General features: G+C 47.9%; 1 protein-coding gene and 1 pseudogene across 3 annotated transcripts; both read left to right on the forward strand.

Annotated features, from left to right (window-relative positions):
• Window positions 1–6,481: 6,481 nt before the first annotated feature.
• On the forward strand, window positions 6,482–48,337 carry SEC14L1 (SEC14 like lipid binding 1). 2 transcript variants are annotated; one of them, XM_027654457.1, is made up of 16 exons: window positions 6,482–6,577; window positions 8,700–8,790; window positions 30,698–30,847; window positions 30,940–31,071; window positions 32,666–32,794; window positions 33,052–33,286; window positions 34,012–34,121; window positions 34,864–35,053; window positions 38,342–38,430; window positions 39,223–39,293; window positions 40,845–41,016; window positions 41,333–41,467; window positions 43,172–43,306; window positions 43,794–44,045; window positions 45,063–45,241; window positions 45,755–48,337. In XM_027654457.1, exons 2-16 carry the CDS (start codon window positions 8,728–8,730, stop codon window positions 45,858–45,860), a joined length of 2,148 nt encoding a protein of 715 aa, XP_027510258.1. In that variant the 5' UTR covers window positions 6,482–6,577; window positions 8,700–8,727; the 3' UTR covers window positions 45,861–48,337. The 2 variants fall into 2 exon arrangements, with proteins under 2 accessions (XP_027510258.1, XP_027510259.1); XM_027654458.1 differs by lacking the exon at window positions 6,482–6,577 and adding an exon at window positions 7,605–7,623.
• A 17,484-nt stretch (window positions 48,338–65,821) lies between these two features.
• Window positions 65,822–66,700, forward strand: LOC113952404 (annotated as a pseudogene). Its single transcript, XR_003529540.1, has one exon. The product of XR_003529540.1 is annotated as a GTP-binding protein Rhes pseudogene (transcript).
• The last annotated feature ends 3,650 nt before the right edge of the window (window positions 66,701–70,350 follow it).

Below are 70,350 nucleotides of genomic sequence, written 5' to 3' on the forward strand. Positions count from 1 at the left end.
TTCCTGAGCTGGATGTGATCTCTGGGTGAACCTGCTGGGTTCTGGAGCCTCTGATGGGCCGGTGCTGCCTTGACCCTCCCCACTGCCATATTCACCTACCTCTTGCCTCCTCCTGGGTGCTCAAGACTCCTTCCTTTTCTTGCTCCCCACAGAAGTGGTGTGGCAAAGGCCCAGGAGGGCTCAGGTGCACAGGGGGTCTTGGGGAGGGGGCACAAACAAAGCATTGGGCTTGTCTCCAGTCTCTATCCAGGGAGTTGTTCTGGGGCATATCGGCCCTTTCCATCACTGGGCTCTTGTTTAATTCAGACTCAGCCTGGTTGTGACCAAAAGCAAATCAAACAGCTGTTCATTAGCTAATGTCAAATACTTAGTGGTCACACATTAGTCTGTAGCCACCAGCTGGAAACCACAACTGCAAAGAGGCTTCCTGTGCCAGAGACCATCCCCCTCTCAAACCAAGTTATTTTGAGACTGATATTGGAACCTGCCCTCAGAAAAAACTCTGACACCTCCCACTTGCACTGGGGTTGCAGAACCAGTGCTTGACTCAAAAGGCAACTCCATCTCTTCCCTGTCTGCTCAGGCTCCCCCGACAGCTACCAGAACCAGGAGGTGTTAAACACCTCATCTCTCATCCCTAGGGAGATGGAGCCAAATTCTCAGGTTGTGTCCCTTCAGTGGAGCTCTGCTACCAGTTCACTTACCCAGGGACAGAGGATGCTATCAATCTGTTCAGCCTTGCCTAGCAAAGGGATTGCAAACGTGGCTTTCCGTCACGCGGTACATTAGCCAAATTAATTCCAGGACAGACAGCCAGTGGTGCTCGAGGCCGAGACAGATTAATGCTGCAGCAGTGTCAAAATCAGCAGAGCTGCTGCCTGCAACGTGCCAGCTCCCTGGACACAGCCAGCCTTCTGCTCAGCCATGCCCTCTGCCTCACACCTCTCCGGAGCGCTGAACCCGCTGGAATCAGTGACACAGACAATTCAATTGGAAGGAACATCTGTCTCTGAGCTGCGCTCCCATTCAGGCCACCGCCGCTGTGAGTGGGTGACATTTTTTATGCGTCTCGCTTGCTTTCTTTAATCTCCCAAACACAGGCTCGCCTGTGGAGGCACAAGGAATGTTCCTCCCCCGTGAGAAGGGAAAAGAAATTAGCCAGCAGATTGAGCGTGTATAGCAAATAATGAGATTGCCTTGGATACAGGACCGGAATTCATGCAAAGAATGATGCTGATCGGAGAAGATAAGCAGCATTTTTAGGGTCTGCAAACGGCATCATGAAACTCGTGTTTCTCGAGTTCTAAAACATGCTTGGATGAAAGCTGCCAGCACAGGCCTGATCCACAGACAGTGTGGTTTAAAAAATAAACCCTGAAATAGCTATACTGGTAGTAATTTTGGTGTGCAAGTGCCTCATAATGCCTCATTTTCCTCCAGGCACAGGAATAAGCTGAACAGATACAGGCACTGTGATGCTGGCGGAGCAGCAGCCACAAAGGAGGCTTGTCCTGGTGGAGCCCCACTGAAAGGTGCTGTGTTTGCCCACAGGGTGCAGAGCCAGCACTGGTGGAGTCAGTGTGTCCTTCAAAAAGAGCTGGATTTGTGCAATACTTTTAATAATAAGTAGTTATTTCTTACTATTCCTCTTGTATTAAAAAAAAATAATAATTATCAACATGTTAGAGGCAAATAGGGACAAAGTCTCTACCTGGAGAGTGACCCAACAGCTTGACTCAGTGCTTGTTGAAGTAGCTGAGAGTATTTGTACTGTCAGACTCATTAAAAGGAGGGATGGTAAACAGCCTTTGTTTTTATTTTTATAGGAAATTTACTCATCGTTGCATTTGCTGAGCCTCTTGGCTGAGACGGCTGTTTTTCTAAGGATTGACTGATCAGATCCTGGCAGTCCTTTAAGTCACTTAAAGGGACGACTGGAAACAGGCTCTTCCCTGTGAGGTAGGTACCAGGAAGCTCCCAGGCAGTGGCACACAGACACAGGGCTGTGTCCGAAGGCAATTAGAAAAGCTGGGTGTTCCCAACAGGCCAATGAACCCTTCCTTGCTCACAACTCCAGCTCCCTGTATTATGAGCTTGACATCTTCAACAACAATAAAAATTCCCCAGCAAGTAAGTTATCATCCAAGTGTTTTTCCCTTTAGACTGGAAAAAAGGTCATTTGGGGGGGGAGGGGAATTCCATTTGGTATTTTGCCCCTCCGGTGTCTGAGGGATAAAATAATCATGTGGAAGCCCCAAGGGGTGTCTCCCCCTCCTCGTGCTCCCCTGAGAAGACGGTGCCATCAGCCTTTTAGGTGTTACAAATATCCAGCACGGGATTGGAATGTGTGTTGGAATATCTGCTCCAGCTCCTCATGCTTTAATTATTTCTGTACGAGCAGCCCCCCCCTGCACCACCTGCTCACTTTTGTTTTAGCAGCGCACGGCTCATGAGCAGAGACGCTGAACTCCACGCAGGGAGCCTTGGATGGTTACAGGCTTTGCAGGGAGAGCGTGTGGATAAGGGCTGGGATGTTTGCCACACGCTCATCCTGATTCATCTCTTTCATGAATCAGGACTTGGGTCCTATTTGCTAACGTCTGTCTGCGTAACCTTTGCTATGTCAACGGTGCCTGTGCTCTGATGTCAGCTGCTGGACTCCGAGTGCTGGCAGCTGGTGTCCCTGGCCAGCTCCCAGCCTACAATTCAATTTTCCTACCAGTCACTTGAGAAGAGAGGAAAAAACATGTTTCTGGCTGTTTGTGGCATCAAAACATAAAGGGCTTCAGTTTACAAGGTCATTTAAGGCTTTTCTACAGCGTGACACATGGGAAAGTACAGATAAATCAAGCAGTGGTATTAAGTTAATACATCTTCACTTATGGGGCACTGAACTACAGTAAACTAAGGCTGGTTTAATTCTGAATAAAAATCTCAGCACAAAAATCTCTCACACCTTCTAGGTATTGTACATTAACATCCCCTCTCTGAACAGAGGCCAATCTGGAGATATTTTTACCCTTTTCCCAATCTTGTGAATAGTGGAAAATTGCCACAGAGCTAAAAGGCAGGAGTGTTTGGGAAGAAGGGAACTACCCATGAAGAGAAGAGCTCTGGTCTCCTTTCTTATACCGACTTGCTGCATGACTTTTTCTACAGCATTTTGTGAGCCTCAATTTTTATACCTGCATATTGGGATTATTAGTGTCTTCCCTGCCATTACAAAGGCCTTTAAGATCTTCAGAGGAATTTCTCCTCCTGTGTATCGTTTTCCCAGTATGGGCTGTCCAGAGAGCGTTCAAAAATATGTAAAGCTGTCACAGATGAGCACAGTCAGGTCTGTGTCTAGAGGGCTGAACTTGGGTGTCACAGTCAGTTTTAAGAGTAAAGGAGTGAAGGAATTCACACCTCCTCACATCCTGCACCACCAGGTTCTGTCTCCCTAGACTGACAAGGGAAAGAAAAAATGGTGACACCTAGTGAAGTACCCGTGATGCATTAAATAATAACTCTGTGTAAACCAGAATCAATGTCCCCAGGGCACAACTCTGTCCCATTAGCTGTTTGTCAGTCATCATGCTTATTTTAGCTGGGAATGGTATAATTTGGGACCTTTTTCATGGTTTTAAAGGTTCAGGAAGGAGGTATTTATTTCAATGTAGCCAATGGTACATTAAAAATTCCGCCGACTCAGAAGGGATTGATTTGTTAGGGAATGGCTCTTGAAGCCTTCAGTTTACCTGAGCTCAAACTCTCATCCCTTTTCCACGTATTTTAATAAACATACGGCATAGCAGCAAGATCTTGAATGAACACGTTCTCTCTTGTCAAGAAGTGCTGACAACCTCCTTTCTTTACTACAACAGCTCTGAAGATCAGACCTGCTGGACAATAAGAAGTCGGATTTGCTTCGCTTTTCTTCACTCCCTGGGACGCAAACAAAAGAAACCAGAGCAAGTTCCTGCCTGCTGAAATTCCAGGGGCTTGAACTACATTCCAGCACAACTGAGAGGCATTTTGAATCTTTTCTTGGTATTTGTCAGCCCTGCACTGCTCCCAGGCAACTGCACTTTAAGTTAGATGTTATTAATTTTAAAGGTTTGACTACCAATAGTTCTCATTAATTTCCATGGCAATATTGCCTGAAACAAGATAACAATTGCTTTGGGTTGTATAACCAAAGTTCCTAACGTGAAGGAATGCAAACCAGGGAAAGTGCTCAGATGGAGGGAACTGACTGACCTTGCACAACCTCCCTAGGGCCAAACTTCCCTTCCTATCTAGCAATCTGCATTCCTAGTTTGCTGAAAATATTGAACAGTTTGCACTTTCAGTCTGTGTCCTCTGGGCTTCAGTCTCCCGCATGCCTCACAGCTTTCCTGAAACATTTCACCCACACGTTTATTCCTTTATATTCCTGCTAACGACGCATGGCTCGAGCTTTCATATGAGATGTAACAGGGATATAAACGATAATAGAAAATTTTAAAACCATATTACTTTCTTCTTCTTTGTCTATCTTGCTAAGATTATTGTTTCTGCAGAAAACAGCTGAGACACTTACCATGATTGATTTAGACATTAAATTATGGACTTATGTGCTTTCACTCTATCAATAAACACCAAATATCTTTAAAAGTTTAAAGCTTTTCTGGTTACATGGCCATTTGGTTAAGTAGAATAGTGGCAGTCAGTAAGAACTAAAACGTTTCCCAGAATCTAAAGAGAGAAGTGTTATGAACAAAGAGGAATCTGAGTGGGCGTAAATTCCTTGCCCTGCTATGCCGGTAGGATTATATCTCAGGCTTTCAGAGCAGGAAAAGGATGTTATAGGCATAATGGCAGGGAATATCAATCAGATAACTACATCTAATTACAGCGTTGCTAGATTAACTAGTTAAGTTCAGCTACATGAAGGCAACTGGCCAAGTGCCACAACAGAAACAGGATTCAGAGGAACAATTTCTCAACACATTAAACAAGTTTTTGTAAGGACTGGTTTCAGATCAGGCAACAGACTGTGCTTGGCTAACTTTAAAAGACACAAGGTTCGTGTAAGAAAGAACAGTAGCTGAAAACCTTGTTAATAGTAACTAAATATTCAGCTTTTCAGAAAGAATTGCACCTAAAGGCCAGGATAATGACTCTGAATTTTAGCAGATTTATTTTCAGAGGGAGTGAGCCATTAATAAAAGATGTTTTGGGTAAACAAAACACATTGATAGTGTTGTTGAAGGGAGCAGAGACACGGGCCCCTAATTTTGAAGTCCTTATTTTAACCCAGTTTATGATATTCTGGTACTGTACAAAACATTACTGTGTGTACCACGTCCTGCTCCCTGTGTCCTCCTGCACTCGGGGGGTGTGTGCATGGCTGTGTGTGTGAGGAGGTGTGAGAGGTCATCTGTTGAGACCCCACCTGCAGAGCTGCTCCAGCTCTGGGGTCCCAGCATGGGAAGGACATGGAGCTGTTGGAGCGAGTCCTGAGGAGGCACCAAGATGATCAGAGGGATGGAGCAGCTCTGCTGTGACGAAAAGCTGGGAGAGTTGGGATTGTTCAGCCTAGAGAAGAGAAGGCTTCGGAGTGACCTAATTGCAGCCTTCTAGTATAGAATCACAGAATCACAGAATACGCTGAGTTGGAAGGGACCCATCAGGATCATAAGAGTCCATCTGCTGGCCCTGCACAGGACACCTCAACAACCCCACCATGTGCCTGAGAGCATTGTCCAAAAGCTTCTTGAACTGAGACAGGCTTGGTGCTGTGACCAGCACCCTGGGGACCCTGTTCCAGTGCTCAGCGACTGTCTAGGTCAGAAACCTTTTCCTGATATCTAACCTAAACCTCCCCTGACAGCTTCACGCTGTACCTGAAGGGAGCCCACAAGAAACATGGAAGGAGACTATTTGCCAGGGCACGTGGTGACAGGACAAGGGGGAATGGCTTCACACTGACAGAGAGCAGGGTTAGACTGGATATTGGGAAGCTTTTCCCTGTGAGGGTGCTGAGCCAGGCTGGGAGAGCTGGGGGGGCTCAGCCTGGGGAAGGGAAGGCTCCGGGGAGACCTCAAGAGCCTCTCCCAGCGCCTAAAGGCGTCTCGTAAAAAGATGGAGAGTGACTTTTTACAAGGGCAGACAGCGACAGGACAAAAAGGAACTCTGTTAAGCCAAAAGAGGAGAGATTTAGGTTATATGCGAGGAAGAAATTTTTAACAATGAGCGTGGTGAGGCAGTGGCTGGGCGATCCCCGGAAGCGCTCAAGGCCAGGCTGGAGGGGGCATGGAGCAACCTGGTTTAGCGGAAGGCGACCCTGCTGGAACAGGGTGAGTTTTAAACCCCTTTCACCGCCGAACCACTCCACGACTCCACAGCCGGCTATCCCCTCACGCTCTCGGGGCAGCGCCGCGCATGCGCGCCGCCACTCCCGCCCCAGCCCCCCCCCCGCCTCCCGGCAGCGCGCAGGCGCGCGGGCCGCCCCCGCCCGGCACCGCGAACGACGGGCGGCGGATCCCGCGCCCCCCCCCGGCGCTCCCGCCCCGGCGGCATGAGGGGACAGCGCGGCCGGACCGAGCGAGCGGTAAGCGCGGCGCGGAGCCTGCCCAGCGCCCACCCTGCCCTGCCCTGCCCTCCCCTCAGCCCCGCCGCGCCCCCGCGGCAAGTTTCCCATTGTCCGCCCCGCTGCCTGCCGGCTCCTCTCAGCGCTGCCCGCGGCGAGCCCCCGGGAGCGGCCGGCGCTGCCCGTGGCGGGCGGCGGGTGGTGGTGGTGGTGGTCGCGGTGGGGATGGTGATGGTGGTGATGGTGATGATGGTGGTGGTGGTGGGGCGGGGGGTCGCGGTCCTCGGGCGGGTCACGGCGGCGCCGCCGCGGCCGCTGCGCTCCCGGGCCCTGGGACGGATCCCCCCGGGACAGCGCGGGGATGTCACAGGTGTCCCCCCATCCCGTCCTGTCCCCTCCCGGAGTGTCCTGGATCCCGCAGGGGCTGTCACAGGTGCTTCCCCCCACCCCAATCCCTCTCCTGTCCCCTCTCGGGGTGTCCCGCATCCCGCGGGGCATGTCACTGGTGTCCCCCCTCATCCTTTCCTGTCCCCTCCTGCCGTGTCCCGCATCCGCCGCATCCCTCGGGGACGACGCGGGGCTGTCACAGGTGTCCCTCTCATCCCTTCCTGTCCCTTCCCAGGGTGTTCCTCATTCTCTGGGACACCGCGGGGCTGTCACAGGTGTCCCCCCCCCTCCCTTCCCATCCCCTCGCGGCGTGTCCCGCATCCCTCCTGTCCCCCTGGAGCAGCGCGGGGCTGTCACAGATGTCCCCTCCCTCCCTTCCTGGGGTGTCCCGTATCCCCCCGGGACACCACGGGGCTGTCACAGGTGTCCCCCCATCGCTTCCCGGCGTGTCCCGCATCCCTCCGGAGCAGCGCGGGGCTGTCACAGATGTCCCCTCCATCCCGTCCCGGCGTGTCCCGTATCCCCCCGGGACACCGCGGCTCTCTCAGAGGTGTCCCCCCATCCCTTCGCGGGGTGTCCCGGCTGCGCCGCGGCGGGAGGAAACACGGACGGACTTTGTTGTGTAACTCTTTTTTGGTACGAGGATTACGGAGGGCTTGCGGCTGTTTGTGCTGATTCAGGTGGTTTTTTTTGTTTTTTTTTTTTGTGAAATGCAGGGTAGTCATGGGTAAATTCCGCTCTGGAATGGGATGTCGGAGAACTTCCCCGCGGCTCTGGGGGTTGTTTGTTGGCTCCTGCCGTGTCCGAGGAGCCGCCGAGCCCCGCTCCGGGGCCGGTGTCGCTCCCGCGGCGCTGCAGGAACGTGAGAGCGCCTTAAGGACGGAAAAGTAAAGCGAACTTACTCTAACAAACCCGTTTCTCTCCAAAATGACGCTGGCTCGCAGCCCGCGGCTCATCTGCCAGTGCTGCTGCCAGGATTTTTCAATAAACGTAATTGCAGTCGAGAGAGTTCGGGTCAAGCCGGGGAAAGCACACACGAAGCCTTTGGAATAACTCCTCGCTGTGTTGCCAGTGACATTTTTTATGGCCGTATAGTGGAATTTTTGCAGTTTCGTCCAATTTGGTTTTTTTCCCCAGCTCTCTCTCTTAAGTTTCTCTCTCAGAAGTTTTAATTAATTGTTTTTGGCGATTATAGCAACAATCACCAATATAGCTTTGTATCGCTGTGCTGTAGTGATCCGGTTTTTTTCTCTCTTTCTGAAAACAAGAATTTTTAACATTTATTTCTTAACCTCTTTTTGTGTTTTCTGTGCTTATTTATTTATTTATTTATTTAAAAAAACCCAGTCCCAGTTGGGCATGAGCTCTGAGCAGGGCAGCCCACATGCAGTGCTGGGGGACTGGGAAATGCTCCTGTGCCTGTCGCTGGGATGTGGCAGTGTTTGGTTCTCAGCAGCACAGGAAGTCTCACCCATCTGCCAAAGAGTCATAAACCACGTTAAAGATTTGTTACTAAAAGTGGCCTGAAAATGTGCTAATTTTATGTCGTGTTTGGAAGAAATGATAAGTCATTTCTGACAAATATATATATTTATAGCTTTTCAAGGCCCCCTTGGGTCTTAAAAGAAGCTGTCAAGGAATTGTGAAGGGTTTCCTGTGGAATTGCTTGTGGGGTACCACGCACGGAATAATTGTATGAGGAAATTGAAAATGGCTTCCTACGTTTGACAGATGGTTTTAAAAATTTCTTTTTCAGGTTTGAGTTACTCTCACCAACTGCAGCAATGGTGCAGAAGTACCAGTCCCCCGTACGGGTGTATAAACACCCTTTTGAGTTAATTATGGCTGTAAGTATTAATTTTTGCTGTAATTTTCTTCTTGGCAGTCCCTTCTGTTGCTTAGTACTTACTGGGCTGTGTTTTGTAGATGCTGTAGAACATACAAAGCTGGAACAATATGGAAAATATGAGGTGTATGTGTTTCAATGGCTGCTTCTCTGCCCAGAGTGGTTTTTTTTTTAGATAATGTTCTCTGATTTTCCTGAATTTTAGATGTAACTTTCAGATGAAATTTGCAGATGATAATTTACAGATGTATTTGAAAGTTAGAGCAAAAGTAGGCTCGAAGTATGCTGCCCAGTTGAGTACTGGGAGCAAACTCTTCTAGAATGGGAAAAAATGTCATGTACATTGATTAAAAGATTGTTGTGGTTGTGTCTTCATCAGGGTAGAGTTTACAGGGCTCAAAGGCACAAAGAAAGCCATGAAAGCAAGGATAAGCCTGAGTGAAAAAAGAGAAAGGACACTGGTGATACTTTCAGGGATGGAAAGAAAAAAGCTTCTAGGGAGGTCAGAGAGATGAACAAAAAGCCTTTTGGGTGCATAGTTGCTAATTTGTGTGATAATGTTACAATAGTGATTTAAAAAAAAAAAAGAAATCCTAATTAAGTTCCCTCTTCTTTCTCCCTCTCCCCTTCTCCCTCCCTCTTTTTTAAAATAAAAAAAAAAACAAAACTCAGAAAGGAAGTAGGTATTTGACATTTTAAAGTCTGTTCAGCTCTGGGGCTCTCATTAGTTACAAAGAGCAGTTAAGGAGCTTTTCCCTGATAAAAACAGTTAAAACTAAATCATAACCTAAATAATAATTGTTCTGTTTCACTTGCTGAAAATACTACGTCTAATGGTCTCAGAGGAGAGTTTTAAAAGTGCTCATAGTGTAAATATTTGGATAGATCACATGGTTTGGAGTGCAGAGTTCCTTGCAGAAGTGATCCTTTGCAGTCTCGGGGCAAAAAAAAGGATTAGGTCACTCTACAGGGAATACTTCCATTTCTTTTTATCTTATTCCTAAAGCTGCCTCCAGTATTACACATGTAGGTCTTGCTCTTGCAAACACTTCAAGGCAGAGAGTGGTTATTTTCCTGAGCACAGAAGAATCAGACTGTGATATGTTTAAGGTCTTTTAGGACCTTATTACGCTGACAACTGGGCTTCAGGTGGTTTCTAATTTAAATTTGATGGTGTATGTAACTTCAGCCTTCAGTGGAGTTCTGCTGGCTCTTAGATCAATCAGCCAAAATGAGTTTCTTGGACAAAATTCTCTGGCTGTTTGCTGGACTGATAAATCTTCACCTCACTGTCGAACTGAAGGCAAAAAATTCTTCCCTTGAGTTATTTCTTCAAAGATATTTTAAGTCAAAGTGCTGATATCAGGATTTTTCCCAACTCTTTATTGGGTGTAATTAGAAACACTTCTGACTATTAATATGAACTGTGAGTTCTCAAACTGTTCTGTGTCTTGGGGGTAATATTTGAAAAATAATCTTTAACACATATTAGGTCTTTTCTTTAGAGAGAAAGAGGCTGTGCTACGTATGCAATTAGGATAAGACAGCAGTTGAAAAATTAAAAGTGAACTAAGAGGAGAAGAATGTTTATAAAAAGAAACAGCTGAACAAGATCCTTTCTGGGACTGGATGAGCGATAATACACATGATTTATTTAGTCTGTGTCAGGGCAGTGAGTTATCACTTGAACTTGTCCAGAATGTGAGCACTGGATGAACATCCTCCTCCTGCCATGTCGCTTCTGATCTTTAAAACTCGTAAAATTCCTGGAGGTGATCCATCAAAACTGTCCATGCATTTTGTGGAGGGAGTAGAGGAGTGCCTCCATGAGCCAAATTCTGTAAGGAGTATGAACAGTATATCATAGCTTGATTCTTTGGTACTGTTTTGTTACTGTCTTCCCTTGGTGGAATAGTGGTTGCATAAGTTGATGAAGTATTTCTGGAAGGAATATTCGTGTTGAATTTTGTTCTCACTAAAGTGGAAGCACTACATTGCATATTCTCAACAAAAAAGTGCTATAATGTTGTTTTAACAGTGCCACCAGCTCTTCTGAAAGGAGGCACGTGGCCTGGCATATACCAAGCTTGAATTTAAAGCACCCAGCAATGACTTAACAACATGTTTTATTTGATTCTTCTCTTCCCCTCTCTTTTATTTGCACCCAGCCTTTGAGAGAAGAACGTGTCCTCAAACAGAGGTTTAAACCCACACACCAGAGATACTCACCTGTCACCAGTAAAAAGCCTGTTGGAGAAACCTTTGTTTGGTGAATGTGGCAGCAGGGTTTTGTGTGCTGAGTTATCACTGTTTCTAGCCTGGGTCTTGTTGTGTGGGATCTCATCTTCGTCTCAAGGTGCTGAGTACTTTTAAAAATGTTATTTGGCAAATTGTCCTCCTTTTTCTGGGTTTTCTGTGGAACCAAAGAGGTCATTCACTCTGTAGAGTGTCAGTGAAGTGATGTGATCTTCACTGTAAAGATTTCCTGGAGGATACGTGTTCCAGTTACAAAGTGGAACTCATTAAGTCAAACTAATATTTAACCTTCAGATAGAGAAATCAGCATTAAATTCTTCTTTTCTGCCAGCAACCAAGTGAATGCCACTTGCAGAGTGGGTCATTTAGACTACAAAATTCCTATTTGCCCACTTTTCCTTTCCTGGGTTTTCAAGAGGTACTTGAGGGAGAATGGAGCACAATCAGCATTCCATTCAGGCAGCTCTAGTGTGTTTTGAGAGAACTTTGTTCTCTCTGTGAAGTGTGAGTGCAGCTCTATATTAAGACAAAAAACTGAATTTAATTCCACTTTGATCTAAGCCAAGATTGACAAGACAAGTGCTTTGCAGACAATTATGACATAAAGACTTTTAAAATAGACACAGTCAAAATTCTTTTCCTAAGTGCAATTGATGTTGAAAATAAGTCCCTCTGTTAACGCTCCTCCACTGAAATCCAAAGCTCATCTGTTGAACCCTAATATATCTCTATGGCAATGTCCTTCAAGGCACAACTCCTTCTCTCCCAGGTCTGGGAGGGTGTTGGGGAGGTGCTGTGGTTGGTAGGGGTCAGGAGATCCACTCCTGAAAGCTCCTTGCCTGCCTTCATCATTAAGGGCCAGCTGTGTAAAATCTAGTAGGAGCTACTCCCCGTGGAGATTTCCTTATACTGGCAAATTGTGTGGTTCCAGATAACATCTAAGATGCCAATCTTGTAAGGAAACTGTGTTCTGAACTTGAAAAGACTGTAGAATCACAGGCCAGAAATTACCATGTTTTAGTCTGACACACCTAACACAGGCACGATGATTTCACCAAATATTTTCCAAAGCTGACATGATGATTTTTGGCTGTTCTGTGGCGTATCTGTCATAACTAACTGTGTGTTAGTGTATATATATATATATATATATATATATATATATTTTTAAAAAGCACCCAGACCAACAGCTTGCACAGCTGTTCATCAGACTGAATAGAATCTCGCCTGGCTTTTCCTCCTGTTCCTGCTGGAGTTTACGTAATGCTGGAAGCAGCTGAAATGTGGAAAAATGGCTGTTTACTTAGACTCACTTGTCAAGTTACCAAGGTTAAATATGCTGGAGAAAAACTGAGAAGCTGCTTTTATAAAACTTCTAAAGATGACAGATTCAATTTTTTTTTTATATTAGCTTAAAGAGATTTACATTGAAAGTAATACAGGGACTTTGCTGAATAAGTAGTTCTTAATATTAAAAGGCAGTTAAGAACTTGAATCTTCCTTACCACACGAGGCTAAAATTAACTTTGGAGATTCGCAGCTCATTTTCAGTCTGACATACTTTAGATAATTCCCCTTGAGTTTAATTTCCAAAGTAAATTTAAATAATGAATAATCAGCTGCAATGGCATTCCAAGGGTGGAATGCAAATGGAAAATAAATAAGATTTTGGAAAAAACACACATTGAATCGAACCATTGACCAGAGGGATTTTTTTTTTTTTTTTTTCAATTTCTGGAAGCTCTGTGAAAAATTTATTGCTCTTCAGCCCATTTAGAAAAAGACCTATATACAGCCACAAATTACTTAGTTTCAGAAATAAATGTGAATAAAAAAATCCATCTCAACATTTTTCCTTTGTTCTGATGGAACATCTAAAGTATCTCAAGCATGAATCTTTCCTACTAAGTATAATGTGTAGTGCCTTTCATATTTTAATGGTTCAAATTTGCTGCTTTTGGACAACAGGCTGCCTAGCTTTCTTTGTTTTTATAGATCTGAAAAAGCAGTTTTTAAGGTCTAGCTCATGAATTAAAGTATCCCTAAATTACAGGTGAGTAATAAGACTGTAGATGGGATAAGTACACTTCAGCAATAGAGTAGATTAGAAAAAAAATTATCTATTTTTTCAGATTGACAAATCAAAGTATAATCCCTTGATCTAGATTGTAATGAGCTTCCTGATCAGGCAGTACATTATATTGTCATTATAAAAGTTATTACTTTAAAAAGTAATTTAACCCCCTGTGATGGTTTCACTCTAGGCCTTCCTGGAGGGGGGAAAACAAGGTTCAAACCACTACCCCCCCCCCAAACTGCTTCAAGTGCCCCACCTGCACATAGATCCTTGCAATTTTTATTCCCTCCGTTTTCTTTTTCCTGGAAAAAATGCATTCCACACATCATGTGAAGAAAGGCTGGTGAGAAAACAGAAGCTCTTCTCCAAAGTAGGCTTTAAATGTATGGAGAAGGATATATAGGATTTGTCTTGGGTGCTTAAACCCCAGGGAAGGGAACAGCCAGGGTCCACTCCCAGAACTGCTCGGCTGTTTTCCCTTCTGTTGTGGAACTCCCAGACTCTCGTCCACTTTGCTTCCTGCCTTTGTTGAAAACTCAGGCTTCTTTGCTATTGGAAATGTGTTGGTAAAACTGCAGTGGAGCAGAGCCTTGTGTGGAATTTCTGATTTTTATATGAAGTACCTGCAGTTTCGCTGCTGGTTTGTGTGGTTGGTGCTCTCCCGTGTGGGCACACATTGTGAAGAACAAATGACTCTTTGGCCACTTGTTTGGGTTGAGCTGTGGATAACAAACAAATGTAAGAGTTCACTTGAGCACTGGGGAAAAATATTGACTTAGCAGCCTGCTAACTGTGCCCTTCACGTGTTATTTCATGGCTTGCTTAGATATTTCCATGGCTGGCTGTTTCCTGTTTTGGTTTTTTTTGTTTGTTTTTTCTTTCTGGGCAAACACATGACCTGACCGTGGCTGACAGCTGCAGTTCTCTTGTTCCCCAAACCCTTTTAGTCAGTTTTTTACAAGTCTTTTACACTTTAAAAGCTAAACCATCACTACTGTCACGCTCTGAAAGGTGTCAGTAGAAGAGAAATGTGTATCAAAACACTTCTTGTTGCTGAAAGCACTCCAAGCTTTTCACCCTTTGCAGGTGTTTTAGCTCTGGTGTGAAGTGCTGCTGCTGATCAGCCAGGTGATGTTTCCTTTGAGTTAAAACTCTTAAACAGGTGGGAGTGTGGCAGGAAAGAAGTGGTTTCACATTCTGGAGGGTCCTGGGCACTCATGGTACTACAGTTATGATCTGGAAAAGGTGTAACTTCGTGCCCATGGTCTAACAGGTGGTTGGCCTTTAAGAAGCTCGTGTAAAAGCCTTCAAAACCCTGTGGGAAAGAGAGATGGTTATTTTTTCAGTGTTAATTAAGAAAACCATATTCAGTGAGAAGCCAGGGGTGGCCTAGAGCTCAGAATGAGGTGTTTTCATGTGGCACGGCCAGCTCTGGGCACCTCCAGCGGGGACAGGCTGTGCTGCCTGCTCTGTGGAGCTCTTACACAGGGAATGTCTCAACTGCTGGGCTTTTGGGAAACAAGCACTTCACGAAAAAGGGAGTGGAAGGAGATCCTGAGGGACTGGAGGCCACCCCTGAGCACTTCCCATAAACCACCTTCAGTCAGAATCCAGAGTTTGGAATGCAGAATTGAGGGAGTGTTCATTGTAACCAGGATTACTCTTGCTTTGCACACAGTTTGGATTCAGTGTGTTTCTGGGGGGAAGGCTGGCAGGGTAATCTTTAAACTGCTGCATTCTGAATGTAGAATGAATCTTCTGAGAATATGCAAGGAAATCTGTTAATTAGCTCAAGTTGAAATTAATTACAGGTTAGTCTTAAATGGTCTATTTTCTTTTCTCCCAAGTGAATTTGTCTTCCAATTTTTCATGTAGTTTAAAATTAGCCTGTATGTATTCTAAATTGAGAACTAGGCTGTTAAGCTGAGTTATTAACTTTTTATCTCACTTTTGTGATATAGTTAAGACAGGTCAGGTTAGCAGCTCATGTAAAATGTTAAGTTAGGCCTGTTACAGGTAATTTAATAATTTGGCCTTCTCACAGTCAATCTGTAGCTGGTTTCAGTGGTGGTTGAGGTCAGAGCCATGCCAAGGACCTGCACTGGTGGAAGATCTGGTGGCAACGTGGTTGGGAATCTTGTGTTGGAAGAACCATCTGGCATTATCTGGGTTCCACTGCAGCGTGGGGCAGCGCTGCCAAAAGACAAGGGAGCAGTGAGCCATCAGAATTTCTCTGGAGTTCTTGGCTTTCCTCTGCATTGCTTTGCCCAAGCAGTGCTGATTTCAGCCCGGTCCACAGAGGTTTTCAGCCTGTGGTTCACGGGCTCTCTGTCCTAAGGGTCAGAGAAACATCACTAACTATGTGGTTTGCCATTATAGCTCAGCTGGTGTTCCAGGTTGCTGCTCTTTGCTTTCTTGCAAAGACAGGTTCATCAGTTAGGGGGACAGGCTGGTCAAAAGCTGTCCTGGAGGAAAGGAAGATAAATAAACCTTGTGGGCCCCATTGCTGAGCAGCCCTGTGGGAGCAGGTGCTCATTCCCCCCGTGCTGTGGGTGAGCCCATGGCAGCTGGCCCCGAGAAAGAGCGAGTCAGCAGGGCATTTGTCAGGACACGTTGCACTGTGGGAGCCCTTGATTCCATGGGGAAATAATTAGGGATCTGCAGTCTGAAAAATGCAGAAGTGGGCTGCTCTAACAGTAAGTGAAGGGGCCATTAGAAACCTGATTCAGCAGTCTTCAGGTATTATTTAGCAGTGCAAAGTACTTGCAAATTGTGCTTAATGGCTCGGAGTTGTGGGTTCTGAGAGTTCCTTTGGCATGGAGGGGCATCTGTCCTCACCTTAGAAAAATGAAAATTAAAAATTTACATTTTGTAGGTTCCAGCAGGGCCACGTGGGAGCAGACAGGCTCTTTTGCTTTGTGTTCACATATAAAACTTCATATTTGAGCATTCTCTATCTTGGATTCCTCTTGGGTTTTAGTTTATGATAATAAGGTTTGGGTTCTATATATCAGCAAATTTGAAAATGAAAATATCACAGGGCTGTTGGAACCTACCAGTTTTAACTCTGGTGACCACAGAGGGATCGTGGGAGGGAAGCTACCCTTTTGTATTAAAAATGAATTTTTATTTACACTGTTTTAATTCTTAATTATATATGCCTGTGCTCTCTTAAAGTAGCGTTTCAAGGCTTTGTCATGGTCAGATTTGTGAACCTAATATAAAAATCCATAAGGTTATGGATTGCATGTGGGATAATAACAACAGTTTTTCATTCTGACATTATTTATATTCTCAAAACTTGCCTTTGGAAAGATACACAGCTCAGTTTGTGTAGCAGTTGAAAGCTGCATTGCAAACCTCAACATTTCAGCCTCTCTGATAACTTTCTGCCTCGCCTGCTGCCGCTGTAATATTGGATCATATTGCTTTGGTAATCACAGATCTCATTCTGTGAAAATGAATATTTCCCTGGTGATGGTCAGGACGTGCCATTTCTAGTTGTTCATGGCACGGCAGAAGGGAAGGGTTTCCTGATGAGAGCACTTCCTTTCTGGAGTGCTTTGTGTCTCTTCATTCAGTGTAAAATGGGAATGCCAGGGACACTCAGTCCAGCTCAGGAACATCAGTCAGCAGAACCTCTTCCAGAGGATGTATTTTTTCCTGACTGTTTCATTCAGTGTGTAAATTGTACTACGTGATTTGCAAAACTGTCTTTGCTGTGCAGTTCATTGGCTTGTAGATAAATTCTTCATTACTGAATTTATGGCTCTCAGAAATTACTTATTTCTATTGAAGTGTTTCATGGTCTGTGTGGTGCAGCCACTGATGTTGTAATGAACAGGATTTAAAGCAATTTCTCTTGAACTTGTTTGTTCCGTGTTGGCTGAACTGATTCATGCTTTTGTTTGCCTTTCTTTGCTGTAAAGGAGGGTAAAGAACAAAGAATTGATTGTCTCTAATCTATGATTTTAATAGCTTTTTAGAAAAGAATTAAATAACTCTAGACTGTTCTTTTTCAACTGGCTTATGTTTGAAGGGAGGTGATATCTTTGTCTGTATTTTGTTGGGGAGCAGATCCAGGGGTGCAGAAGCTGTGCAACCTTCCCCTGCCCGTGGTACTACCTGGTTATTGAGACCTGAAAGATGTATTTGGTCATGGGGAAGGGGATTGTGTTTGTCTCTTAGCAGGGACCACGGAACTGAATTGCCCCATAAGGCCTCTCTCACTGGAGTGCTGCCTTTCTGGCAGAGGCCAAGGGCTGTATCTGCCTCTAGGGGAGAGGATAAGAGTGAGATAAACATATGGTAACACTCTCTTAGGATACTCTCTCATCCTCCAGCAATGTGTCTTGACAGCCCTTCTGGTCCAGAGTGTGCCTTTGTCTGTAATAACATTGCATGTGCTGGATTTCTTGTGCCTCCCAATTCCTTTCTGGAGCCAAGTGAGCTCTGTCACGTCACCCTGACACCCAGTGCTCCATGACATGCTCTGTCAAGTGATAGATCCCTTCTCTAGAGCCTGGCTCTGGCTCAACCTCCCTCCTTCTTCTTGTGTTGGAAGAGGCAGTAAAACCAAACTCAGTTCTCTGTGCTGCCTGCCCTGGTGGATATGTCAGGTATCTCCCTCAGTTTTTAAATACTCATTTTCATGGTGTTGAGTCTGTTCAGTAGTTTATGACTTCATGTAAGGTACCCCTGCTTTGTACTGTTGATCTTCTACCATCAGTTTTTAACCTTTCTGAGGGTCTCTGATATATCAGACATGGATATAAAGTAAAGAAATTTTTTTTGTTCCACTTAACTTCCCAGCTTAAGAGCTAAATAGCCTGTGGGCTCCAAACCCTGTCATGCTGGATTTTGATGGCATTCCATTGACATTACTGAATGGTCAAGATTTAATTGGTGTACTTAAAAAAAATTTAATTGGTTTGCTTAATAGAGCTTTCTGTCTGGAAGGTAATATCTTGCTGGTCCAAAAGCCAAACTGAGACCTTTACATTAATTGAGCCGTGCTGTTTATCTTGAATTACGTCCTTTTGGCAAAGCTCAATGTACTGATTATGGTCTTGGAAGAGTGAAATCACCAGTGCAGGGCTTAGAGGCCAACTGCCTCTGGGCCAAATGAAGTCTGAGGCAATGAAGTCAAACCTGTTTCACTGAACCTTCATGGGGAGGGGGGGGATCTGACTGGAGATCAGGAGACTTTGTTTTTTGTGGTAGTACAAGTCTTTACAGACACTGGTTTAATGAGGAATTCTGAGCCCATGCTCTAGCAGTGCTGTAGTCATCCTTTCCTCCTCCACTCCTAAATTAAATTTTGTCTGCACAGTAATAATTTTATTTAAAATAGCCTAACATATTCCAGATGTTAAACATGTTTTAACAGACCTTCTTATTGAAAGTGTCTCTGATTCTAAGACCAAACAAGTGACGAATACTAATTATAGGGCTCATAAAAGTGAGACTTAAGCGTGGTACAATAGAGCAGTAAGGACTATTTGACTGTTCTAAAAATAGATCCTCAGTGGACACAGTGGGATTGCAGCTGAATTTTAAAGTAAAACTTTGGTTCCTCTTCAGAGGAACCAGACATGCAGTTCTGTTAACTGGAAAAGGGAAGGGGAAGCCAAGTACCAAATTCTGCTTTCACTGTGACAGCACCCTGTGCCTTTGAGATGCCTGTTGGCAGCACAGAACACAGCTGTGATTGTTCAGCTGCTGTAAGACGAGTAATGGTTATTTACAATAAGTGGTGAGACAAGCTTTATGGTTTACAGTCGTTTTTATGTGTGCCTCTTAAAGAATTTAAAGAAAGATATGTTCCTGTGTTATGTACAGGTTTGTGTATTGCCAGTGTTGCAGGGAAATAGGAAGTGCTTGGGAATAGCTCACATTCCCCAGCAATCACATGTCAGTCTCCAGGCGTTTAAGCTGTCACTGGCCTGTCGCCAGCCTGTGCTGTGATGCTCTTTTGGAGGTCAGCCTCTTCTCCACAGTACTTTAACCTTGAGCCAAAACAGTCGTGTCCTGTGCAGTTGGGGTCAGAAGCCAAGTTTCCTATCACAGGAACTCCTGAAGTTGACTCTAATTGCAGGGCACGTTCTGTCAAACACAGTGTTGTGCTCAGAGCTCTGTGGCTTCTGGGCCAGGCTGATTTCCATCTGTCCTGCTTGAAACATGGGCAAGGCAGACTTTTTTTTTTTTTCTTTTCTGAACTTAGAGTGGTTTTGCAAATGCATTTAATATAAACAAGTTACAGTGAAGTTGCAGGTCCATCTGATACTGCTGTTGCCCCCCCTGGGTCAGGTAAGGTCTGTGTATACTGAAGGGCAGCTTGGAGCAGCAGGGCTGCAAAGTCTGTCCTTGATATTCCACCTTCAGCCTAGACCAGAGCAGTGTAAGTTGCTTTCTTTCTAACCAGCAATTTGATCTTGGTCTCAGTCATAAGCCAGCCTAACCTGAGTGATCAGGCTTTCCCAGCTTACTCCAAAGGAAAGGAAGGTTAAATTAATTTTATTTGCATTTATTATTTATTTGCATTGGTTGGGTTTTCTGTCCTTAATCTTTTGGTTTTTTTGAGGAAGGAGTAGTACTTGCCCAACTTCTCTATTCCAGCTTCTCATTTTAGAGATTTGTGTCTCAAGACTGTGCAAAGCCTGCAATTGAAGTTAGGCTTGCTCACTCTTTAGTGGAGTGACACTGTGCTTTGGGCTCTTTCGGGCTCTCTGGGCTTCCCAAAGGGAGGAAGAGAATTAATGATTCTCTGTGAGTGCCTGGGAGGCAAAGCAGCTTTAACTCCAGAACTCCTACACAAGCTGTCCACTTTCTCCTCATACCCCGCCCTGGCCATTAATGTGTTGTCTGAAGATGGACATTCAGGCTCCCAGACAAGAATTGTGTCAAGTGTGACACAGTTCCACCTGTGCAGGTTTCTTTAGGCAAACCACAGATGACTCAGATCTGTTTTAAAGAAACCACTCTTCAAATTAAAGTCCCGTTGAGGCATGCCTGTGGTTATTGAAGGTCCTCCTTTTACAGATAAAACATGTCTTCAGGTCAGCTCCTTTATCCCCAAACTGCTCTGCCTGCTGAATCAGTGCATCTTTTACCACCAGAAATCTGAAAGAAGCTGCATTAAATCATTGAAGATGTAATTTTTATGTGGAAGAACTGGTTGAGAGCCAGTTCCCTTCCTGTTTCATTGCATGCAACATAAGCCCCTGTAATTTTGATGGTGAAGCTTCTCTGTGACCACTTTTCTGACATAAAAAACTCCCAGATGTTGAATAGGAAGGGTACACTGAGAGGGATAAAGTACTGATCTGTGTAGAAAGAGCCTGTGTGGGTGGCTTGACTGGTCCCATCCCTCCTGAGAATTGAGGTTTCTGCCTGGCTGTTTTTTCCTGGTGCAGGAAGGAGGCCCTTGGCTTGCTCAGGTGGGTTGGTGACCACAGTTACATAACTCAACAGTGAATTACCAGTAAAATTCCACTTACCTAGAAGATTGCTTCATAGCCTGTTTTGGATCTCCTGCTTTATTTATAAGGCCTAAATTATTTTAATGAAATATTAAAGTATTAGAGTAACTTTATTCATGCTTGAAAACACTGGATGCCAAGGCTGAGATTCACCAGCTCTGCAGCCAATACATTTATTCTCCAATACAGATGCAGTTTGCTGCAGACCTTGCAGTCCTCCAGTAACACTTTCCTCCTGCTTTTTACCTTTTCTTCTATCCCCCACTTTGCTTTTGGTTTCAGGCAGTCTTAAGCAAATCTGTGCTTTGTTTAGTATAACTCAAACTTGTCAAGAATGCTTACTGAATATATATATATATATATATATATATTATCAAGTGCTTCCTAGGGTCAGCTGAGAGTTTTACTGATATTTAACTGTAGGTGCTGTCTAAATGGAGCATCCTTTCAATAAGCTGCCTGTGAAATCCTTCTGATTTCTGGCTGTATTCTGGTTGAAAAATGAGCACTTATTTACTTCACATTTGCTTCACAGAGAAGGTAAACTAAAACTCTGAAATGTGTGTGAACTTTTTTAATTGCTACAGGGAAAGGCTTTTTTCCCCCCCTGAAATTGCTACTGTCTTCTTGAGTCTGGGTTTGATGTCTTCTATAACTTTTAATAACTTTTTTCTATGACTTTTTAAATTTTAATAGAAAAGAATGAATTCTAACTCCTGCTAATGGAAGTGATACTAATATTCAGTCTTGTCTAGTTGATTCTTAGCCTGAGTTTCTCCAAAATGTTCTCTGGAACAGCTACCAGAGGTGCTTTTTGCAAAGAAAAAAAACCCTGTGATTGACAGCTAAGATAATACCCCAAAATCCACGTGGTTTGGGGAAATGTTTTGTGCAATAAGAATACTTTGATTTCAGTACTGCTCCTGATGTGATCCCTGCATGGTGGCCTCGAAGGACAGAAGTTTGAGCACAAGCAAGACAGACTAAGATGGGTACCAAAGTTTGGGACTATGGTGCTGATGCTGTGATGGGATTGCTCAGAGATCTGTCCCGTTTCAGTGACTGCTTTTGGAGTGGCCTGGAGGGTGTAATGAGCAGGGTGCTGACTTTTCAGGGGTGGACTGGGCAGTGCTGGGTTAATGGTTGGACTCAGTGGTCTTAGTAGTATTTTCCAGCCTGAGTGAGTCAGTGATTCTGTGCCTGAGTTCATTACACCTCAGAGGGACTCAGGGCCCAGGTTTAGGGCTGTTTAAAACTCCAAGTTATGCATTTGGTCTGGGTTTGGAACGTGCTTAGAGCCAGTAGTGATCAACACTGTAACCATGGAAATGCTGCCTGAGCTCCAGAGATGGACAGAAATGCCAGTATTTGTGTCTTAGTGTGGTTACATTCACTTGGAAGTGCTTTGCAGCAGTTCAACACATGAGAGGTCCTGTTGTCAGAAATCCAGGCTGGTGTGTGATGTGCTGTGTAAAGCAGCACTTTAACTGGGAGCTATCAAACACACAGTTTCCTTTATAATACCACTTCATGATTTTTTGTGATTGTCTATATGTATAAACTATTGTTATGCCCGAAATTTAACAGGAAGTTATTCCTTTTGCACTGCAGAAGACTTGGAAGAGATTAAATAGGTGTGAAGTAGCCTGGACTGTGTCTGCAGAGCTGCAGAGATAAAGCTCTGTTATGTGTAACAGGGCTTTGCTCCTTGTCAGAAGCCACAGGGAGTCTGTTCTGAAGGGTTGTTTTGCTTCCCCATGTACATCCCTCACATGCTTTGGATGAGTAGTGGTAAGTGCTGTGTGGAGCCAGAGGCCAACAAAAAATTCTCTAAATTTTAATGGTCTCAGCTGGAGTAACTCACTGGAGCTAAAGCACAAGAGTAACTTCTCTGCTGTTTCCTGGCTCCACAGAGATTTTTAATTCACTGAATCAAAGCCCTTCATGCAAGATTACAAAGTAGTTATTCAGTTTGAGTTTAGTCTTTATGCTGGGTTATTTTGTAGTGGTTGTGGGCAACGTCCTCATTGTTTTCAGGCACTTTGTTTCAGGAATTTGCAGAATGGATGTGGAGATGGGAGGTTTCTTGCTGTGTTTCTAGGATTTGAGCAGCAAATTGCTGTGCCTGCTTGGTATGACAGGCCTGTTAACCTATTTGGTAGAACAAATAGGTATTGTTTATTCAGTGGTGAGTCCATAAGACAACTTTAACAGGTAGAGTCTATTTGAAATGTGCAAGAAACTTAACTGGATATTTACTTAACTTGAAAGTACTGTGGGCTTCTAATACAGCTAAAGGTAAAAATGAGCAGAACAGTCTTGCCCTCTGCTTCATATGAAGTGTTAAGATCTGAGGCTTTATATAGTTAAGCCAGGGGGGAATTTGAATGTATTGGAATAAATCTCTCTTCCTCTTTCTGTGTGGACATTTGCAAGGGTCTGGTGGGTCATTTGTAGCAGTGTAGGGTCTGAAATCCTTTCCAGTGAAACCTGATTAAATCAAGAGAACCCCTTTAAACAAGTGTAAGCATCAAAAGGAGACAAGGAGGGGTAGGGATTATGCTCTTCTGTGCACCTGATAAAACCTTTTCTTGCATGCAGGACTCCTGAGTGACAGAGGAGCCATCAGGGGGAAGAATTTAATGGCTTTGGTTAATGCCAGGGGAAAAGTGGTTTCTCGTCCACCTCTGCTTATAGATCTGGTTTAGTTTTCTTGAGCTCCTGGTTTCCTGGAGAATTTCTCAGGAATTTTCATTTCCTTTCCACAGGAGAGGCAAGTTGAAGAAACTCAATTTACTGGCTGTTAAGCCCCTTAAGGCTTTCAGATGCTTTTCTCGAGACAAGGATACTGTGAAGAGCAAGTCATTGCAGCACTTCATGCTCCAGCAAGGCCCAGTGAAGCCCTGGTGGTGTTAATGGAATGGTTTCTCTGGTGACCTTCAGTGTTTGGAGGTGTCTGGGCTGCTCAGAGCACAGGTTATTTAACAGCTGTGAGTGTTCCAAGCACAGGGAATGCTTGGAGACTGTGCAGGATCCATCAATGTCTGTAAGGCCAGGACTGATTCAGTGATAGCCTCTCCTGACTCAGTTGAGGTTATATCTCTAAGAGACATAGACCTGGGCTGTAAATTTGAGCACTACTTCAGTGCAGTACCATAAATATGGCATTTTAGGAATCTGAATGTCATGCTGCAGTAGGTTTTTGAAGCACTGACAACTTTTCTTCCCAGATACTCTACCTGAAAGCTCTGATCACTGCATTGGAGAACAGCTGAGGTCATTTCTCCAGCTTGCTTCGCTTGCTGTTGGAGAAATTAATTAGCCTTCAATTAGAATTCGTGAACAGCAACTGTGCAGAGTAGATTCTTGTTAGCACTTGTCTTGTAATTTGTATAATAAAGTGGTTTTGTGTGGTCTCTTGGGAAAAAAAAAAACAAACAAAAAATAGAACTTCAAGGACTAAAAAACTGATTGTAATTACAGTTCAAGGATTTGATGCATAATTATATAAAACTTTCATAGCCCCCTTTATGAAAATTTTAGACCAACTCCATTGTTTATGAACTTTAAGGAATTAATGTATTCCTGCAAAGCAGAAGCATTTGTGCCATTTTGGGCAATTACTTGGGAATGCTTTGCTTTGTAAGACTGTAAGTGAACAGTGCTGTAAACTGACACTCTAAATGCACTAATGATCATTTAATTAGAAAGTCCAAGGTCAGTAGCACTTTCTACACTTGTGTAGTAAACAGGAAATTTTAGCTTCTAAAATGAAGCAGAACGTTTGTCTTACTGATGCTGGCTTGTCCTATTGATTTATTTTTTTTTTTCAGTGTGACTTACAGAAGGGTTATTTATTTTATCTTGGATACACTTAATAGTCACCATTAATACTTAAATGGCCAAATATCATCTCATACCATGGAACAACAGAGGGTGAAGACAATATATCCTGTTCCTGAGTGACTTGTACCACTGTGGGGCAAAATGCCTTTGCCTTAATTCTTAAAATCCTTGAAGTAGCTCTCTTTCAGGTGAAGGATTATAATTTTTAATTATAATTTTTAATTTGAAGGGCTTCCACACAAGGCATTTCCTGATGTGCTTTCTCGCTACTTAATCCAGTTCAGTGATAAGTTGTTATGCAAACATTTTGTTTGTTGATCTTGCTGTGATAACCAGCAGGTTCATCATTGGTGAGCCTTGCTGGAAAATCTTTGGAAGAGTATATTGTGTTCTAGTTCTAATTTGAACACTTTTAAACACTTTTTAAAAGTAGAAATTGCAATGGAAGGCTTAAACTTCCCCCCCCCCCTTTTAAAATAAGGCATTGTATTCTCTATATGGTCAAAAAAGTAGCAGGGAAGGTCTCTTGCAGGTAAGGTCCACTTCTACACAGACCAGTTGTGCAGTGGGTTATCATCCCTGAAAGTCTGACTAGTGATACCTTGATGGCATAAACTGGGCCAAGGTTTACAGAGAAATCAAAAGTAAGGATGGTTAAACTACCTCTCATTTATCTAGGACCAGAAATGGTGCATATAGGAAATTTTTTTGTTTCAGGTGACACACAGCCATTCACTGACGGGTCTGACCCTGCATCTCTCGTGCTGGTGGGTTGTCTGTAGTCCCCACAAACCTCATCTGTAACTAAAGCAGTCTTGGCCTTTTCCAGAGAGAGAGTTCTAGAACTGAGTGGCTGCTGAGCAGCCTTTGTTTCCCAGGGATAGGAGAATAACTCCTCTCTTTGTAAATGAGAACATTTAATGAAGTGAAAACGCAGTGGAGAGAAAAACCATTTAAGCCTCCTTTGAGCAAGGGCTGCTGTGGAGCTGCAGTGCTGGGAAAAGGTCACTGCAGAAAGCAGAGTGTAACTGTGCTGCTGGGACTGGCTGGGTACCACGAACGTGTCCTTGGAAGGCTGTTCCTCCTCCCAGAACTGGCTTCAGAGGAGGGTTTCTTTCCAGAGAGCTGACTCCCTCTGTATTCAACATGTTTGTTCTTTCCCAAGCTGCAGTCTGGTTCACGTTCCTGTTGCTGGTGCCTGGGAGTGTTACCTTACCAAAAAAAACCCCTATTTCTAGAGCTTTTTGAGGTATATCCGCTCTAACCATCTGTTTTGTTCCACACACACCCCCGGGCTGATCACTGCCCTGTGAGCTCACATCCCTCAGACACTGGCAGCGAGATCACACTGCTTTGTACAAGCATAATGATTTTTAAATGTATGGATGGATTATAAGGAGAGAGGTAGAGAGCTCTGAACAGCAGTGTTTGGGGCACGAGGAGGTGTCTGCTGGTCCCTGAGAGTTAATCCAGAATTGTTCCTTTCCAAATGCAGCTGCCAAGGATTTGAAACCTCTTGCTTGCCCTCCCATGAGCCAGTGCTTTTCCTATTGATCTGCAGTGCTCTAATGCAGGGGGAGGAAGGGATGTAGTGCAGGAATGCAGGAATGATCAAGCTGTTGGAATGCAGCCTGTCGGGCCAGGGCAGCATCCTGCTGGAGCGACCCTTCTTGTTTCTTCTTTATGAATAATTCAGGAGTGCCACGTACTGGAAGTGTGTAGGATTAGTGCCCACACGTAGGCAGGTGCTGCAGGCAGGAATTAAAGTTGGGATGTGGCACACATCGAGTGCTGCAGACTAGACTGGATTGCCAGGATGAATCTGCTCATGGGTTCTCTTGAGGTGCCCTTGGAGAATGTTGTGCTGCTCTTGGAAGGTCACTGTTCCAGCCAGTTTGATCAGAAAACATCAAAAAAAGAAATGAAGCATCTTAAGAGCTTGATTCGTGCAATTAAGGTGTATAAAGCACTCAGTATGCTTCATTTTTCAAATGGTGACTGAAATTCCTGCTTATTCACTGCTTATTTTCAGTTACAATTTCTCTTTGGAGGATTCGGCTACTAGAACAGCAGAGCATCAGATTGCTTGCAAGATTTTTTTTTTTTTCTTCTTTTCAGTACAGAAGGTAGTTTTGAGTCATCTAATGGAAATACTGAACAGTCCCTATCCCTGAAGGCAGGAGACTGGGAATATATTAATCTGGCCAGAGCAGCTGAGTAACTTATTTGCATAAATGACTGACTTTTCCCACTGAAGGGCTGAACACGTACCTATTATCAAGGTATTTTATTAGCCCTGGGCATGGTTTGAGAAGCAAAAAGCCAGAAGTCTTTGGTCCTCAGGAAGAGTGGTTTGGGGTCATACCTAGATGCTGTTTTAAAGGTGTTATGTTGAAAGGAGCTCGTTATTCCTGATAGTAGAATTCCAAAATCTAAGGGCAGCAGCAGCAAGTACAATTCCCTTGGCTACGAAAAACAACTGCAATGGGTTTAAAATAGTCTGACTTCTGAAATGCTTTCATGTCTTTAAACACAGCTGAAATACTAGCAAGGATAAAAGTGGAATAAATCCTGTTATTTTGACTCTCCTCCGAGCATGAGTTGCTAAGGGAAGCAGTTGGAAAGAAGCTTTATTACAGTGCTGTTTTGGTTGAAATTATGCCTGTCAGTGCTCTTGCTGTTAACGTGCATTAAGAAAGTTAAATTTGCAGTTCAAGCTGCTTCACCAGACTGTGTTTTTCTTGGTGCACAAATGCAGCTTCGAATATATCAGAGTATACAAATGTTCCAGAGGCTGGTGGGACGCTGTAAAAAGAACGTTATTGGGGAACTGCAGAATTGCAGGCTTAAAACCATCTTTTAACAGATCTGCACCCAGGTGTCTCTGTCTCAGCCAAAGAGGTGTTGCAGCTTCTCATGTCGAGCCCAGCAGCAGCTGTAGAGGTTTTGAGGGTGAGCACATCTGGGCTTTTTACTTGTGCTCCACATCAGAATCTGCACACACCATATGTGTCACATGTGACAGGAGAAAATGGTCCTTGCAAACACCATTCTTAGGTGCATTGAGTCCTTTGAGTCCTACATTTTCATTCTTGCATGGAGTTCTTCGGGGTCTGCTGCAGCTTCTTTGCTTCTGAGGAACTAATTGCATTTTGTGATTGTATTTATAGAGCGAAATTGGGGTCCTGAGACAAAGGTGTGAACTATCTAATGATTTTATTTGTAAAGAGAGACCTGGTTTAACCACCACTCTATCATACAGGGAGTGTGCAGCATTTTATAAGATACTGTGCTTTATCAGGCTGCTGGAGGAACACTGGATAACACAGTTCAGTTATTTCCTGTCTGCAAAGCTGCATTTGAGGCAAAACTTCTGGTTCCAAACACTTCAGCAACGCAGCGAAATCCCTTCAGTTCTGTTAGAAAATAAAAGCAGCGTTTGAACTTCCTTTAATCTTCTCGTGCTCTTTTAATAGCTGCAGTCTTGGCCATGCATGTGCTGCCCTGACTCACGTGGCTCTTGCTGTGTTGTACCCCAAATTACAGCTTTTTTTCCTGGGCTGTGCTGGTCCGTGGTGAAGGAGGATCTATCAGTGTCCTGTAGTCTTTAGCAGCGTTTCCCTGCCCGCTCAGCACTGTCTGACACACGTGGAAGACACAACTATGCTTGAATCAGATGGAATATTTTGATGTGGCCGTGGTTCACTTTAATCACTTTTTATTCAAACCCTGAATTATTCTGAGAAATGATGCATTACAAGAACATATTGGCAATGGTACATAAAAAAAAAAAATGGGACTAATTTAAGAGCTCAGTAAAATTGACTGTGAACAGCTTTCAATACTCTGTGTGCATGTTCTTTAGGGAGGAAGAATCCTGTGTCGCTGTTAATCTCTTTGGAACCTTCAAGTAGTTTGCTGTAAGCGTTCAGCTTGCCAGCTTTTGGCAGATAATTATTTTGTTCTCTTCCAAATTGAACACATTCAGTTCAGTCTTCCCATTCAGAACAACAAATTCTTCTTTGGGCATTTCTTTGTTCACAGTTCAGTAGACGCTCAGGAGCAGGTAATGTTCTGATTTGCAAGTGTTCACAGGGCAAATGGGAAGTGTTTTGAGAACTAAGGTGGGAAAAACATCAATATGTGCAATGAAGGAGACTTGCAAAAAGGCTTGGCATAGAGGAGGCTGTTCAGATGGGAAAAAATCACTGTCATCCAAATGTAGAAAATACTTTGAAAACAGTGAGAAAAATATTAGATATGTACTGCCCCTGCTCTTCTGTCTATAAAAAAATGGTTGTAACTTGAGGTCCTCAAATATTAAAGTATTAAATGAAGCAGTCTGAAAACTAGAAATACTTCTCAGTTTTGTTTCTTCTGGAAATCTTTTCTTTTTCTGACTTAGGACAGCATTTAACTGCAGTCGTTGCAGTGAAAATAGGGATTAATTTAGAAAGAATGATGAGACTTGTTCAGTGAGAGGGCTGAGGTACTAAAATGTACAGCCTTCTGTCCAGAACAAGAGCCTTATAAAAGAAATCAGAAATTTCTTTGCCATACTAATAGGACCAAAGAAGGAAGAAACTTCTTATACCATGTTAATAGGAGCCATCCTCCCTTTGTGCTGGAGCTGTGAAAGACTTTTTTTCCCCACTGCTGGCTCTTGTGTTCTAATGCTCTGTCACTTCTATTGTGCAGACACCCCAGAGCCCAGAAATTATTGCTGTTCTTCATTTGAACAAAACCAGCTGTGCACAGATGAACTCTTGAAGAAGGGACCATGTGTCCCCCTGCCCTGGTTGTGCTTCTGGGGCCTTACAGAGGAGCTTTATGAACTCGGGACGGTCATGCTGCAAAAATGGATTAAAAATATGCACGAGGGAAAAAAGCCGGCACTGTTTTAGTGCCTTGCCCCGCTGTCACCATAGTAACACTGCCTTCAAACTGGGTTTGAACACTGGTAATAAACTGAAGTATTTTAATTGTTCTAAAGGGAGAATTAAGAGACCTTTTCTCCTCCAGGCCCACCATTGCATACTTTGTGCAGCTGCTGCTTATTTTGTTCCACGCCCTCTCCCTGTTGGTGCTGCAGCCCAGCTGTATTCAGAGCAGTTAAAATCATCTGTAAGGACAGGGTGGATATTTTAGCTCTTTTAAAGAGTTGTTTCGTGATGTTCCCTGAGGTTTACTTTATTTAATCTTTCTTCTGCGTTGGGACACCTTGCAAAATCCTTTTCACCAAAGCCAGTGAGGTTCTGATAACAGCAAAACTGAAGTAATTTGGGATGTGGAAAGCAGGCTAAAGAATTAGTTACTTAAGAAAAAAAAGCCAAAGAGAAGCAGAGCTATTGCAGTGACTATGAAAGAAAAGGAAAAAAATAACAGTTGTGTTGTTTTATATAGCCACAGTGGTTCTAAAACTAAAATTCGACGAGTTTATTAATGGGGATATCACCCATTTTCCTCTTACCTGTTTTACTGATCCCAGATTCTTTACTATCCTGTCTGAGTGTGTCTGATTTAATGCCATTTTCTCTGTGTGTCAAGTATTTAGGAGATAACTTATTCAAGTGACTTTATTCTTTCGCCAGAATCAAAGCTGTTGCTAGCTCTGTGTTATTGCAAAAACTTTACATTTTCAGAAGTGTGAAAGGGCCTCATTGTATTGCAAAGACTGACTGACTGTTGTTGGACAAAGCTGTGAGCTGATAAACTGCAGTGAAATCATTATGAACACTCTGCACAGGGAGCTTGAGAGCTCTATTAGCTTAAGAAATAGCTTTTGAAATGTTTTTATGAGACCTTTGGGAGCTGTAAGAAAATCCCTCTGGACAGCTTGGTGAAACACCGGTAATTAGCATGTGGGGGTTTTTTTTTAATCCTACACATAATTGTTTTGTGCTGTGGTATTTTAGAACTAGAGGGTCTTATTTTCCTGTTACTGCTGACAAGAGGGTTGTCGCTGCACAAAATGAACAACTGCCTTTTTCAGAGGGAGGGGAGAAATGAGGTATTTTGTGTGTTTTAAAAATCGTTTTACTGGAAAGGAGTGTATTAATAAATGTGTTTCTTGGAATACACTGTGGCTCTCAGCTGGAATGTGGACTCAGTAAAGCTCAGCCCCTTCCACGGACGCTCTGAAGGACATTGAGCCTCCAAATGCTGGTGACATCAGTGAAGGAATTCTGTGCGCACCTCGGGGATTCAGTGTGATGGTCGTTTGCTTTCTTCTCTTTCCATCTGTGTAGGCATATGAGAGAAGGTTTCCTACGTGTCCTCTGATCCCTATGTTTGTAGCCAGTGACACTGTAAATGAGTACAAGAGTGAGGATGAAGCCATCCATGTGATTGAGCGGCGCTGTAAGCTGGACATCGATGCGCCGCGGCTCCTGAAAAAGGTGATGAGCTTTTCAGTGCCCATTTTATACTTCTGGATGAATCCTTTCACATGCATGTTGTATCTTAACACAATTTACCTTCTCTTCCTCAGATTGCAGGAGTGGATTATGTCTACTTTGTCCAGAAGAACTCTTTGAACAGACGAGAGAGGACTTTGCATATAGAAGCCTACAATGAAACCTTCTCTAACAGAGTCATCATTAACGAGCACTGCTCTTACACAGTGAGTAACAGGCTCTTGGTGGTGCCACAGATGGAGCTAGATTAGATTTCAGGACTCACACAAACAGAAGTTGGGTTGTTCTTGGCTTTTGCCTCGCAAGAAAAAATAACCAACACGCTGCCATGAGTGATAATTGTTGTCAGAGTTAAATGTGACACACTCGCTCGAAGAACTGAGACACGTTTGGCACCCTCTTGCTTGAGCATCTTCTCAGAGAGCAGAACACAACACAATTTGCTGTGTTTGACAGCTCTGTTTAGGCAAATCTGTGGTCTGTAGCAGCAGTGTGGGACTTGGTGAGGCTGATGACACCCTGACAGAACTGTCAAAGGAAAGTTCAGCAGAGCTTGTTTGCCTTCTGCTCAGCTCAGGCAGAAGTTCATCGAGTCAGTTATGTTTTAACCTATTTTTTTTCGTTGTTCTTGGTCTTTAGTGCAGATGTTTTCTGATCCAGAGGAGTCTGGTGGCATGCCTATTGCTCTGCTCTGGTCATGCTTTATTTCTGAATGGCTTAGCCTATGCCCATAGGCACTTAAAGCACATGCTATAGCAATAGAACTTCAAATTGCTGTTAAAGGTCAGATCAAAGCTAACAAATGTAACTAATTTATCTCTATTATAGCATTCCTTTTATGTACAGGTCATAACATTTTCTGTTGTGTACAGACCTGTGGTTAAAAGATAACTGGATGTCAAACCCACTTGACGCTATTATCTGATATTTTTTTACTTTTATTTCTGCCATTATTTCCAAGGCAAGTTTAAAAATACTTTTCCCCTGCAGTTTTGCTGTGAAAGCTCTGTTTAAACAGGGGAAATGCTGTACAGAAAAGTGCATGTGGTAAATATGTACAAAACACAACATTTCTTGCCCTGGATCTACTCAATTAAGAAATTACTAGGTAAATACAAAACCAGATTTTTAATGGAAGAATAAATTGTTTCTAAAAGTTCATTCTTATTAAAGGTAATTGATAATTGAATTTATGAAAATACAGGAAGATTCTTACATGATGTTATTATTATTTGTACTTAGTTAGTCTGTACAGGCTATTCTTGAACCTCCTGTTCCCTAAAGCAGAAGAAGCAAAAGAAGGGAAGGTATTTTTTTTCTGTAGTTGTCTCCTTATAAAGTGCTGATAGTGTTCCAAGTCAATTTTAGCATGTTTTGAGGGGGAAGGGAACCCTAAGGCATCAGGACAGTTGCATGCTCAGAAATCCAGCATTTGTGTAAGGACAAGTTCAGAGCCCAGCCCTGAAATGGCTTAAACAAGTCTGTTTTAGCTGAAGAGAGTTTAGAAAACAGCTTTTCTTAAAAATATCAGCACCAATCATAGAATTTAGGTTGGAAAAAACCTTTAAGATCAAGTCCAGCTCTAAGTAATGGCGTGTCCCACAGGAGGGCTCCTCAGATTTTTGTCCTTTAGTGTTGCCTCTTCCCAGTCGTGTTTTGCAAGGGAAGGAAGACACTGCAGATTCCTCTTGAATGTTTTTTGACTGTGTGAACCTATAAAACAAGAAATATTTCAAATAGTGTGAAGAGGAAAAAAACCCCTAAATGGGTAACTGAGCTGCATGATCTTTTAACTTGCAGGTCCATCCTGACAATGAAGACTGGACCTGTTTTGAACAGTCAGCAAGTCTGGATATCAAATCTTTTTTTGGTTTTGAAAGCACAGTGGAAAAGATTGCCATGAAGCAATACACCAGCAATATTAAAAAGGTGAGTCTGCAGTTGGGAAGGAGGTGCCTGGCTCCAAGTTACCAAAAGACAATGAGGCTGCTGCTAAGTAACAGCCTGCTCTGCTCAGAAAGCTGGGCTGCTTCCTCTTTAGCCTGGGGCAGTGTGTCTGTGTAGGGCTGTGTTTCAAGTGGAATCTTTACAGAGATCTGGCCACTTTATATGTGTTCAGCCCAACCCTTTCTGTGTCTTAGATGGGTGTTTTTTTTAGTAGCTGAAGTAAATTTTCTTTTTTGAAGGGAAAAGAAATAATAGAATACTACCTGAAGCAGCTGGAGGAAGAAGGAATAACTTTTGTTCCTCGCTGGACTCCTCCTGTCACATGTAAATCAGAGAGCAGCACATCCCACACAAGGAGACCAGTTTCACCTGCTATTAATATACCAGAGTCTGCCACAAAGGAGGGCTTGAACAACAAGGAGATCCTCAACACCTCCAGCAGCCCCTCGGAGCCCACTGCAGGAACACCAGATGGTATGGTGGTCTGAGGTGTTTAACTGGGGTTCTTGGTACTGTAGAGCCTCTCAGCACTGTGCAGCTTCTCATGAGTAGCTGGAAAAGCTCCATGTTGGCTCTTTGTTTGGTGGCATGCAATGTTTAAGTGCAGGCTTGCCAAGCAGTGACATGTGGGATAGCTCAGGGAGCTGTTACGAACTGATCTAGTAAATGGAGATCAGGTATGAGCAGAAAAACTCTTCACTGCTCATTAGGTTGCAAATGAACAGTCTGCTTCTTGCCCTGAAATTCAGGGATGGGTATAAGTGTAGGAATAATGAGTAGGAAACAGCTGAAGCTTCCCTGGACACGGTCTTCTGCTGTGTCTGCCTTCCCCCTGTTAATAAGGGAATTTGGGAAAATTCTTGCACTGGGAGATCAAAGCTTCACTGAGTATTTCTGTAAGCAGCAATCCCTGTGGTGCTCTGGATTGATGAGTCTGAATATACTGGCAAAATGCTTTTGAAAATGTCTCCTTTTGCTCCCCTCCTTAGCTTGCAGAAGGAGAATTCATCTTCTTGATTAAGATGACTGTGTGTGCTGCCTTGCTCATCTTTGCATTGATTCGAAGAGCCTTTATTCAATTCTGACCGCGCAGAACGCAGCGGCCGCTTCTGTGCCTGAGAGAGCAGCACAGCAGATCACTTGGTGCTTTGCCTGGGTCAGCCCAGGGCCACTCTAATCCCCTGCACATCTCTCTTTAGACAAACTAGATGCAGACTACATCAAGAGGTACCTGGGGGACCTGACCCCGATGCAGGAGAGCTGCCTCATCCGGCTGAGGCAGTGGCTGCAGGAGACGCACAAAGGCAAAGTAAGTGACTGGTGGCTCAGAGCCTGTGATGTACAAAGTGGGCCTGATGAAACAACCTGCCACACCCACCCCCACCCCCCAGTACCTGACTGTGCCTGTTAAGTGGCCTCCCATGATCAAAACCTGAATTAAAACAGTGACTGCAGAAGGAGTTTGTTGTGACTGTCCAGCTGACTTTGCTGGCTGAGGGGCTTAAATAATCAGCGTGAAAGCCTCTCAGAGTGTCAGCTAAACTGTCACAGGGCAATATCAGCAGTTTTTTAAGTCTTCCTGGTTTCTACAATAACCTTATTTTTGCATTTGTTTGCTTTGGCCAAACATCACAGTCTCAAATACTGAAAGGGAAGCAGTGGGGCCAGTTAAATCACTGATAGCAAAGCTGGGTTTTTTCCAGTAGCTTGTGATTTGCATGTGTGTCTCAGCTTCCTCTTACTTAACAATGAAATACAGTCTGTGTTTTGTCCTGATTTATTTAAATTGGACTGACTTGGTATGGTCATACAGGTGGAAATGATTACATTAGAGTTCATGAAATTTTTATCTCCTTTATGAAGGTACCTGCAGTCCCTGACAGGGCTCGTGACTGTTTCAAACAAAGGCTGATTTCCTTGAGCAGCTTCCAGCGTTACACACCCTCCTCCTGCATTGGTGCAGGGCTGCACGTTTTTCAGCTTCTGTTGTTTGTTTTTCTTGTTCTTGTTTCAAACCTCGAGTACAAAACTGGGTTTGGTTTTGTGGACAGATCCCAAAGGATGAGCACATTTTAAGATTCCTGCGTGCCCGGGACTTCAACATTGATAAAGCAAGAGAGATCCTTTGCCAGTCGCTGACGTGGCGTAAGCAGCACCAGGTGGACTATATTCTGGACACCTGGAACCCTCCACAAGTACTCCAGGATTACTATGCAGGAGGCTGGCATCACCATGACAAAGGTATGGATATTGCACAGCCTTTCTGTGTTCTGAATCAAAGGTGATAGTTGTCCCTCTGGTTAACTAGAGGGGACTGGGAAGGTGGTTAGAACTTCTCAGTTGTTATGTAATAAAGACACTTGAATTCATAGAATCACAGAAGGGTTGGAAGGGACCTTAAAATAATCTTGTTCCATCCCTCTGCCATGTGCAGGGGCAACTTCCACTAGACCAGAGATTGCTCAGAGCCCTGTCCAACATCCCTGGCCTTGAACACTTCCAGGGATGGAAATGTTCATCCACAGCCACAGCTTCTCTGGGCAACCTGTTGCAGTGACTTTGCCAGCTCCCAGGAGCTGCTGGAGGCAGACTCCAAGATCAGAGGCTTTCTGACTAATACCCACATGTTTAAGTCTGCTTTGCCAGGAGCTTAAAAAAAGCGATTAATTGTGCTTCTGTAGTACTCTGAGATGCTTAAAAGGGTGTTAGGCAAATGCTGAGTGTGCTCTTTCAGTGATTAAAAGATGTTTGCAAATAAGTGCATCTTTGTAATCAATTTATTTCTGATGTCGTTTAAGTCTGCTGATGGCATAAATGATTATTTATTTGGCATTACAGTCAGCTTAATGATGAGAAGTGGAATGTTGCAAAAACATCAAATAGAGCAGGTTTATTTAAGAAGAGAAGGAGCTTTGGCTGAATTCCCTTTGCATGGTGAGCCAGGGCCAGATCTTTGCAGCACAGACGACTGTGCCTGACACACTCCCTGTCCCTCTGCTTTATCGTGTGCACTGATCTGGTTGCTAATACATACATAGGAATGAAACATGCTGGAATTTGTGGCTTGAGGCAAGCTGGGCTCTTCAGATAAGGAAATGATCTCTCACTGTGAGCGATCTGTGTTCTGATTGAGTCTTTTCCCACTAGGCACCATTGTTTCTGCTTGGCTCTTCCTGTTACAGGCAGTGTATGACACAGGACAGGATTGCTGCCAGCTGTAGTGGCCAGGAGACAGGGAGGACACAGCAAAAGTTTAATCAGAGCCTGGCTCTTCCCTGCTGCTTTGGGTTTGACAGACCTCAGACTGAGAAAGTGGAAAATGAGAATGTGCTTGTAAAGATTGTAGGGAAAAAAAAACCCCTGTGAATAAGTCCTCCCTTTCACCCAGTTCCTTGTCCTTACTTTGCAAAGACTCCCTCTGTCAATAGCACATAAACTGGGTCCTGCCAGTGAGCAGGAAGGTACAGAATGCATCAAAAGGTTGTTTAATGTTCTTCTGAGAAGTTCTTCAGTCTTGTGGTGAACTTCATGCCCCCTCCCTTCCCCTCCAGCGCCTTTGATCTCTCCTGCAGCATGCCCACAAGAAGAGCATGGCTTTGTCAATAATGGAAACACAGTTTCAGAACTGAGCAATTCTCTGTAATTTAAAATTTTACAGTGGTAGGTTCTTTTTTTAAACCCCCTTTTCTAGTACTGCTCCTTTTCTCCTACATATACTAAATGTGCCAAACTTAAGCTGGCTGAGTGCTTTTGGCTTTCAGTGCTAAAGCAAAAGCAGAGTGATTGTGAAGCACGTTGTCTGGAATGAGCTATCAGAGCTGAAGAAAAAACGTTATTATTTTGGCTTGCAATTAGCACAGTTTTCTGTACATCTGAGTGGCTTTTATTTTGACAGGAATGCTTCAATCTAATGTCTTTTTAAAATCACAAAGCTCTAATGGAGTATAAAATGCACAGTAATAATACAGCACTGTCAGCTGAGACTCTCCTTCATGTGTCATTTGGGTGGACCAGGGTTACTGAGCTGTTAGTTTGGGTTTGGATGTGCATGTCTATCCATGAGGGAGGGAGAGAGGGAGACCTGCTATGAAGCTTAATAGCAGTTTTTGTTTAGTGTTTCCAGAGCGAAACAGTTCATTCCAAGATAAGTGTGTGCTGATGTTAAAATAACATTTTCTTTTAATCCACCTGATAAAACACAGGGGGGGCGGAGGACGGAGGGGCAGGAAGGAGGGCTGGGGGGTTCGGGCTGCCCCTGTGGGGCAGGGAGGGGGCGCAGGGGACGAGCGGGTTGAGGAGGGAGGGAGGAGGGGGTAGGAGGGAGAGGGAGGAGGGGGGTTTGGGGGGAGAGGGTGTGGGAGGGAGGGGAGGGGGAGGAGGGGAGGGGACGAAGGAACTTGCGTGGGGGTGCTGTCTTTGCCAAATTAATAACTTGCCTTGACTCTGCAGTTTTGGTTGGTTGTTGGGTTTTTTTAATAGTGTGTCTCTACAGTTTCTTTCCTTGTGTCCCAGAAGACTTGATGATAATTTGTTACCCCTCTTGCAGTCTGTTGCACAGACAACAGGACTTGAGGGAGACTTTCGTGTAGAAAGCTTTCTTTTTTTCTTCTTTGTGTTTTAACATATTCACTTTTATAAGTTGCTGATTATTTAGCCTGTGTGTTAGAATAGATGAAGCAAAGCTTAAAAAGTGCATCACAGGTTTGAGAGGAGGCTGGGACCTGTTTTGGACAACTATCTCCTATTAGGAAGTGCCAGAAATGCAAGCTTCGATTCTCAAATTCAGCCAACACAGTTATTTAGCTTAATGCCTTAGCATCCTGCCAGTGCTAGGCTGCCCAAGTGTGCAGCCAGATGACTGTGGAAAGGCAGAACTCTAATGCAGAGGGTCCAGCTGAGCTGATCTCAGGAGCAGAGTCTGTTCTCACCAGGCTTAACCTGCATAAGCCAGGCTGTGTGCCAGTTCCGCAGAGTGACAGAGCTCGGAGTGTGGCTCCAGCAAACACTGCAGAAGGCAAAGCTCTGGGTTAACACTTCATTTCATTAATTCCCAGAACTCAGCATAGCTACTTTTCTAGAAGGGTTGCAGTTCTATCCAGAGCAGTATTGCATCATGTGTGATAGAGGCCTTACAGCCTCCACTGCAGCTCCGCAGTTAACAGGAAACACTTGAGTTCATTAGTGTGTCCTGGAAGCTGATAACAGTCCTGTGTCGTTAATTGTGTAGACCAAGTCACTTGAAGTCCTTGAAGGAGCTATTTTTGCATCAGGATGTCTTTGCAGACTTTTGCATCAGAAAACCTTTAACCTCCCGATTCGAGTGTTGCAGCTCATTTACAGATAATCTGTTGGTGAAGCTGCACAGGGTCCAGTTTATGTTGCCGCCTGCTCTGGGTTATTCCTCTTGCAGGGGAGTTTTAACTGGTTGTGATTTGTTTCTGTTTGAAGTTTTAGCATAAAACTAGCTCGCTCAAACTGTCTGTTGCTGCAAGGTGAGGGTCACTGTGGTGGTTTGGTCTCTCTGTGCAGACGGTCGCCCGCTGTACGTGCTGAGGTTGGGACAGATGGACACCAAAGGTTTAGTGAGAGCTCTGGGGGAAGAGGCCCTGCTTCGATACGTGAGTATTTCTGGACCCTGCAAGTTGCTAATGGGGTGATATTTTCATTTAGGAATTTCCTCTGCCGGAGCATTCATCGCTCTGGGTATTTTGATGTGCTCTCTGGCTGTCTGTTTTTGGTTTGAACACATCTGAAAGCTCCTGGTAGCTGTTCCTTCTGCCTTCTTCCCAACTGCAAACTGAAAGGCGTAGTCTTGGCAGCTCCTGGAGTTGTGGGTTGGCATTTTCACTGATTCTTCCGCACTCGTGCAGGGCTTCAAGCTTGACTCTGCATTTGCACAGAAGAGAAAACGCCACAGATTTTGTCAAGCCTGTACTCCAAGGAGAAGAATAATTTTAAGAAAAAGTGCTTGCCTGTATTCTGCCTTTCCTAAAGGCATCGCTCAGACTCTGTTATTGTGGGTCGGCTCAGTTTCCAGGCAGAAAGCTGGCAGAATTCCAGGCTTGCACTAACTTTGACTCCTAATAATGACAGTCACAACCATAGCAACTGTTAGAAGCAGGGACTGGATTTTCATGTTTCTCTTCCAGTGGCATTTCCAGGCAGACAGTAAATTTTGTTTGCCCTAGTTCTGTTTCAGGGTTTACTTTTTGTGATTTCAAAAAGGAGCTTTAATTTCTGAGTAACTAGGGGTAATGGTAGAGATTTCTAGTTCACTCTTTGTGGGGAAAAAAAAGTTTATGCTGGTTTGATCTTGTAGTTTTAATTAGTCTTTGGATATAAACATATTTTGCTTTATCCCGCCTACTGAGTTTGAGACTCTTCTCTAAACCACACACTTTCTTGTACAGGTTCTTTCAATAAATGAAGAAGGACTGAGGCGATGTGAGGAGAATACAAAAGTATTTGGCAGGCCAATAAGGTAAAATAACAGGTGGATCTGCTCTTTGGGAATTACCTGCTTTCATGGTGTGCCTGTGGGGAATGCTGGGCAGTGGAACAAGTGAAGGGTGGGCTGTGTCTCACGTGCAGGAACAAGCACAGGTACAGTTTAGTGAAGCCTCCCCAGTTAGTGACAGAGGGAGTGTGCCTGGGGCAGCCTGAGGGAAGCACATCTGCCCCAGCAGCCTCAGTCTCATACTCCTGATGATTCTACTTGGGGCTGCTGTGCTTCTCTCTTCTGCTGTTGGATCTCTGCAAAGCAGTGCAGCCTAACTCCCATTTCTGTTTTGGGGGGATTTTATAGACAGGCATTGGTACAGGCTGACAAAAAGTAAGACCATGATAATACCATGGATTTCACGTGTTGCTTTCATGTCACTTCTTCATCCATGGTCCATACCAAGGCTTGTTACACTCAGTTCTTGTTTGCACTCTCCATTTTTTGTAAGTGGCTTCTCAGCTTTCGATCTAAGGTGAGGTCACGAGGCTCCTCTGAAACCTGGGGTCTAGTTTTCCAGGTACTGTCACGACTTCGGGTGAAATTCCGTCACAAATGGTTTGCTGTCCCATCCCTCAGTCATTGTAGGGTCACTTATGAAATTGTCAACTGCAAAGTGGATTTATGGGTGTGGAACGAATGCAGGACCATCCCTGAAAAGATCTCATGTTTCTTGGCCTCTCTTCAATTTCTACCTCCTTCCCTTAATCTGTAAGGTCCAGGGATGTGTGGTGTGTCTGCTTATCTTTTCCCTGGTACAGAACTTGCTGTCCTGGGTGTCAGTGGGAGGTCACGTCCCCGGGATAGGTTTCATGTGTAACTGAAATTGTGCTGCCTACTGGATGTTCATTTGTAGCCATAATCCTAAAGGGCTGCATATTAAACATTTAAAGTGAAACAAAGAAGGGTTTGGTGTTTCATAGAAACCTTATGCATAATGTAATGGCTGCTGGCTGGTGCAGCACAGCTGTAAATCTTGAATTCCTGCCCAGGGCGAGACCTGAACTTGGAAAGTAACTGAAACATGTGCTGATGCTCAGTATTAGTATTAAGAACATATCTCTCCCCCTAGAAGAAGCTTCTCTCCCTGGGATCTGACAACAGAATTAGCTGTGACATATATTGGCACCATTACTGCAGCGTGTTAGCAGGAAATCTGCCCTGTGGATGTCAAATTGCCTCGTGGCAGCAGCGTGGCCACTTAATTGATCTCCCAGTAAAAGCACTGGTTCAATGTTTGGGCTGGCTGTTGACAGGATTTTTTTTTTTTGGCTTCATATGAACCTTTACCCTGAGTCTGGAATATCTGTGGGGGAATCTGCATGATGTGCAAAGTGATCATTGCATGCTCTTAAGGCAGACCTTTAACTGGGGTGTCTGCAGGTACCAAAAAGCAAGGAGGTGAAACAGGAGAAACCAAAACATGCAGTGGGCTCCACACATCTCAGTGTGTTGGGCACTTGCATAAGAAAGGGGAATTTTGATGCTATTGAGATTTTTCTATTTTTTTTTTCTTGTCTTTCTCAAATTCAGCTCCTGGACCTGTCTAGTAGATCTGGAAGGCTTGAACATGAGGCATTTATGGAGACCTGGTGTCAAGGCCTTGCTGAGAATCATTGAGGTGGTTGAAGCCAATTATCCTGAGACTTTGGGTCGTCTTCTTATCCTAAGAGCACCTCGAGTATTCCCAGTTCTTTGGACACTGGTATGTTTGTAATTCAAGGTATTACTCAGCTGTCTCAATACACTGCTACACTTGTTGTTTGTAAAAGCACTTTACAGATCAGGTTTTATGAGCAGGAAATGTTGCCATTTGGAAACATGTCTTTTACAGGATTCCTGCAGTGGATTAAAAAACACCACCTCAGAACTTGCTCACATAGTTGGTTAATTTGGCTTCTTTGTAGTGTGAACTTTGTGTAACCAGGATGGTAACACTCAGTGTGATCAAACTGACTCTTTCAAAACTGACTTGAGAAAAATGGGAGAGCCTGATCTATTCTGTTTTTCTTTGTTTGCAGGTTAGTCCATTCATTGATGACAACACTAGAAAGAAATTCCTTATTTATGCTGGAAATGACTACCAGGGTCCTGGGGGACTGTTGGATTACATCGATAAAGAAATTATCCCTGATTTCCTTGGTGGAGAGTGCATGGTATGAATATAAACTACTGCATATACAGCAGCTTATCTGGGGAGTTTTTTAATATTTTTCCACTCCTCTAAGCAAAGAAACCTCAAAGCACAGAGGGATTCCTAGTGTAGTTTGGAGATGGCTTAGTGGTGTTTCGTGGATCCACTTCAAAAAGAGAAGTACAGTGCTTCTCTACAGTGAGTATCAAATAGCTTATCAAAATAGCCAAGCACAGTTCAAAACCACAGTCTGTTACCTGACAAGTTCAAGCAGACAAGGTTACACAGCTCTGAGCAAGAACTGTCACCATCAGCTGATCAAAAGAGCCCGTGTGACCTAAAAGAGCTGATGCCATAAGGAGCCCAAGGAAACGTGAGGCACATCTGCTAACAGGGCTCAACAAACATCCCTGTCTCCTCACACAATGGTGTGAATTGACCCCCAGCAAAGCAGAAAAATCGTTTTACTGCAGGATACTGTAATTTCTAAGTCCCTTGTCACATGCCTTAATAGCTGTTTCCTGTCTGGGCTCTGGGTATCAGTTGAATCTGGCATTGTAACATCTCGATAATACTGTCAGGTCTGTTTTCCCTTTAATGTTTTTGACAACACAGGCTTACTGGTGGATTATTTTTTTCTGGAACCTCCATCATAGTAACACTTAAGTTATTTTTTTTTGTCTGAACTCAGCTGTATTTAAATAGAATCTCAAGCTTGTGTTTTAAGCCCCTGTACACTCTCTAGATTAATTTCTGTACCATTCTTGAAAATACATCTATGTCTGTTCAAATACAGTCTCAGATGATAATGAAGTACACTTAGATGTGTTGGAGTAGAGCACGTGTTTATCTTCAGTGGGCTGCTTTTTGCTGCAGCAGTAGCTTTCAGTGTTATCTAATTTGGAGCTGGAAGCTGGCAAAATCCACTGCTTAAGTAAGCAAAAATGAATGTTACCAGAAAGCAAATTGCTACAATACTTCCTGCCAGTTACAGGCAGTGGCAGAATCTCTCTGTTCTTCTTTGCTTCTGGGTAGTTGAACAAAAGTGACTTTCCTGAGAACCTTTCAGTTCTCTGTTGTAATTCAGTTACCAAACACTTCCACTGCCCCAGACACTTCTGTGGAACCTTCTCCTGATCAAATAGTTGTCTGACTCTATTGCTAGAGGCTTCTTAAAAAAGAAGGTTGCTTAGGGAAGTTGTGTAATCACTTCCAGTACTGGGCTGTCAACAGTTTGTAACTTCAGAACTGTTACCTTCCTGGCTACAGTGTCCTTTCACCTGCTCAGAAACTTACTGTATCTCCCAGTATCCATCCTTAAATTTAGCTACCCCAGTTCTTTCAGGTCTCTGTAGGCTCTGTTTTTCAGTCTGAGTCACTACTGCCACTTTCCTCAGGGTTCTGAAGTGACTCACATCTTTCTTCAGTGTAAGGTGGTCTGAGTGATAACTGCAGCATTTGCACAGCCCTTTTCCCTGCTGCTGGCTGTTGTGTTTGTATAAGAGCTGTTCCTCTGGTGTCCTGTTCTGCAAACACCTAAGCCAGGTCATTGTAAAAGAATTTATGTATGTATAATGTACAAGCTATAAAATTACTTTCCCACTGTTTGCATCTCATTCTTCGGACCCTTGCTGAATGTGAGGTTTTGTTTCTGAAATGGGAGGCAGAGAGCGTGACAGGGAGGGAATGGTCACAGGAGATAATTTTTATGGCTGTTTGTTTTTAGTGTGAAGTACCAGAGGGTGGGCTGGTTCCCAAGTCCCTCTACCGGACAGCAGAAGAGTTGGAAAATGAAGACATAAAGCTTTGGACTGAAACAATCTACCAGTCTGCAAGTGTCTTCAAAGGAGCTCCACATGAGGTATGGCTGCAGCCTGACCTTGGCTTTCATCTCAGCTGCTGCTCTGGACTCTGTCTGGTGGACTGAGGATGGTTTAGAGCTCAATTATTTAGTTGCTGTGCTTCCACCTTGTTCTTCTGTAGTTGTGCTGCATAATGATGCTTTAGTTGCTGAAGTCTGTGACCATTCCTGGCGTCGTCTTGTTGCCGTTTTGAGAATATCACCAGTTTTCATTCTGTTCAAAGCCCTTTTCTTCTAAGCAAAGCAAACAATATTCTCAGAACCTGCTTGAGAGCTTCTTAAAGTTGTGTGTTATAATAAAGACACCCTAACAGGGGGGAATTTGTATCTCAATGCCTCATTTCAACTATTAAAAAACCTTGACTTTTTAACAATGGAAACTAAGCCCCGCAACAAAAAGCTCTGTCCTTTGTCTTTTTTTTTTCTGGTAGGAGTTTGCCTTTATTGAGCAAATAGCTGTTGTCTAATATGACTTTTCCTGTTGCAGGTTCTCATTCAGATCGTGGATGCCTCATCTGTGATCACGTGGGACTTTGACGTGTGCAAGGGCGACATCGTTTTTAACATCTTCCATTCCAAGAGGGCCCCACAGCCCCCCAAGAAGGACTCTCTGGGAGCCCACAGCATTACATCTCCTGGTGGGAACAACGTCCAGTTGATAGACAAAGTCTGGCAGTTGGGACGTGACTACAGCATGGTGGAGTCTCCCCTGATCTGCAAGGAAGGGGAGAGTGTGCAGGTGAGGCACCAGATCCTCGTGTGGGAGCAGATGGAGCCCGGCTCCAAAACTGCCTCTTCTCATTCACAGTGGCTGACGACAGACTGGTGATTCAGTCCCAGGCTGTCTGCTTGCTCTTGGCCAGCATTTCAGCTCATATTCCAGGCTGGATGCTGCAGGGAGCAGGGACTGGATTTACGTGGGATCTGCTGGGAGGGGGGGTTGCATAAGTCCAACAGTGACTGAGGTTGATCAGCAAGGAACATAGAGAAGCCACCTAGAATGAAGTGCACATCCAGAAAGCAGCAGAACACGCTTTGTGCTGTAATTCTTACTATTATTTTCTGAGACAAACAGTCTGTATTTGAAGAATATCATAGTGCCTTCCCTCAGTAGTGAGGGAAGTCTGGAAATTAAGACTGAGCTTCTGTGTGATTGTCCCTCTAACAGCCACTGTGAGGCTGTGGCCAAAGTTCCTGAAACTTTTTTTATGCCATTTTCAACCTGTCTTTTAATTAACAAGTTTGATATTCTGTGCAGTGTATTTACAGTCACACTCTGCCACTGCTGTTCCTTTTGACTTGAAACAGGAGTAGGGCAGCCTGTGAAAAAGGAGCTCCTTAAGTCACCTGGTTGGAAGTGTTAAACTGGAAATATGGGCAGTGACCTCTTGCACTGCACTCTCCATGAGGCAGGAGCCTTGAGTGCCCTTTTCACTGTCTCGAAGGACAGCTGTTAATGAAGACAAATGGAAAAAGTGGATATTGTTTTAAACCAGAACTTTGTCCTTTCAGTAACCCCTGGACACTCTCAAAAAGCCAGAGGAGCTGTCTGTTGGTGTTCTGTCCCAACTTTGATGAGCACGTTCTGTGGGAAGTCACCCAGCACAGCCAGTTGGCTGAGGAGCTGAAATATTGGCATTGGGGAAGAATAACGGGCATGTGGGCACTTCTTCCAAGCTTGGAAAAGGAATTTCAAATTTTTTGAATCTTTATTAACAAAGTTAATTTTTCTAATTTTTGCTGTGTCTTTTTCCAGGGCTCCCACGTGACCAGGTGGCCTGGTTTCTATATTCTGCAGTGGAAGTTCCACAACATGCCTGCCTGTGCTACAACCAACCTGCCTCGTGTGGATGATGTATTGGCATCTCTACAGGTGTCCTCTCACAAATGTAAAGTGATGTACTATACAGAAGTGATAGGATCTGAAGATTTCAGGTATGTCTGGCCAAGGTCAACCAGTGTCAAACCTTTTTGATACTTAGATGATCAAGCCAGTGTCAAATTCACTTAAATATAAGTAAATTGTGAGGGCCTTAAAAAAAGGAATCAACCAGTATTGGCACTGAGAGCAACTGATGTATAAAAGGGGTTAATTAGTTATCTTGTGGTAATCATCACTGGCCACTTTGCTCTGCTTTGAAAGCCCTGTGTGAGTTGTTGGGCTTGGCAGGTAGAAATGGGTACAATTCAGAATGGAATTGAGTCAGTTCTGTTGCCTGCCTGTTGACAAACTTGACTGAAAATATTTCCCAGTCTCTTTGAACAGCATCTGGTTTTTGTAAGGCTTGCAGTGTCCTCATTATTTTATGTGTTGAGGCAGAAAAGCTTTTGAGTATCTTGCACCAAAGCTCTTACTTGCTTTTTATTCAATGTGCAAACAAATGCAATGTAGATACAGAGAAATCAAAATCTTTGCATGTTCTGAGGCACTTTTCTTTTTGATTGCAGGGGATCTATGACCAGCCTTGAATCAAGCCACAGTGGATTCTCCCAGCTCAGTGCTGCCACCACCTCCTCTAGCCAGTCCCATTCCAGCTCCATGATTTCCAGGTAGTGCCACAACAGCTGAAAAGCAAATGGATGTGATGGCTGGACCCTCGCCCGTGGCAGCTGACTGCAATACAGCATATTCAACTGGCAATTGTGCAAAAAAAAAACCCCACCCCACAAAAACCTTTTATAGATAGTAAAGTAGCTGTTTGAATTTTACACTTAGTGGTTTTGGTCTTTGTTAGATCCAGCAGCTTGTCTCTTTAACCCTTTTTCCTAACTCAGCCATAAATATTTTTGCAAGTGTGCTTGCACAGATCCTAACTCTGAACACAAGGGCTCTTATTGAAAAGGAAAAACAACCAGTGCATCAGTTAAGAATATTTTTTTTTAACTGTGTAGATGTTTAAAAGAAAAAAAAAAAAAAAAAGAGAAAAACCCTACCAAAAATGCTCTGTAGTGCATTAGAGATCAACTGCAATTCTCCTGTCAGGACATTCCTTGCCATCCTGAGAAATCCCCCGTGACCTTCCAGTGCTGCAAACTGTTCTCCCATTGCCACTCTTGATGTCCGAGACAAAGAACAGCAGTTGCTGGATACTTGACTTTGTGAGTCCATTTTTTTCAAAGCATGCCCACAGAGCTGTGGCCAGGCTGTAAACACTAAATATACCTTTTGTATGAGCACATTTTTTGGGGAAATCTGAGCTCTGGGTCTTGATGGGTTAAAGCAATTCATTCTTTTCCTTGGATTTGTGCTTGAAGCACTGCAGAGAGAGAGGCAGAGAGCAGGCTCTCCCTCACTGTGCCACGCTGGGCTGATCCAGAGCTGCTCTGAGGATTTGTTCCCAGCTCTGTGCTGGATGGAGCTTCACTCTGCTTCCTTAGTGCATTCCAAGTGAGTTGATTTTACTGAGATTCTGTTCTCACCAGGAATTTATGCAGAGCTTTAGCTGGCTGCCTGAATCAGTCTGAAGGAGGTATGGCTTAACATCCTTCCTGTTCACTTCTCACTCCCTCGGGCCTCCTGTCCTTCCCTGTCAGAAACAGAGCACTTCACTTCTGAGCAGCACAAGCTTTAGTGTGGGCAGGGAGCACAGGGCACTTCCCTCTGGGGGACACAGGAGAAGATGCTCTAAGCATTTTCTGGATTGTTCTCACTATTGCCACTGCCACTGTGGGTTTTGTCCCTGTCTGCCCAGGCCCAGGTTGAACTCTTGTTAAAAGTCCATTCAGGTGTTCTTGCACCTTGAGCCCTCTCTCCACGTACAGTGAAAGGCTCCAAAGGCTGAAGTGCTGAGCAAAGGGCTGTCAGACAACTACAAACCACGCCTGGCAGTGGAGCAGAGAAGATTTAGGTCTGAAATGCTGCAGGATTTGCACCGTTAGACCCTGCTTGGTCTTTCCTCACCCTCTTAGAGCTAAATTGTCCATCCAGGCACAAGGAGCTTCTGTGCTGCAGCCCCTGCTAGGAAGGCTCTGTCCTGGGGAGCAGCACTGATGGGGGTAGGTGGTAGAGAGGAGCTTGCACTTAAAAAGCAGAACTCACTCGAGGCTCTGGACCCCCTGCCTGAGGAAAGCTGGTTCTGAACTCAGAATAAAGTTTTTTTATGCCTGCAGAGCTCCTGAGAGGCAGGTTACTGACCTCCTGCAGACCAGTTCTGGCTGTGAGATGTGGCAGAGCTGAAAGTATTTTAGCAGCAGATTTAGAGGTGCTGAGCGACCAGTCTCCTTAAACTGAACCAAACTGGTTTATTTTGGAGGGTTTTAAGGACTTATAAATTGAAGATGGAGGTTAGACTGTTACTTAGGCTACCAAAGTGGGCAGTTGTGTGAGACAGGCCACTGCTTTGGTGTGAAGCAGCTCCCACCCAGTGTCTGCACAGCAGCCATTCCACTGCCACTTACCAGGCTGTAAGGGCTGAAGGTGGTCCCCTTTCTCTCTCTCTCTGTCTCTGTCTCTCTCTCTCTCTCTCTCTCAGATGGCGATTTTGCTGACAACTGTAAAGAATCTGCTTCATTCAACACTCCACATCTGTCCAGAGGTGTCTGGCTTTGTAGACCTTTTTGAGTTGCAGTCCCTTTTCAAGTCTGAAGATCTGTGTTTTGGTTTTCACTTGAGCTGGCTCAAAAGTGGCACTTTGGGTTTTTCCTGCTGTTGATCTTAACACATCTTTTAGAGCTCAAAGCACATGACAGCACAAACAGCTGGGAAGATAAAATAATAGTTAATCTTCCTCTAAGCAAAGTGCTGTGGCAATATGACTTGATCACTGCAGTCTGACTAATTAATTTCCCCTACACTGGTCTTTCTTTATGTGATATTACTGCTCTTCTTCCTTCTCTCAACCAGTAACTCTTCTGTTGGCACTTCTCATGTTATCAGTGTCCTTCTGCACTTCACTGTCTCTCCTCATGAACTGCATATCAAATTCTGTAAATGTTTTGTATACATAATACCTCATTCTTGGTAATAAAATACAGATAGTCTTTAAAAGATTTTTTTATCGTTATCAATAAATGTGAACTGTTTGGAAAAAAGGGGTCAGTCTCTTTATTTCATTTATCTACTGCAAAGCTTCCAGGTTATTTTATGTGCTGAATTCAGGTCTGCAAGATCTGCTCTGGGGCAGTGCTGTTGTGGGGGATGCAGAAGACTCTTCAGCCCTGCCACTGGGGAGAAGTTCAAGCAAAGCAGTTTGTTTTGGAGAGCAGAAACCTGAGCTGCACAAGCTACAGGAAATGTGGGTTTAGAAGGAAATGTCTTCTGCTGAGCACTTGGCTGGCACAGCACAAAATCCTCACTCAGACCTCTCTGAATATACAACAGGAATAAAACACTGCTGAAGAAGTCTTCAGGTAGCCCTAAAAGTAAAATGGCTGCTTTTATGAGTTATGTGACAATTTTATACTCTTTTATCACAGTTTGAAAGAGAACTTCACCCTGGGCAGCTCAGCTGATTGCAGAGTGTCCCTTGGGGAGGGTGTTATGTGTCTTGGCCAAAGGGCTTGCAGGGGCAGCAGGGGTGCAGGTAAATGTCTCTCATGTGCCCTGTGCAGGTTGAGATGTGTCTGGACACCTGAAATGGGGAGTGGAATAATTCAATTTTTTTTATTTTTTTTTTTTAATTCTTCCACCTGCTCATTACCCTTTACCCAGGGGCTCTGCCATGGGCTCTGTAGCAGAGTAAGGGATGAGTGCATCCCTCCATCCTGGGAAAACCTGGGTGTTCTCAGTGCAGGCACAGCTACCCAAGCCATGAACCTGCCTCATTTTCTCTCATTCAAGAATAATGCTGCTCTCATTCAAGAATAATGCTCAAGAACAGAGCTGCCCATGCAGGGCTTTGATCCTCTCCATTTCCAGGGGTGAGTGAGCCTTAGGACACCTGACACCTTGGGCAGGAGTTTGAGACAATCACATTTGGGAAATTAGGATTTTTAATTAGCAGAAGTAGACTAAGCTTTAGCTATTTTTAAAACAGGAGCCAATAAATGTCAGGCTGTGGTTTTTCTAACCCCTGGAGTTAGAGCAGCAGCTGAAACATGTTTATGGTCGGTCTTCAAAATTTTACCCAAGCTGTGAAGTTTCTAAAATAAGAATCTTTTAAAGTATGGTCTGTGGAGGTCTGTCAGCAAGACCAGATGGCTGCCTGACCTACTTTAAGTTTTAACATGTGGTCAGTATTTTTATGCCAGCACATAATTATACTGGACCAGCTTTCTGCTGTGCTGGACCTTACTGAGTGCAGCAGCCCTTGACAAGGAGTCCTACAAGGAGGTGGCTTTGCTGCTCAGCTGGGCTGTGCCCTGGGAGATGGGGGGAGCTGCCTTGCCTGGCCAGTGCTCCTCTGAAATGGGAATGAAATAAAACTGAGCTTCTGACCTTACTTGAGCTGGGAAGGTGACAATGGTGTGGGCCAGGGCTGCTCTGCCATGCAGCTCCCCTGGGAGAGGTGTTAATCTGCTCGAACTGTATTTTGGGCTTTGCTGTTTGTTTTTCATTTGCTTGTTGGTTTTTTGTTTAGTTTTGGGGTTTTTTGTTTGGTTTTGTTTGGTTTTGGTTTGGGGTTTTTGTTGTTTTCTTTTTCTTTTTTTTTTTTTTTTTTTTTTAAGACAAAGCAAAATTCCTGGCAGAAATTTCATCTGGTTTTTTCCACCTGCCTCCCCTGCCAGCCCTCCCTGCAAAGCCAGGGCTCCCTGTTCTCCAGGTGTAATACCCTGTTTTCCTTCCACTTTCAAACCCAGCTTATCAATGCACCCATAAATTCTCAGCCACCCAAAGCAAAGGGTCCTGAACTGCCATTTCCAAGTCTCCCCGTGCATCCCTCCTGGCAGAGCAGGAGCTGGTGGTGGCTCACTGTCCAGTGGCGCTGCCCAAACAGCAGCTCATGCAGGAGCAGCCAGGACTGTTTTCTCTTCCATTGCTTTGCAGGGTTGGCTAATTCTGTGCGTGGTGTAGGCAGGCAAGTTAAAGTGATGCTGGAAAAAAAGGCTCCTGTCATTGCAGGCAGTGCAGGATGCACGTGGAGCCTTTGCCTGTGCCACGAGTGCCCAGGGTGTGCTGGCACCATCCTACATCAGGGGAAGGTGCAAGGCCAGCACAGCACCCTGGAAAGCTGCTTCCCAGGGCAGGGACTGCTTAAATCCACCAGGAGAGACAAATCCTCAGCCTGAAGCCCTAGGTTTTGTCTGTCTTGCCAGTCACTATCACCCAGCACAATTCAGGCTCTAAAAGAAGTTCACCATTTTTTTTTTTGAAGGGGAGGAAAGCACTTATTTTATTTTACAAACTCATGCTGGCGTGAGGAGTTTGGACGCTGGGGAGTAATGTCAGAATTTTGCAGCTTGTTGTTTCTCCTTTATTCCCTCCCCTGTGGACGTGCCTGAATTCATCCCACTTCATGCCATCAGCCTTGGTGGGGGGCACGTGGCAGCTGCCAAGGGGAGCAGGGGAGGGACCCTCGTTTTGGGGCTTGAGCCAGGTCTGGTTCAGCCCTTTCCCCCATGCCCAGGGTGGGCTACAGAAACAGGGGTAAGAGGGGCAGAGATGGGCCTCCCCCAGCCTTCCTCCTGGCCTAATAAACCCACAAATAGATAGATCTCAGGCTTTTCTGGTGCTGATGGAGTCTTCCCCTGTGCCGTGGGGTGACCTGAATGGGGCAGCTCCCCCTGGCACGGGCAACCTGAGGGGAGTCCTGGCTCCCAACACCCCACAAGTATTGTGGGATGCTGCTGTACCCCAGCACTGCCCCATACCTGAGGGCTGTGCTTTGAATTGTTTGAAAACAAAAGGGAGAATGAAGGAAGAGGAGAAGGGGAAGGAGGAGGAGAAGAAAAAGGGAAAGAAGAAAAGGAAAAAGGAGTTAATGGTACACTTCACCCTGTCACTACCCAGCACCAAAAAAGTTGCAGGGCAGACCCAGCCACCAGCTTTGCCTCCCACCCCATGGTTTACACACTCCCATTTCCTAAAGGGATGTTGTGCAGGAAACATCCAGCTGGTTGTTGAAGAGCAAGAGCAGGGGGGCTCTGTGTGACCCCCCAGTCTGGGCTGTGCTGGGAAGATCCGCAGCCAGGCTGGGGGTCTCTCGGGTGCCGGACCCCAAACCCCGCCCTGTGCAGAGTCCAGGGCTCGCCCTGCCATCACCCCCCAGCCCAGTGTCCGACCCCTTGGACCACCCATGGGGGTCACCAGACCCCCACGACTGCTGGCCTAGGGGTGAGCAGGGCGATGTTCCCCCGTGTAGGGGGGACCCAGCCCTGCAGGCAGCCCCTTGTACCCCCAAACACCCCCTCTGTCACCTCTGTCACCTCTGTCACTGTGGGGGCACCGGCGGGGGGCTCAGGCACAAACCCACCCCACCAAGCCTGGGCTGTAGAACCAACGGACCGGGGGCACAGGGCTGGGGGAGACCCCTGGAGTGGGGGGGTCCGGGGCCGTGCTGGTGCCCGGGGACAGGGCAGGGACACGGGTGGCGGCGGCACCGCCGGTCCCCGCACAAACCCCACTAGATGGTGCCAGCGGCCCGCGCTCGGCCCGGGGGTGGGACACTGTTCCTGCTGCCAGGGAAGGGGGGACACTGACCCCACTGTGCCCGTCCCCACTGCTCCCACTGCTCCCACTGCTCCCACTGCTCCCACTGCCAGGGGCTCGGCGCGGGGCTGGGGCTGCCCCGTCCCTCCCGTGCTCCGCTGCTCCACGGCACTGGTCCATACTGGGAGCCGCCAACAGGGCAGGGGAGCCCCGTGTGGCCCCCCAGAAGGGAGCAGCCGCCTCTCCAGCTCCTAAACCCAGGGGGCAGCCGGGCTGGGTCACCCCCGGGGCCCCCCAGACCCTCACCCTGAGCCCCATCCAAGAGGATGCTCCCCCTGTCCTCCAGGGATCATCCTGCCTCTTGGATTGCTCTCCCCCTACTGAGAATCTTCCTAAACAGTCACCATCTCCCAGGAGTCCTGAGAAAGTTAATCAACACCGGAGACGACCCTTGAGGAGCTGCTGGGAGAAACCCTGCAGAAGTGAAAAAATATTCTGCTTATTTCTTGGCCCTGGTAAGAATCAGCCCATGAGCTGCAATGGGCTGTATCCAAACACTGAAGTTTAATTATGAGCAGGATTCCACCTGCTCATAATGCAGGTGGAGAGAGGAACAGCCTGGTGAAAAAGATGGAAACTGAAAATGCAAGTCCCCCCCAAAAAAGAGCCTTGAAGGGATGGCAAACCAAACTTTTTCTCACGTATTTTTGCCTTTGCATAGTTATTTATATTATTATAACATGGTGCCTCTTCTTGGAGGTGCTGAAACAGCAGCCAAGTGGCTGGAGGACCCTCAGGTCCAAAATGTGTGTGTCAGAGCAGGGAGAGCAGGACTTGCCCCTCTCCACATGGCTGGCACTGGCACTGCCAGGTCGTGGCAGGGGTTTTTCCAGCCCTGGGGAGTGATGGGCAGTGCATCCCTCCTTAAAGCTTCTACCATTCCCTCCAGCCTGGAGAGGCCAAACAGCTCCAACCACATCCCCACTGGAACCCCAGAACCCACCTGCCGTGGTGTGCAGGACATGGGCTGCTGCAAATACAGCCTGTTCATGGATTGCTCCTGCTCCAGGGGATTTCCCCGAAATTCCTCATGAGTTGGTGATGGATATTTCATAACAGCTCCCAGAAGCCTTCTCCCATCATGGTTTGTGCCAGCAGAGCACCACAAGGCTGGTTCACACCCCAGCCCCTGCCAGGCTGCACCTGCACTCCCAAAACTCCTTGCCCAGGGGTGAGGGCTGCCCAGGGACACACCAGGACAAGGCTTCCAGGCCAGGCTGTGGCGATGCCATCTGGCCACCATCATCAGCCCAACCCCATGTGCCCACCCTGGGCTCAGCACCCCCGAATGGGGCTGGCACAGCTGGGGGTGGGTGGCCCTGCAGGACCCCAGCACCCATCGACACCCAGAGCAGAGCTGAGCAAAGCAGACAGAAGGTTTTTCTTGCTGGATATGGGGCACTTCAGGGGTGAAACTCCTGAGGCAGCTCTGGCCCCACAGAGGGGCCAACTGCAGTTGGAGGCCTCTGCAGGGCAACCTCCTCCACGCAGTTGTCCCTAAAAACAATACTTCCTGAGCAAGGGAAGAGCCTGTCTCTCCATTGCCCATTCCATCAACCCCTCTGCAGCAGCCTTGTCTGCATCCCTCCCCCAAGAGCAGCCAGGACACACTTGCATGATGACACTGATGCTCTGAGCCAGCCCTGGGCAGCCACAGACCCGGGTGTTTGTTCATCCTTCACAAGAATTAAACAGGAAAAGAAGCAGGAAAGCATGATGTGAGCTCTCCCCAGGGAGGGCTGGAGCTGCCCAGCACTGGCAGGGACATCACCCAGAGCAAGGTCACTGGGCCCTTGCAGTCCACCCAGCAACTCTGCTCTGCTCACCCCAACAGAGCTGCAGCACCCAGGGCCCTGCAGGACCCTCAGTATCCGAGGGCTGAGGCTGCCTGAGCAATTCTCTTTGAAGATATTTGATGCTCTGCTGCTGCAGAGAGGAGGGAACCTGCTCTCCACCTGCCTCTCCGACCCTCCTGGGCCCTGGATGCTGCTGGGAGGAACTGCAAAGGAGTGAGAGGGAGGAACGGCAAAGCCCATCCCCTGGGACAAGGAGAGCTCTCTGGATCTAAGGAGCAGCTTTCCTCACCTGGAATGGGGCAGGATCTTGGCAAGGGGTGGCTGGTGCTGCTGCCCAGGACTCAGTGGGATGTTGGGGCTGGAGCTCCAGCCCCCAGACAGCCCAAGTGGTGGCCCCATGGCTGGCACTCAGTGAGAGCAGAGGGCACCACACAGACCCATCCCACACTGGGACCAGTGGAGCACTGGTGTGAAGGCACATAGACCAGACTGGCCCAGTCACCCCTCCTGGCACTGTGCTGATTGTCCTGCAGGATCTCCCACAGTGGGACACTCCGCAGTCACATCTCCAGGTCCTTCCCCTGGGGGACACGGAGCAGTGACATCAATCTGTGCAAACAGATATCCAAAACCCCACTGAACCACAGCCCAACCCCATATGGGACACACTGCTGCTGGGAGCCATGGAGGGGGTCCCAGATCATGCCACTGGATCCCAGAGGACATGACACCAGCAGTGCTGGGTCTTTGCCTCCTGAAACAGAAGAACAAATGTGTTCAGGTTCAAAGGCTGTGATGCTGTTCCATGTTTGCTTTGCTTTGCCCTTTGAGGTGCCCTGGCTGGGGGCAGAGAGGCACCTGTGAGTGTGAGTTAGAGCTGTGGATCTGAAATAACATCCCTGGGAATGGTGCTGGATCACTCCTGGAGGAGCAGGGCTGACATGGAATAGGGACCAGCTGCTGGGACTTGCACAGAGCCTGGCACAGGACCTGATGTGGAGCTGCTGGAGAAGGAGGATGAGTGTTAATTAGTGAAGGGCTGGGAGACAGGGCAAGAATCAGATCAGTGGATAACACAGAGCACCAGGTTTTTGGAAAGCTGCTGTATCTCTGTGTCATGTTGGGGAGCTGGTGGTGCCTGCAGCTGCACCAGAGCTCTCGGTGGAGAACAGCCAGGAGACACCATCATCTGCTCCTCCAGCCCAAACAGCAGCACCAACCCACCCCCAGGGATGGACCCCTTGTCTAAGAAACCAGTCCAAGGAGCCCACTGGGGATGAAGAGAAAGGCTGTGAGGACCTGGAGTGACGTCTGGCACACACAAAACCAATCTCTTCCAGGAGAACTCGAAGGCCCTGGGGATGGAGCAGGTAGGGCCTCAGAGCTCTGAGTCAGACCACAGACGTCACAAGCTGATGGCCCCTGAAGTGCTGGCAGCCCCTGAGAGCCCCCACAGCAAGCCAGAGATGCTGCTGGGTCAGTGCTCACTGGGAGAGGGGGGGGGACAGCCTCTGGCAGGGACCTGGAGAGCTCAGACCCGGCCAGGGAAGGCAGAGCAAGGAGCAGAGCTGCTGCCTTCATCCCACGAGTTTCAGGGTCCTGGTTCAGGGAGGGCAAAGTCATAAATTTCAGCTGTCAGTGGTTTGCAGCCCCATAGAAAGTGCTGCCAAAAGAAAGTGTTTTCAGCCCTGCAGCTGAGAGCAGAGGGACACCAGAGCTGAACCAGTGCCAGGCTGCAGCAGGGGTGCTCAAGGGGCAAGTTTAACCTCCCTGACAATGAGAGTGCTTTTCCTGCAACCCCTCTCTGCAAGGTTTCTTAATGCCTTTAAAGTGCAGGGTCCCAGGGGCTCAGACAGCCCTGTCAGCCTCAGAGCAGCATCCCTCCCCGGGCAGAGCACCCCTCTCCAGCCCTGCATCCCACACTGCCTTCCCTGTGCTGGGAGGGGAGAAGGTGAGTTTACAAAGTGCCTATATCTGCCCCACATATAAAAATACATATATGGGGGGGGGGGGGGAATGGGGGCTTTAAACAAGCCAGGATGGTGCAGGCAGCAGCGAGATGTGGCTGGAAGCTTGCAGGACATCCCTGCATCCCACCCTCAGCAGGGAGCCTTGTCCTGCCTCTGCTCAGCACTGGCACCGTCGCTTTGCAATCGCTGCTTTATTTTGCCAAGTGTGCACCAAGACACCCACGTGTGTGCAAACACTGGGCACAAACACACCCACATGTGTGCAAACCACCCCCACCCCCCCCATTCACAGGTGAGCACAGCCCTGAAAGACTCTTTTTTCTGAGTCCACCTGAAGGAGCAGATGCCAGCCCTTGTCCGTGGCTCACCACGCATCTGTGCCCCTCCCCAACACCAGGGCACACATACTGTGCCATCTGGAGCGTGACACGGTGGCAGCAAATCCAATTTATGAGCCAGAGGATTGCCAAACACATCTGGCTTTGTCAGGTCACCCCGCACCGCTGGCGCTTGTCATATGGATCCAGGACAAACCCTCGCCTTTGTTTGCTCCTTTTTGGGCATCAGGAGCGTCCTGGGCACTGCAGGATGGCAGCTCGGGAGCATTAGCTCACCGTAGGGTGAGTTTGTCTTCATGCTAAACCCTTCCTGGAGATGTCAGCTGCCAGAACGTGTCATTTCTGCTTCATGGCGCTGCCTTGGCGCTTCACGGATGTGACAGAGTGACAAGCAGCAGCACCCTCGAAGGAAAGGCTCGGTCTGGATGGTTCCTCTCTGACAAACAAGTGTGAGCTGGGCTGGGCTGAGCCAGTCAGTCAGGGTGACTCTGCAGAGGCCACGGGTGTCCGTGGAGGTGGTCGTGGTGGTGGGGACACTGTGAACTGTGCTGGAACAGCCTCGGTCACTGGGAGGTGCTCCCGAATCCAAAAGCAAGGCAGGGGCTGTCACAGCTCTGTGTCAGAGCCGAGATGCTGCCTGCCCGCCCCCCGGGCTCCGGTGAGTCACGGCACATCGCCCTGGGAAATGGGGCGGTACTGGAGGGAACTGGGTTGCTGCTGTCTGTGCAATGGGCAGGCTGGAATGGCAGAGTCAGCTTTGGGAAAGGAAACTGGGGAGTTTCTGCCTGTTGTCAGTGCACTCATGAGGGTCCTTCTCCCCATCCATACCAGGAAAATCCTTCGGCAGTGTGAGCCTGCCTGCAGAAACTGACAGCCCCTGCCACAGCCCCTCTTCGTAGAATCACAGGATGGTTTGAGCTGGAAGGGAGCTTAAATCTCACCTTGCTCCAACCCCCTGCCACGGGCAAGGAAGCTTCCATTAGACTGGGTTGCTCAGAGGGACCAGGTTACTCAGAGGTTACTCAGAGGTTACTCCTGCCATTCGCCTCTCTGATCCTCTCTGAGCCAGAGCAGGTTTCCCAGTGGTGCCAGTGCTGAGTGGGGATCAGACCAGGGGACCAGTGCAGTGCTGCTCCAGCAGCCCACCCCTGCTGTCCCCAGCAGGCTGAGGCAGTGGGGATGCTGGGAGGCACTGGGGAGTGTCAATGAGGGGTAGGGGGAATGTTGGGGAGCAATGGGGTCTGACCCCAGCTGGCAGCCCCTGGGGACATCTGCTGCAGTCCAGGGGACAGCTGGCCATTTGCAGCTTTGCACTTCTATTTCCACCTTCAGAGAAGCTGCTCTGGGAGCCAGGAATGCAGCAGTGCTTTGCCCTCCTTGCCTCAGTTTATCTCATAAAAACAAATCTCACCTCTGTCCCCTCTGCAGCAGCTCCTGCAGAGGGTTTAGCAGCCCTTGACCAGAGGGATGGAGGCAAGGGGCTGGAGGTGTGGGCTGAAGGCTGGGACATTTCCCTTCCCACATCCCTGCTGTGAGACCAGGAGAAACTTGGCCAGGGTCAGCACAAGGAGCCACATCCATCAGCTCTGGGTAAACACAGATGATTGTTTGGAGTGCTGCTGGAAGGGAGAGGAGGGAAGCACATGAGCACCCACACAGGTCACTGCACAAGGAAAATGGAGGCAGTGGGAGGGCCTGGCTGACCCACAGGGCGAGCACAGCCCTGTCTGGGAGACGTGAAGAGGTGCTCAGGTCCTGGTGTCAGATCAACATCCCCTCCCCTCCTGATGCCACTGGAGCCACACTGGCCTTGATAGAAATGAGACCCGAATTTGAGCATAAAGCAGCTACATGGGTTATCTTATCACTGCCAGCTCCTCTCTGCTTCACACTAATGCCAGAGGAGGCTGATGGAAGTGCACATCATTCCCCATCTTCAGAGCCATGGAAGAGCCACAGAGAACTGCTCAGGCACTTGGGAACAGCTCTGATGCCAGGAGACACCACAGCTCAGAGTCCTGCAGGGAGGGGAGCCCTGAGCCCCCATTCTCCCACCAAGCCCCCAGGTCTGCAACATCCCCTGCCCTCCAGTCCCCTCTGACAAATGTGATTTTGGGTTTGTCATCTTTTAGTCCCAGAGCATCACCTCACACCAACCTGGTCAGTGGCCCATGGCAGGGGGTTGGGACAAGATGATCTCTTAAGCCCCTTCCAGCCCAAACCATTCTATGATTCCATGATTCCATGATCCCTCCTCCTGGCTCAGTTGGCAGCCTGTCCTCCTGGGGATAGTCCCCAGTGTCCCTGCTCACAGAACATGCTCTTGCCTGCTTACCCACCATGAGAGGGGACTTTCCTCGTTTGCAGCTGGTTTACAGGTGCCTTGAGTGTTCTGCAAGCCAGAGACATGGCACTGCTCATCCTTCAGGGCAGGGAGGGCTCCATCCACAGACAGCCAGGGAAGGTGCCTCTTCATAGCTCACCAACACCACTTTGATTCCTTCCTTCCCAGCAAAAATCTGGGGAAACCAGGCAAGCTGAAGGGCTGTGCTGGGGACACCAAGAGAGCTCAAAGGCCAGAAGCCGGGAGACAGCACAGAGCTGGGCACACAGGGGCTCAGCAGGATGGTGCCCCTGGGCACAGCCAGGGCTGGCTGCTGCTGATAGTCCCCGACAGGAAATATGTCACGAGCAGGAGATGCCCTGACAGGCATCGGCTGCGCCGGAGCCCCCGGCAGAGTCTGTGGAGCCGAGACAGCGGCTGCCCGAGCTGTGCTGTCAGGAGCTCTTATGGTGACAGTGCCTTTGGAGAGGGGGTGATGGGGCATGGGGACAGTGCTTCCTCCTCTGAAACCAAGAGGGGCAGGGGGAGAGGTTTTTGGGGCAAGCCAGACCAAAATGCTGAGGCTCCGCAGCTGAAGGCTGCAGCCAAGGAGCTGCCAGCCCAGGTCACCTGTCCCCCCAGGGCAGGGGACATGCAGCCCACACTGTGGGACCTGGCACATTCAGAGGGAACATCAGGCTCCCTTGTAAAATGAATGAAAAGCTCATTTTTTTTGACCTTGCTTTTGGCTAGACCCGTCCTTTGCTCCTGCCCTGAAAAAGAAGGAGCATTTTGATCATGGACATGTCTACAGCAATAATCAGCTCAGACCCAGCACAACGCTGAGGTCACTTCTGCCCCAAGATGTGAAGGTTAATGTGGTTATTTAAGGATAAGGAGTCACTGGGGAAAGGGTAGGGGACCGTGGCATGAAAGCCCAGGGAATCAAGGCCATGCAGTGAGCGGGGAAGGGCTCCTCATGGGCAGTGACAGGTGGCCCCAGGCAGGCAGAGCACTAGGGGATGTTTACAACATGACATTTTCATGCACTCTGGAAAGAAAAAAAGCCCACCCCAGTTGGTTTTCAGGGCAAGAGCGTCACGTCTGCCTGCCTTTGCACCGGGCATGGCACAGAGCACTGCTCCCAGCAGGACACGGGTCAGGGGAGCCTTGGCTGCCAGCTCTGCTCCGGGCAGGAGCTCAGCCTGGCTGCTGGGAGCAGAGATGGCTGCAGTGTCCCCTGGCAGCCTCAGTGACAGCCTGGGAGAGAGGAGCCATGGCTGAGCCCAGGCTGGGTGGGTGAAGACCCCCTTCTGTGGTCCTGTGTCCTCAGTCTGGGGTCTTGGGCATCTCCTGCCAGCACCAGACCCTGCTGCACCAGACCTTGTGCTAACACTGTGGATCCACTGAAGATCCCATCTCCTTCTGACAGTCATGAGAAGCCACATATCCACTCCCAGCCCCACAAACCCCTTCAGGCATCCTTCAAGGGTGCCAGGCTCTCTCTGAATTTAGAGTAGCTCTTCACATTTAAACTTCTTAGATAATGGCAGGACCCTACGCTGTACTTCAGGGGTGTTCTTACCTAATTTGCCATTTTTCTCCTGGAAATCCCTTGCCTGTGCCTGCATCTCATCCAGAGATGCACTGCCAGGTGCACCCCTGCAGTCCTGCCCTGGTTAATGCTACTACACTTTGTACCACCAGGACCACTGCAGCCTGCTGCAGAGGGCTGGGCTGGAGCCCTGCTCCCCCATTGCACCTCAGGGCTGTGGGACACACATCTGAGACCTCAGCATCACACATTTCATCTCCTGATGACCTGAGAGCTCTGCTGTGTCACCCCGTGTCACCCAAGGAAATGCTGTGTCGGTGGCCCAAAGAGACACAAGCTCTTTGCTCCAGCCAATAATCCCAGCCAGGGCAAGATAAGAGATATTACAGAAACTCCTCTGAGCCTGAGAACAGCTGCACTAAATCCCTTTAGTCCTCAGCAAGACATTTGTTTACGGGCAGGCTGGGTTCTGTTACCCGAGGGTGTCTGGTACAGGCTGTCCGTGGCTCCCTGCCCACCCCCCGCAGCACCAGCACGGGTCCCTCGGCCCCCTCGGCCAGGAGGGAACAGGGACTGTGGCAGGAAATGGGACTGGGGCCAAGGTGGGTTTTGAGACCCCAGATGACCTCTTTGACCTGGAAGAGGTCAGTCGTGTGGAGCAGGGATGAGGTGAGGAGTGCCTGTGCCAGAGTCGGCTTCCAGTGCCCCTGTGCCTAAACTGGGTGCCACAGCCGTGACCCCAGGGCTGAGCTTCCTTGCTGATGGCAGTACAGGTGACACTGGTGAGCCTGGCTGTGACTTGGATCAGCAGGACATGCCATGAGGATGCCCTCGGTTCCCCTGAAGTGATTGGTGATGCCAGCAGGGATCTCCTCCCATACCTCTTTCAGTGGCACTGGAGGATCCCAAATCCAGCACCACTCTCCTTCTGCCTCCCCACTGACATTCAGCCCTCACCAACTCCTGCCTTTACCCCCATCTGGCACTGGGGGTCACCAGGCAGCAGGGCAGAAGCCAGGGTGGGTGTGACCCTCTCCAGGGCCTGTCACCTCCATATGGCCCCCAAACAGGGCTGAGCCACAGGCTGTCCCCCCCTTGGAGTGGCACGTTCCCCATGGTGGCCCCACCAGCTCCGGGAACAGGATCCATATGGTGACAGGCTGTTCCAGACAGGCACAGAGCCCCACGTATGGCTGATCCATCTATGCATCCGGGAGGGCTGCAGCTCCCCTTTAAAGTGGGGGCGGAAGCCACAGCGGTTCAGGTTTCTCCTCTCACCTGTCACTAAATCAAAGGCCATTTGGATTTAATCTCTGAGAGAGGCAGGTTTAACCCTCTCTGGTGCAGCTGGGTGTCCCCACGCCGGGGTGAGGACCTGCCTCCCTGACCCTGGTACAGGCAGCAGGGGCAGACAGGCAGCTCACTGCCAGCCCTCTCTTCCCCCCTCCTGCTTTCGACTGGTCTCCCACCCAGGGCTCATTCCGGGTGGGAGAAGCAATGAGTCACACCCCCCACTGCCTGTGGTGATGGGCAGCAGCTGGGGACACACCAGGCAGTGCAGATGATGTCACTGGGGTTCCTCATTGCTGCCCACTTCCTTCTCACCACCTCAGCTGGAATATCAGAAAACCCTGCTGGAAACGCAGCCACTCTCACGTCCACCATGAATTTATCCATGGGCAGAAACAGGAGGCAGGGGCACAAGCAGGTGGCATGTGGTGGGAGCATCCTGCAGGCACAGGCTGCCCTCACTGCCACTGTGTCCTGCAGTGGGGTGCAAAGGCACAGGGTGCTGGGGCAGCGGGCACCCCATCGCAGGAGTCAGCGCTGTATCAGCTCCAACAGCTTCCAGAAGCTGGCCCAGAGTCATGGGAATGTGTCACCCTGCTGCAAACTGCTCACCACCACATTTATAATGATGCTTCACTGCCTGTGAGCAATGGGCAAGGCCCAGGGCTCCCATTTACCCCGTGTGTGACCCGTGGTGCTGATCTGGGGCACCGTGTCCAGGGCTGGAGCAGTGCCCAGCACCAGCTGCTCCTGCACTGTGCCTGGGAACGTTGGAGCCACCGCTCCCTCTGACCCGTGACAGCCGAGCACTGAGATCTGAGCTCCCCAAAACCACGTCCAAACACAGCACAGGCTGTTCCTGCAGTGTGCAAATCGTCTTGCTCACATCTTGGAGCTGCAGCAGAGCTGTGCCTGGCAGTGGAGCTGGGCAGCACTCAGGCAGTGGAAAGGGTCTGTTGTGCTTTTTTGGCTTCCCCCTCACACAGTCACTGTCAGACACCAAACACAAGCTTGAGAGTGAAATACAAATGAATGTTTGAAATACAAATGAATGTTTTCTAAAGATGCTGCAAACCTTGTCAGGACACTGGGGCCTTTTTTGGCAGAACTCCACTCACAGTCCTCCATCAGAGGAGCTCCGTGGGCTGGTTCAGGGACAGAAGAGACTCCACAGTGTCCCACATTCCTGCTTGCAATCAGCAGTGTGAGGGGAGCAGAGCCCAGGGTTTCTCCTGTATTAAATGCTGTTGGCTTTGTCAAGGAGCAGGGGTCCAGCCCCCTCCTCTGCCCTTACCCCTGTGCCTCCCTGGTCCCTTCATCTGCAGCTTCCCCCAGTTCTCCCCTGCCAGCACATGGTGGGAAGCAGCAGCCCACATGCCATTTTCCATCATTCTTACCCAAACTACCCTCTCCTGATGGCCAAGGGCTGCCCAACCTGCCGGGGCTTTGCTCAGGCAGGGACTGGCTGATGTTCCAAGCTTGGCTTATGGCTGTGCCTTAGCCCTGACACTGACTGGGACCCTGGGGACCATCCCACACCTTCCCCCAGGGTGTCCCAGTGCTCCGTGGCTGTTGGCCCTGCACAGGGTTGGCTTTGGGGAAGGATGAGCACTTTATGTCCTGACACACCCTTTGCTCCAGATGTGCCTGTGAATGCTGGATGTTCACAGGCTGTGACTCCACCTGCCCCAAACCCACCCCTGGCTCACCTGTGCTCCATCCCAGCCCATCACTGCTGATTCCTCTCATCCTTTCTCCCAGTGCCTGCCCTCCTTGCCCCGCTCAGGGCTCTTTTCCCTCCCTCCCTCATTCCCTCCCTCCCTCCCTGGGGCGTCATGGTCCCCTCTCCCACGGGCACAGAGCTGGCAGAGGCTTTGCCCCTGACATGCTCCAGTCCCCAGGGGAGCAGCGTGTGCCCTCAGTAGCAGGATCCAACAGTGCACCTGGATTACGAAATCCCACAGGGATGCTGCTCCCTCCTGCAGCACTGCAAGAGCCACGAGCCACCTCAGCTCCTCTGGCCATCCCAATGGGTCCCACTGCTCATCTCACAGGATGCAGAGTTCTTCTGTAGGACTCATCCACGGCTGTCCCCATCTCCAAGTGCCCATAAAGGCTCTGTGAGTCTTTCCCTGGGGAAAGACTCACAGACTGAAATATTTCACAGACTGAAATAATTATTTTTTTTATAATACCTGACCCAAGCTGGTCAGCCTTGAAAAATACAGCATTTAGGACATCACTCTGGGCACAAAGGGCTGCAGTGGAAAACAAGTTGTTGTGTTCATCCTTCCCTTCTCTTCCCTTCCCTGCACACAGTCTCCTCACCCTTTGCTTTCTCTGCTGTCAGGGGCCATAAGCTCATGGGGAACGAGCTATCCATGCAAAAGGCCTTTGGAAATATTCATTGCTCATCTCCTAACAAGATTATCCTGAAATCCTCCACTGCTCTGAGGGAGATTTAAAACCTTTCAGGCTCTCGGTAACCATAGCAGCACAGATGTGAGAACTGAGGGGAGACAAGTGATGTGAAAAATCATTGGGGATGCAGAGACTGGCTCTATGTGACTGTGTGTGACTGCAGTGCCACATCTCTTTGTCTCACACAGCCTGGGCTGGCCCTTTGTCCTGCCCACACCACACAGGACACTTCCACTCTTTGTAGAAATGACCCAGACCAAGGACAGTGCTCGTGACATGACCCAGTCTTGGCTCCCACAGCACCAGGGTCACCTTCCCAGCCAGAGCCTGGAGTTTGGGAAACCCTCCAAGGATGGCATTGCTGCTTGGCATTTGCCAGCGTGTCCATCAGCTCATGGCTCCTTCACTGTGGGGTGCTGGTGGAAGGTTTAGAGCCAGGATGGGGTGTTTGGAGCCTGGGGTGCCCAAATCCCTCCTGCCACGGGGTCCTCCTTCACCCTCAGCATCATTTCTGCACCTGTGAGAGAGACGCTGGGTGTTGTGAGGTTGGACAGATCCATGTTTTGAGGCCCTTTGGAATGAAATGCTGGGAAAAGGAGCAGCAGCAAGGGCATCACAAAGTCCCCCAGCACATCCTGAGAGCATGTGGAGTTTTGCTATAGCAGCTGGGAGGAACCATGGGAAAACCCTTTCATCTCCTCCCTTGAAAACCCCTGTCACTACGTCTATCTAAGCACAAAGAAGCATTGATCAAATTCTTTTCTATTTAAAAAAAACAAAAAGGGTTTTGGCTTTAAACAGCTTTCAAAAGCTGGGGTAAGATTACTCGTCCTGCCCTGTTTCCTCAGCATGTTTGGGTTATTTCCACTGATGCCAATGGCACAACAAGGCAACAAAGTGTGACCACTCCTTCGTTCATGTGCTTATACCCACCACCTCTGCTCATCCACCCCTTCTCCTGGTTTTCAGCCTGTCGAGGTCCTACAGCTGTGCCATCACATCTTCTGCATCCTCAGCTCCTTCCTATGGCTCAGCCCTTGGCATCACCTTTGGGCTCTCCCCATGGCTCAGGAAATCTTACCAGAAAGAGCTTCATGTTGGCAAGCAAAGGAGCATCACCAGATGACACCACAGGGTACTGGAGACCAATCCTTTGCCAGTCCTGTTAGGGACCAACCTTTCCCTTCTCCAAGGGCACGCTGAGACCAGGACAGGACTCTGCTCACCTTGATACAATCTTGTCTCTCCTAATAGTAAGACCAGCTAAGGAAAGCTAAACATGGCTGAAATGTAACAATAATTTGGGGGTTAAGAGAGAGGAATAATTCTGGTGCAGAAAGGTTTTGAAATCAACAAATTTCAGCCAGATCAATAAATCATAACCAATACATTCAGCCAGAATTAAATGCTGGAAGTGAGACTTGGATATGGAAAGGAGATCAGCTGCATTAAAGCTACAAGAAACCACACACCTCCAAATTTATCATAAGAACTTATTTTAACTTTTGAGCGAGCTCCCTTTGTATTTGCACTTTGCATAAATCAGCTTCTGAAACAACTCAAGCACGGAATGGAAGGTGGCTGCTGAGGAAAAACACCCAGGTGGGGCAGCCTGCACCTCTAAAGCAACCCCACTGCTGAGTCAGGGCCAGCATCCCTCCCCACGTCTGCCGGCATCCGCTCCTGGAGACCGCGGTGCATCGTTCTCAGGGAGATTTTATTTTCCCCTCTGGTTAAATATTTCATAAAAATCGGGGAATAACTGACAGCTGAGTGTGGATGTTATGACGGACGGGAGAGCTTATTTATCCCCCTCGAGTCAAATATTTCATTGCTTCACTGAAGGCTTGGGCACATTTGCAGCAACGCCGTCTGCAAACGAGTCCCCAGCCCCAGGTAAGCGCAAGAAACGCTGTGGGTGCCGCTGTCCAGCCCCTGACATGCCTGGCCTTGAGCCACCCAATGGGTAGGGATCAGCCACTGATTGTCCCTGCTGCCAGCCAGCCCAGGAATGCCAAGGAGCACTCGTTAATCTCCAGGCAGGACAGCAGTGCTGGACGGCTGCGGTGCTGTGGCTCCCAGCGCTCCCGGCAGCGGCGGCAGTGCAATGCAGCGTGCTCAGCTCCAGGGCTGGAGTGGCTTTCCAGGGCTGAACTCCGCGGATTGGCCCGGAGCACCCCGCTCTCCTCCCTCCCTGCCCTCCCGCCTCCAGCACCCACAACCCACTGGAGATTGGACAGCTTGGTGCCACATGGCAGAGAGGAACCAGGATAAAAAAATAATGAGCCGGACTTGTGGATTGTAGAGCGCGCGGCGAAACAGCCGGGGAGAAGTTTGCGGAGCGGTGACACCAAGCTCCTCTGGCTGCACGGAGTCGCTGCAGGGGAGGACGGACAGACGGAGGGACACCGGGGCTGCAGCCACCCAGGGACACCTGTGGGGTGAGCGCCAGCTGCGGAGCATCCTGTCCCCTCTGCACCAGCCATGTCCCTGGTGGTGAAGGAGAAAAACCACGTCCGGTTGGTCTTCTTGGGAGCTGCCGGCGTGGGCAAGACATCCCTCATCCGCCGCTTCCTGATGGACACCTTCGAGCCCAAGCACCGGCGCACGGTGGAGGAGCTGCACAGCAAGGAGTACGAGGTGTGCGGGGCCACGGTCAAGGTGGAGATCCTGGACACCAGCGGCAGCTACTCCTTCCCGGCCATGAGGAAGCTCTCGATCCAGAACAGCGACGCCTTCGCCCTGGTCTACGCCGTGGATGACGCCGAGTCCTTCGAGAGCGTGAAGAGCCTGCGGGAGGAGATCCTGGAGGTGAAGGAGGACAAGTTCCCCCCCATCGTGGTGGTCGGCAACAAGGCGGAGAGCGGCGGCGAGCGGCAGGTGCCGGTGGAGGACGCCCTGTCGCTGGTGGAGCTGGACTGGAACAGCCGCTTCGTGGAGACGTCGGCCAAGGACAACGAGAACGTCCTGGAGGTGTTCAGGGAGCTGCTGCAGCAAGCCAACCTGCCCAGCCGGCTCAGCCCTGCGCTCTGCAAGAGGAGGGAGACCCTGCCCAAGGAGCAGGCGCTGAGGCCACCCATGAACAAGACCAACAGCTGCTCCATGTGCTGAGCCGGCTGCCCCGGGGCCGGGAGGAAGGCGCCGGCAGCAGCGGCACCGGCTGGAAACTCAGGTGGGCTGGGTGGGGAGAGGCGCTGCCTTGGCCAAAACTAACCCTGCTGCCTCCCACCCCTTCCTCCCTTTTCCCCACCCAGCCCACCAGGAGCAGAGAGGGTTGGAGGTGATGAGGAGGGAGCTGGAAGGGATGCTGGTTGCCGGGACAGTGCGGGGAGAGGGTGAATTCCCAAAAAAGGCAGGAGGCTTACCTGGGGAACGGCCATCAGCAGCCAGAGTGCTGGGTGGGAGCAGACAGGCACAAACAGCAGGGCTCTGGCCATGGGATTGGAAGGCAGATCTGGGCACCTGCAGCTGCATCACCCCCACCAGTGCTGCTCTCCCGGGGAGCCCTCAGGCCCTGGGTCACCTCAGCCCAGGCACTCGCACCTCCAAGCTCCCGGCACGGCCACGGCAACCACGGCAGACCCAGTGTCCAAAGTAGTTCTGAGTTTGTACCTGGCGTAGAGCATGAGATAGGGCAGTCTGTGCATCAGTTTGGTTTTCTCTATTCTCTTTTCGTTTGTTTGTTTTTTAAACATTCCCAATAAACACTTTGTTGCGAAGTGGAGCTGGAAATTGTCTCGCTTTCTTTCTACTGTCTTTCAAGTGCTGCAGTGCCCAATATCAGTTTTATGCCCTTATCACTGCATTTTGCTTTCCCTCCTCCATGCTCCATCCCTATCTGGAGTGTCCTGGCACTGGAGGAGCCTCCCCAGCTCTCCAGCCTCCCCTGGCAGTGTCAGGACATTGTATTATGATTTTGCTGCTAACTGAACCACACTTCAATTTTTCACCAAGCAGGAGAAACTAACAATAGAACACTTTCTCACCTCTGAGTACAGAAAACAACCAGCCATTAAAGGACAGCTGATCCACTGGAATAAAAACACAAACACGTTAAAAGGAGATAATAAATGGTGCAGGGGAAGGCACAGAAGGGCCCTGTTTGCTGTGCTTGAGTGTGTGCTGCACCGATTTACTCTCCCCTCACACAGCCCCATCCTTGCTGTAACGAGCACTTAACCTGCCCAGCAGCCACACACACACCAGTTTTCATAGATATTAAAACTCAGTGGATTAAAGAGTCAACCCCCCTAGTCCAGACCCAAGGGAGATGGGCAGCTTGGGGTCCCCAGCTCTCAGAAGCCCAGCCCTGCAGGACACTGTGCCCCTGTTCAGTTGGGCAGGCACCCAATGCTCCCAGAGGAGAAGGTGCCAGCAGGGAAAGCCCAGCCTTTCCATGGGCATCACTTGCTGGGGCACCCTGCTACCACATCCTCCCTGGGCACTGCTGCAATGACAGTGACCTCCAGGCAGCCAAAATCCTTCTCCTGCAGTGTGGAGTCTGATGTGGGATGAGGATGGGTGGCAGGCAGTGGTGGGGAACAGGTAGCAGAGGGCACAGGCAGGTGGCTGCTGGGGGTTCAGGTTGCCCTCACTTCTCTGTCTCTCTGCCACATGCTTCATGCTGCCACCGCCACGCTCTGTGACGGTGTGTGACCATCCCTGGTCCAGCACCCTGGGGACACACAGAGCTGCTCAGGATAGAGCCCCTTCCTGGGGAAAACGGGGCTCCTGCCTGCAGGGAATGGAATATAAAGGCAGTTCACTTTGGGCAGCTGACCCAACGTGGTGCCCACAGCAGGGATGGGTGTGAAGGATGCAGCCACAGGGATGCTGCACTGTGGTGGTACCCACCAGCCAGGACATCTAGCAGAGCTGGACAGGGACAGAACTGTCCTGCCAGCCCTGATCACACTCAGTTCTGGCCAGTGTTGCCTCAGACTAACTCTCTCACTAACCAGCTGGCCCTGCAGGAGTCCCACACCTTCCAGAGAGGGTTTGTGTTTGCATTGGGTTATGCAGAATCAGGAGGATCAGCCCTTTGTTTTACAGTATTATGCTAAAAGCAAAAGAAAACCTCTTTGCAGTGTAAAATGAGGATGCTGGGCTGAGCAAGGCTGGCTGCCAGCCCCCTCCTCTGCAGATCCATGATATGGACTGGAAACAGCTCCTGACATCTGGGAGAGCCCAGCAGCCTCCCCAGGCTCAGGCTGGCAGAGCTTCCATAGGGACAGGCTCCCCTGAGTCCCACTGCTGCCTTCCCCGGGCAGACCAGTAACCCCGGGGGGCTCCAGGACCCCCCCACTCCCAGCCAGTCCGGGCCCAAGACCTGACCAAGATGCTGCAGCTGCAACGGATGCAGAAACCGAGATGCTGGAGGTGCAGAAGATGCTGGAGCTGCAGAGGGAGGTGCAGGAGGTGCAGAGGGAAACGCTGGAGGTGCAGGAGCTTCCGACGCAGATGCTGGACCCTCTCCACGGGCCCAACTCCTGCCCCCACAGTCCTGGGCTCCAGCAAAGAGCGGAGCCATTGGAGGAGCTCTCCAGCAGCACTTGCCCCTCGCCCAATGCCCGCCAGCCTTGTACAGCCCCCTCCCGCCGGCTCCCGGCCCCGCCAGCGGCGGGGTCCCCTCCCAGGGCCGCCCCCAGCCCCGCTCCCCCCGGCCCAGCAGGGCAGGGCTCGGGATGCCCTGGGGATGCAGGACAGGGATGCAGGACAGGGATGCAGTGGGAGTGTAGGGCAGTGCTCCACAGCCCTTCAGCCCCCACCTGCAGAGCCCCTCTCTGGGCACTGCAGGTTTGGGGTTGTTTTGCATCACTCCCGTGAAATGCTGTGGCAGGGGCAGCTGTGCCGGGGTTGCAGACAATCGCCTCGCTGGGACTTTGGGATCAGCCAGCTCTGGTTGTGCAGGGACACGGAATGGAGCTGGGGTTGGCAAGCGTTTGCCGTGCAGGGGCTCTGGCAAGACAAGAGCCTTTGGATGCCTTCTCCCCACGGCTCTGTGCAGGAGGCAGGGCAGGGGAGGGCCCTCAGCCCTGTGCAGGAGGCAGGTGGGAGCCTCAGCCCTGCCAGAGAGGCAGCGGTGCTGTGCTGCAGGAAGGCTGTGGAACAGCTGTAACATCGAAATGCACCCAAAGCAATATCTGGTACCCGTCCCAGAGGAGTGATCTGTGCCAGGCACAGCGTTCTTGGAGCCCTGTCCCAGTCTCCACCCGTGCCCATCACTGTGCTGGGGCTCCAGCAGCACTTCCCTCACCCAGAGCAGGGCAAGAGGTGACTCCAAGGCTAATGTACCAAGTGGGGTTAAAAATAGGCAGGTCTGGTGTCTCATGGCCTGAGGGGGGGTGTGTGTAAGCTGTGTTCAGCCTCTGCTGAAGCAGCAAAATGCAGGTGAGGGTGGTCCCGGGGTGTCTGCTTCACACAGAGGTGGTAAAGCCTGGCTGAGGGCTGGAGCCAGTGTGTCTGGTGGGTGTGTCTGTACAACGTGGGGTGGTGAAGGGCTAAACACCTGCAGCACATTTTCTTCCAACAAACGGCAACAGGTGAAAAGGCTTTTCCTCCCCAGACAGCAGTCACAGGTACAGAACACGGTGCAGCTGCAGCCCAGTCTGGAGCCTGCACACACAGGTTGGCTACAGCTGTCCCTGCAAACATCACCCAGGCACACACCTAATGAGATGAGCAAAATTTGCCCTTCCTTCTGCTTCCCCTGCCAGGAGGAGAGGGTAGCTGGGGCAGGTGCTTCGTGCTGGGGCTTCAGGGGA

The sequence above is a fragment of the Corapipo altera genome, unplaced genomic scaffold (genome assembly GCF_003945725.1).
Source record: "Corapipo altera isolate COAL_440 unplaced genomic scaffold, ASM394572v1 343, whole genome shotgun sequence".
Lineage (NCBI taxonomy): Eukaryota > Metazoa > Chordata > Aves > Passeriformes > Pipridae > Corapipo > Corapipo altera.

Bases quoted from the DNA above. Each gene is read 5' to 3' on its own strand.
- SEC14L1 (XM_027654457.1), top strand. From the start codon at position 8,728: ATGGTGCAGAAGTACCAGTCCCCCGTACGGGTGTATAAACACCCTTTT. The intron at 34,122-34,863 runs GTAAGTGACTGG...TTTTGTGGACAG, and splicing joins AGGAGACGCACAAAGGCAAA to ATCCCAAAGGATGAGCACAT. The intron at 41,468-43,171 runs GTATGAATATAA...GTTTGTTTTTAG, and splicing joins TCCTTGGTGGAGAGTGCATG to TGTGAAGTACCAGAGGGTGG.